We start from the raw sequence: 72,089 nt of genomic DNA on the forward strand, positions 1-72,089 counted from the left end.
AGAGTTTAAAAAAATTATAATGATTAGGTAATAATTAGAAAAAAAAATTTAAAATTTAAAATTTTAAAATATTTATATTTAAGTTACAATTAAAAAAAAAATTATAAAAAAATTTCAAATAAGATGAGACGAATTATATTTTTCAAACAAGCCCTTAAATTTTGATTTACATTTATGCAATAAGAGGTGCATATATTGAAGAGCCAGGTGCTACAGGTACTGGTCCAAGTACCCACAAATGAAATATATATATGTATATATATTTATATATATATAAAATAATGTTACATATAATTATAAAATATATAAATGTTATATAGTCGTTTTAAAAAAATATATAGTTTAATTTTAAAAAATTAATTTTTTTATATAAATTTTATATTTATTCATTTTTTTCAAAAAATTACACAACATTTATTTTCTCATGTAACTCATTTATTATATATAGATATATATATCTAACACAATAAATATGGTTGAATCTATTAAATGCTCGTGGTACCATGGCCATGCATGCCGACACTGCCACTTTCTATGTAAGTCATGTCATTGGTTAATTTTTTATGTAGACCCCCTTAAATTTTGTTTGTATTTTTTCATCCTCCATCAATAATTGTAGGTTGTGCAAAAAAAAGACTCAACATCATAGACAGCTGTTTACCAGACATGAGTTAAACCAGACATTATCTGTGTCTCTCTGAACTAAACAAGTGCATGATCATAGAAAAAGAACCAGGAGTTTTCCAGATTAAATGCAATGCTGGACCCTCCTTTCTTTATTACTATTGCCTTGCATGCTTCTAACTAGTCTGAATTATGCGAAAATATTTGTATATATGATATGACATTTTGGAAAGGAGGAACCTAAAAAGATGCTAAAAAGAGGGTCACAAGGAAAAGAAAAATCCATGGACAAACAACAGGATCGAGGATCAGATGTATATGCGTTTGGAGGAAAGATGAGTTGCACCTTCAATAATTAAGCGAGGGTTTTGGGATGTGTTTTTTGGAGAAAAGAAAGTGATGTTGATGCTCTATGTAATGATCAGAGAAGCACATGCCAAACAGCAGAGCCTCAGTCCCTAGCTTTTTCCTTCTTTTTCTTGAGTTTTTTCTTCCCCACTTACTTTGTGGTCCGACCTCTTACTGATCTTATCAGGTTTGAAGTTCAACCCCCTTCCTTTCTTTGCATGCTAAATTTGGCACTCACTTCAAGTTTTTTAAGACCGCTTTTTATCTGATCTCTCACTTCAAAGATTCCAAGGACAACCCAACCTAGCTAGAAGTTTCCTGACATCCATCTCAAACCGACAAAAGAATTGTAGTTAGTTTTCTTGAACCAAAACCTTAAAACAAAAGACAGATCTCCAAAAATGTCTCCTGTGCACTCTAGTCCGTTCTTTCAAATGGAGAATCCCGCAATAATATCTTTGCTCCGGCATAAACCAGGAGATAAGAAACGCACAAAGTCCACCGGAGGGCTCTTGAAAATGTTCAAGATCTTCCCTATGCTGACCTCAGGGTGCAAGATGGTGGCACTTTTGGGCAAACCCAGAAAGCCTTTACTCAAGGACAATGCTACAACGGGAACTCTTTTCGGCTATCGCAAAGGGAGAGTGAGTCTAGCCATACAAGAGGACCCTCATTGCATGCCAATCTTCGTTATCGAGCTGCCGATGCATTCGAGTGCTTTTCAAAAGGAAATGGCATCAGATATGGTCAGAATTGCTCTAGAAAGTGAAACCAAAACTCACAAAAAGAAACTGTTGGAGGAGTTTGTTTGGGCTGTTTACTGTAATGGGAGAAAAACTGGGTACTCCATTAGGAGGAAGCAAATGTCTGAAGATGAACTGTATGTGATGCAACAATTGCGAGGGGTTTCGATGAGTGCTGGGGTTCTTCCAAACCCTTCAGATAAAGAAACAGCAGATGGGGAATTGACTTACATGAGAGCAAGATTCGAGAGGGTTGTTGGATCTAAGGACTCTGAAGCTTTGTACATGATAAATCCAGATGGTGCAGCAGGGCCTGAATTGAGTATTTTCTTTGTGAGAGCTCATTAACTAGACTAGTTTTAAGCTCTTGTGTCCATGTTTATGTTGTAAACTATATAGGAATTAATTTAAAAGTCACATGTTAAGATGATTTTCTCAAGTATTTTTCTTTGTTCTTGGCTGTAGTACTGTACGTACACAGTCCATGGTTTTTGCATATATATGGAATTAAGTGCCTGCCTTCTTTCGTTGAGATCATTTTCAGAATGATATCATAATATCTTCTTCATAATTTAGATTTGGTTGACATTCATTGCCGAATCTTCTGGCCCCCTCTGCAATTGAAAATCTGTTCATTGAATTATATGATTTTCTGTACCAAATTTGGAGATGCAAGTCCCATAAGTTGTTTATGGGCCCTTGAGGGTTGAAGGGCAGTGGTTGTGAAAAGTTCTCGCTGTTTTATTTTTTATTTTTAATTTTTATCCGCGATATATATATATATATATATATATATATATATATTTATGAGTAATGCTACATACAGTCGTGGAATTATAAACGCCGCGTAATCGCTTTGAAAAAGAGTAGGGTCCACGATTAAAAAATTAGTTTTTTTTTCATGTGGATCCCATATTAATTATTTTTTTCAAAGCGACTGCACGTTGCTTGCACAACCACGACTGCAAATATCATTTCTCTATATTTATATTCTATTAAATAAGTGTCAATGCAAGGGTGAGCAGTGAATTTTCGTCCCATTTTTTTTTTCTAATTTTTTCCTCTATTTTGTCGTGAAGTTTCCATCGTTTTTCTTTTATCTACCTCTCACCGACGGTCTAAAGTGTATTTTTACACTTTTCACTTATTTCTTTACAGCTTTCTTCTTCATTATTTTTTTTTTCCTATTTTACCTCTGCTTTTATAATGAAATGGGTCACTCAAGCCCAAAAAGCCCAAAGGCTGAGCCCAATACCCAAAGGCCTTTACCCACCAAGGCACTTGGTGGCCCACCCAAGGGCTCTCGATCCGTATAAACTGGATTCAGAGCTTCAGAGCGGAGGACAATCGGCTATCCTAGGAGCACAGGAAAGTTGCCTCAGCGAAAACGAAAGAATAACACACCATCTTGACGAGACTAAATCTTAAGATAAAACGGAGAATCACACGGCATTAAATGTGCTTAACAGAGAATCACATCGCATTAAATTCATTTCTCAGAGGGCCACAACGCATTAAATGGATATGACAAAAAGGATTTCAAGAGGACACCCCTCCCCCTAATCGTAGGGTATGGCTGCTTGGCCTTTGAGACAATGTATAAAAGGGAACCCCTAGGTATTGAAATGGGTTATGCTCTATATACTCGATATATCTTTTAAATTCTCTATTTTCTCTCTACTCTCCTGTGTACTTTCTAAGAACATTACTGACTTAGGCATTAGAAGTTCCCTCGGCCACCTAATAGCCACCTTCCATTGATCCTTTTTCTATTTTTGTAGGCCACTAGACCAAAGACCCGGACTTTTGAAAGCCCAGCCCATAGGCACAAGAAACACGTCGTCAACAGAAACATTCTCACCGATTGAACGTTCTCCATCCTAATATTTTTCGCTTTGAATCTCAACATCTTGTATGCATAAGGTGTCTTAATTTATAGGATCAAATAGATCATACGCATATGCATTACATAAAATAAAACCCAAACAGAACGACTAAGATTTTAGAATTTCAACGACTTTAGTAAAAAAACCATACCCATATATGTCAAACCAAATAAAATTTAAACAAAATCTGTAATACATGTATAGATCTAAAAAAAAAAACAAGATCCATTAGATGATTTCTGAAAACCATTCTTTACATCAATTGGTCAAAATGAAATCAGATCCAACCAAAAACAATATCTAATATATACTTAGATCTAGAAAAATACATGTTCAATGTAATCACAAAACATGCAGAAGCGAAATATGAGGGATTTTTAGACCAAAAACCAAACGGTTTTTTTTCCCCTTCACATTGGAGAACATTTTTCTCAGATCTTGTGGAAGATGACGATGGGTGCTGGCAAAATATTGACTACACAAGATAGAGTGACGGAGAAGTTAGATCTTAGTGGGTGGGAGAGAGAGAGAGAGAGAGAGAGAGAGAGAGAGAGAGAGAGAGTTTGTAAGGTTTGGTTAAACGGTGTGGTGTGGAAATTGGGGGTAGGGGAGGAATGGGCTGGGCTTTTTGTCTAAAATTGGAGAGGGAGGGTTGGACTTATTTTTAATTTTTTAGACTTTAGATGTGAGAAATAAATAATTTGGGCTTAACAATTAGGTTATAGTCTTTTCTTTTTTTCTTTCAAATTTATACTAATTGCTCATAAAATTTTAATTAAAAGAATTATTTAAAAATTAAATTTTAATGTTGTGCAGCATTTTATTTCATTTAATTTTGAGTTCTGTAAATATTGAACTGAATTTTTTATAATTGAGTACAAATATGTAGTTAAATATTTTTTTTTCTTTTAATAGTGATTTTCTTTTAATGATTTATTAAGATATATAATTTTGAAACTTAAATATTTCATTATTTCTAGATAACTTTAATAGTTTAATAAATAACCTGAAATTAATAACACTATTTGAGATAGATTTATTATTTTTAATGTAGTAAATTTTTTAAAAAATTTCTTTAATTGTAAAGCTTAAAGTTTATATTATATTATTATATGAAAAATCATAGTTTCTTGTATTTCTTTCTGATATACATCATCACACTTTATGAAAAATTATTATCATTTTTGACAAAATAAATTATTTTCCTTTTGGTCTTAAGGTCTGATAAATAAAATATTTTCCTTTTCTTCTTTGGTTGTAAATAAATACAGTTGTTCATAAAATTCTAATAGAAATAATATATTCAAAAACTAAATTATATAGTTAAATACAACAAGAGACTGAGATCAATGAACTCAAATACATGTGAAAACTAATATAATATTTCTTCAAAGTATAGCTTGTAGTTTGTAAGAGCTTTTTAAAAAAATAAATAAAATAAATAAAAATCAACATCATAACATTTCATTCATGAAATAGAATCCATACAAAGTTTATCCGTAATTAACACGTTACGAATACAATCTGATCCTTCCTCCATCTATATCTTCTTTGCATCATCAAGTAGTGCATACTTTGCCAATTTGTAGAAACTATGTTAGTTTCTCTACATACAAATTGGACTTTTCATGATTTATTGCAGCAAAACATACTTCTAATATCTTAGAAACCAGTCAATTCCAAGCCCAACTCACATCTGTTGTAGAAACAGCTATAACTACAGCTTGTGTATCACCTTCAAAATGTATATTTTTAAAACCTAACTCAGCACACACTTCCATAGCCTCTACTGTGATAGCCTTGCACAAAAACATTTGGATTTTCCCTTCAAAATCCCTAACCATAACTCCAATTCCAATTCTTTTAGATTTTGGATCCATAGCTGCATCAAATCACCTTGATGACACCAGTTTCAAAAACTTTTGTCAACTTTTTGAACCATTTGGTCTCCTAAGATGTTAACTTGTCTATTCTAAAATTCTTCTAGTCCTTGTTGAGCAGCAGAAAACACTTTCTGAGGTGTTTCAAATTTATTCTCAAAGAGAAATACATTCATTCTATACCAAATTCTCTTCATGACAGCAACCACCACTTCCAATTGTTCATCTCCTAAGCTAACTAGCAGTTTCTTCCATAGCTTTAGGAAATCGTTAAACTGCTAACATCACTTATGCACAGGACTTTGATTTACAGACCACACATCAGCTGTTGCTAGGCAATTCTATAGCACATGGCAAACTATCTCTTCTTCTATCTCACATATGGGGCATAACTTTGAAGTGATTATCTGTTTCTTTATTAAATTCCATCTAGGAGGAAGAATCTCATTATAGGCTTTTCATATGAACATTTTAGCACTATTCAAGACATGAAAACTCCACTTTATTCCAACAGTTCTCTCTATCTGGTAGATCTGAAGTTTCACCTCCACGTGATCTTTTTGTTGAGTGAACTAAATGATATGTACTTTTAACTAAAAATATCCAATTTTTAACAAAGTCCCAAACCATCTTATAATCCACTCACATTTTGCTAATAGGAATGCTTAATATGGCTTACGCTTCCCTTTGTGTGAAGACTTCTTCAATGATAGATTTATTTCAGCAACTCCTATCCTCGTGTATAAGCTATTCTACTCTTACCTCACTATCTAACCTCTTAACAGGTGATTGGATTTTGTGAGTAGATGGAACTGGTATCCATCTATCTTTCCATATCTTGATCTTCTTTCTATTACCAACTCTCCAAAGTAGCCATTTCTTCAACAAGTCCATAGCAGACCAAATGTTTCTCTATATTTGAGATGCCCCAAATCCTATCTTGGAATCCAACAACTCAGAAGATTTATAATATTTATCTTTCATAACTTGAGCAGCCATGGAGGATGGATTATAAAGAAGCCTCCAAACATGTTTAGCTAGCATAGCTTTATTAATAGTAAGGCAAAATATAGCATTTAATAGTAAGACTCTTAAATGCAAAATTATCCAAATTATTAAGCAAGACAGATCTCTTCATGATTTAGGGATGTTTGAAAATATGTTTCATCTGGTCTCGTCTCTTATCTAATTATTAAACAATACTCAAATATAAACATTTTCAAACTAATCATTACAAAATTTTCAAACTAATCACTTCAAATTTTCCAAATTTTCAAATAAAAAAAATTTAACTTTTTCAAATCTCAGAATAAAAATAATATTATAACAATATTTAAACTTTATAATATTTTTTTGTTCAATTTTTTCTCTCATTTTCTAAAATTCAATAAATACTTAATTCAAACTATTTCATTATTATTTACAAACCTCTTATTACTAATTATAAAATTTTTATCTCATTTTATTCTCTGAACATCCAAATTCTCTTTGATTTTGATTTTGATTTATTTTTTATTTTTTATTTTTTTCGTTTAAGAAAAAATCTCTTTGATTTTGAGAAGGGGACCAGTGTCCCTGGGGCACACACATATCCAAACAAACAAGATCCTTCTATAAATCCATATATTAATCCCTGGAGAAGTCCAAAACTATTCATCGTGTGGTTGGGCTTCTTCTAGACTTCTACTATTGGACATAATAGCATTCCGATTCTCTCTCTTTCTCTCTGTCCATTTGCACAGCAACTTGCACAGTCGCACGCCTTTCATGCGGAATTGGGCTGTTGCATAGGGAAAGTGGGACCATCTCTGGTTCGTGCAGGAGCAGGTACACACACATACATGGAAAAGAGGGTAGCATCCCGACAAGCTTTTCCTATCAGCTTATTAATTCTGATTGTTCTTTTCCTAGCTCTCTAGCAACAAATGAATGTACATCTTTTTAGACTTCAAGGTCTAAAATAAAAGGAAATATATTTATCAAATTAATTATATAATATTTAATGAGTATATTTTAAGAAATTTTCTTGATAACTATAAATATTATAGGACTGATATTATGTATTTATTTTATTTTTTCTATTCTAAATTTTAGAGTTCGGATCAAAACTATAAGTGATCTGAATCAATAAGAATCTATTATAAGCACATTATAGTTACTATTTAAGTTGTTTGGATAGTAAGATAAGATGATATGATTTTAAATAAAAGTTAAATAAAATATTATTTTTTAATATTATTATTGTTTTAAAATTTTAAAAAGTTGAATTATTTATTACATTTTATGTAAAAATTTGAAAAAATTATAATGATGAGATTAGATGAGTTGAGAACGTTTCACAATCGAAACGGTCTCTATACTCTTAATAAAAAGAAGAGAAATGATTTATGTCCTGATTGTGTGTCCCGATAAGTATTTTTTAGTGATATTGTGATATAAAAAAATTAGAAAAAAAAATTATTCTTCTTGGAATCGAGCTCGTGCTACAACCTCATGTTTTTAACCTTCATTCTTTCGCAATGCATATTACTATTACTTATCTCTAAATCATTTGATAATTTATTCAAATACGATGAAAATGTATTCTCAAAACGGGTCATGCTCACTTTGGAGTTTGGAAGAGTAAACTTCATGAAGTTCCAAAGCTTACCCAAAACCCAGAGTCCATATTGCCTCAAGTATAGACAAGGGTGGGTTAAAACAATGTGCATAAATTTGCCTCGGGTCCTGGACCAAAACAACAAAACAAAACAAAGTCAGTGATGCTGTAATCCTTGATTCCTTCCTGTCTATGGGCTGCAAAGTAGAGGTGGGGTAGCTTTTCTTTTCCTTTGCGTCTCTTTCTTTGTTGTGTGCTAAAGAGGCTTTTACCATCTTGCTTTTCTTCTAAGAAAGTGTTAGATTTATATAAAATAAATTTTTAAACTGATATAGTTTAATATGAAATATTATATCGATTTTATGATAAATAAAATCTAATATCTTATGCCAAATTTATTAATTTATAAATTTATTTTTATAAAATCTCTTATTATAAAAAAGAAAATAATATTTACAATGAGAATGGCAAACCATCCTTTTCCACGCAATATTGGTTTTGTTATTGGTATTGGAATTGGGCACGAGGCCTTATGTGGGACCAAACCGTCCGGCAAATGGGTTGGAAGGGAACATCTTGGGTCTCACCAAATTCCAATGGCTACTATAATTCTCATCACATTTTAATGGTGTGCATTAATATATTTCTATCTGAAAAGTTATTAAATTTAAATGATGATTAAAAAGATAATGAATATATTTAAAAAAGTTAAGCATGGAAGATATCTAATCATCTAGAGGATCTGATAATCTTAGTTATTGATCTTAGTTTATAATCTCGATTCAATGGTTTGTATAACTATCTAATTGTTAATTCTAAAGGATGGAGACGAGTTGTGTAAATCAGACGTCCTGAATTTAAAACTCTATATAAGACTATGAAAGGCATCAAATTGAGAAAATTTTCTTTTAAATTATCCGAGATACAATATCGAGAAACCAATCACTTGGGCCCTGTTTGAAAGCTGGATTGAACATAAATTAACTCATTTAAATTTAATTTTAAGTTGAGTCTAATATCTAAATACCCAACTCTCTAATCACTAAATTTATATTAACTCAAAACCTCTTTAAAAGTAGGACCTATAACCTTTTTCAACTCGATATATCTCTACACATGATATTCATAATTTTGTTTAAATTTTCATAAATACATCTAAATTCATCTTAAGTGAATCTCATAAAACTCATTCTATCATTTTAACTCACTATTATTTATAAAAAAAAAAAAGTCAATTCAGCTCAATATTCAAACATATTCTTAAAGATTTTCACTTGAAAAATTATTTTAAAATAAAAAAAAATTAGAGATGATAAAATTGAAAAAGGAGGAAAAGTTATTTAAAAGAAAAAGGAAAATAAACCAACTAACGAAAAAAAAAAAAAAAAAAGACCCTTCAATATCAATTATCAATCACAAGGTCCCACAGTACAACCGCTTGCGGAGAATTATTTGTGTCCGGACATCTGAGGAAGGCTTTGTTTCTTCTTCTTTTTTTTTTTTTTTTGAAATTTTCCTTGCAGTCCCGTCCAAGTCCACTGGTCTTTGAAAACTCTGGGAGCGAGTCGGTGTCTTACAATTTGTAGCCAGCTGTAATATCAACTGCCCAACTGCCTCTCCGTAAACTTACATCACTCGTCCTCCAATTTTCCATTAATATGCCCTGGGCGGCTACGATGCAATCATGATACCTCTCCCCGTTCAGATTGTCCAAACTCAATCCCCTATCTTGTATACATCGCGTGGTCTCACGCTCCAAACATTCCCTTTTTCTTTCTTGGTTGGGATAATTCCTCCCTCCCTCCCTTAATTTGTCTCATAGCATTTTTTAAATCTAAATTTTTAATTTAATATTGATTTAAATTATTAATTAATTTTTGCTATATATAAGTTAACGTACCACTTATAATCAAACTTATTATAATTTTTAAAAAAATAAAACAACAATAATTTTTTAACACCACTTTCTAAATTAACAATATGATGAGCGTATAAAAAATAAGGCTTACAAATAAATGTTTACGTGGTTGATTATTTTGTTTACAGCGTAATTTCATAATTATTGAATTATTCGCTCAAATAAAGTGTCGAGAGAATTCACTGTTTAAAGTTTGTTAAAAGTTTGTTCAAGTGAATTTCTAGTAAATTCTTTACTTAAGTGACATATTGTGTGAACGTGAATTTTCTTTTTGGTTATTCTTAAATCACAAACATGTTAAAAATTCTTAGCCGTGTTAGCTTCGACTTGGGCCTTATTGAAAATTCATCAAAAAATATAATGAATCTTTATTGAGTTAGATTATCAAATCAACTTATTTAATACAATAATATATCAAGTCTACAAACCCAAGTTAATATGACAATGGTAGGATGGGGCTATAATTGTATGGAAAAAAAACAGCATGGGTGAATTTTATTTCATTAAAAAAATAATATTGATGTAAAAAAATAGTAGGCAACCCTATTGTTTAGAACTTCTTTGTATACTCTCCGTCATTCTTACCATTCTCTTTTACCTATTTTCTTGCATATTCCTTTATTTGAAAAGGACTTTATTAGATATAGTCAGAAAATGCAGTCGGTGTGCAGTCGGCTGTACGGAATGAATAAAAAAAAATTATAAAAAAATTATTTTATATTCAAGGGGACTTACATGAATAAAAAAAATTTAAAAAATAATTTTTTTTTTCATATAAGTCCCGTATTAATTCACTTTTTTCTCCACGACTGTACGCCGACGTGTATTTTTCAAATAATGAATGTAAGACCATTCCTTCCTCTAATTAATGTGTATTTTTCATTTTAAACCTAAAATCAAATTAGCATACTATATCTTAAGTTATAAAAAATTATAATGTTAAAATACGGCCTTAATTAATATATACAAGATCACTTGTTTTTTTTATTTAAATAATAAATATTTGACCAAAATTACATTTTTCAATATTTCATTCACATATATTTTATAGTTCTCAAAATTAAAAATTTTATTTATAACCATTTTTACATATTTATTTATAGATTTTACTGATATAATTAACTGCGTATTAAAAAATTAATATAATTAATCATATTTATGAAATATATAAAAAATATATAAAAATAATTATATATAACATCACTTTTTATAAAATATAAATCTTACATATTTTTTTAAAAAGCTTATTATTAAAAAATATATTTTCTTATTTTTTAAAAATAAAATACACGAGACTTGTATTATTTTGACAACTTGGCTAGGAAGAGTGGATAGAAACAATGTCACGCTCCGGGGGAAGGGGCGTGGGGGAGTAGCGAGTGAGCTTTCTTTAGATAACACCAAAAAAGTCAAAGGGATTCAAACTCAGATCACGTGAGATTCTTACAGGCTGTTAGTGGGCCCATCCGACGTGGAAGACGTTGAAGTCATCTTCAAGCTAGTTATTTTAAAGAAGTGGCTGCCTCTCTGTGTTCCCTTTTGTTTTGGTTTTTTTTTTTTCGGTTATTGTCTTTGCGACGGTTGATTATGGCCGTTGATTGGAGTAAGAGAGCGGCTTTGGATTACGACTTACAGCTAATGAGGTTGGCAAAGTAGTCAAAAAGCATGCGGTCCCACGTTCCGTTTTTTTGTTTAAAATAATAATAATAATTATTATTAAAAAATATACATATATAACGTTGGTTATGTGTTCGTGTTAACAGCTCTGTCTTTCCTGTCATGTTTTAAACGCTCCCGATAAGCACTCCCCATTTCTGACGGTACGATAATTGTTTATTCATTTAGCTTTTCCCCGCTTTACCATTTTTACCCCCCCTTGCCATACATTATGTTACGGTAGCATTGAACTTGATCAAAAACCAAATCGTTCCGTACCGAATATTTGCGTTCGTGTACTGATGATATTAATAGAGGGGTAAAACCGTCAAATGGGATAGTCGTTCAGACAAGGCAGAACCAGACCGCGACAAAACTTGTTCGCCGAAAGAAAATCTTAAAAAATAATAATAATAATAATAATGAGAAATAGAAATGAAAATGCGTGGATGGTTAGAATCCCCTACCCACTTTACAAAAGCCAGTTTCCTAGAAGTATCCCACCTCTAAAACGACCTCCATTGGCGCCCATCAAGTGCATGCACCTCTTCTCTCTCTCTCAAACGCTCTGTCTTTGCCAGTGTGTGTATAAAAACCCAAACACTTCGCTCTCTTCATTCTGTCCACGCCCCTCAGCTTCTTCTTAGAACTTCACTCTCATTAGCTAAATCTCTACTCCTCCTGTTTGTGTTTGTGGTTGTGGTATTTTGTTTTCTCCGAGTTTCTTTCATGGAAGGAATTAATAGGTGTTCTTCTAATTCATCCACTTCCTCCGACTCTTCCTCTACAGATTCTTCTTTATCCAGTAAGGCACCCAGAGATTGTAATAAACCAGATAGGATCAAAGGTCCTTGGAGCGCCGAAGAGGACCGGGTTTTGACTCGCCTTGTCGAGCGTTATGGCCCCAGAAACTGGTCCCTCATTAGCCGTTACATTAAGGGTCGGTCGGGGAAGTCGTGCCGGCTCAGGTGGTGCAATCAGCTGAGCCCCAGCGTGGAGCACCGGCCATTCTCTGCGGCCGAGGACGAGACCATCTTGGCAACGCATGCCCGGTACGGGAACAGGTGGGCCACCATTGCCCGCTTACTCCCGGGTCGGACCGATAATGCCGTGAAGAACCACTGGAACTCCACCCTGAAGAGGCGGGCCAGGGGTGGGCAAGACATGGACGGTAATGGCGGCGGAGGCGGTGGCGGTCACGACGGGTGTGCCTCCGGATCCGTGCAGTGCATGGGAATGGGGGAGGACGACGACCCGTTGACCGCGTTGACTCTAGCGCCGCCAGGGATCGGCAGTAGTAGAGGTGAATTTTCGGTGACGGAACGACGAACGGAGAGTATGCCGCCGGGTTTTTGGGATGTTATGAGGGATGTGATTGCGAGGGAAGTGAGAGATTACGTGAGCACGACCATGTCAGAAAACTCGGGTTTTCGCTGAACGATGGATGTCTTAGTAGATCGGGTATCGGGTCGACGTAATGCTAGCTTGTGGGTAGTTGGTTGGATTGATTTTTGCTGTTTAATTTGTTAATATAATTTTCAATTTTTCCAAAAGGAAAAAAGCTCCAAAAACAAAGCATTTAATGACTTAAGGCTAAAAAAACTCAGCATTTAACAAAATTATTATTATTATTAGATAATAGTTGGAGGGTGAGCATCTTAAAATCATTATAAAGGCTTGAGTGCATTCGTCATATTCTAAAAAATATCTTAGGGTATTATTACAATCTCCCTTAATTTCGATCTTGACGTACCAATTGGCCATTCCATCATACACTAGGATGACTTAAAGTTCCATAATTCTATCTGGTTTTGACTTTGATACTTTGTAAAAATTTAAGGAAAGTTAAAATCACTTTGGATTTGTATTCTAAAAGAACTGATTAATGTCAGAATTAAGACCTTATTAAATCTTTATAAAAGTCTTAAATTCTTCATTCATATTAATGCGATGTCTTATTCACCAATATCACTATCATCCTCATCCACAATATAGGTGGGCTATTGTATAATAAGTAAGGAGTAATATTACGTATAGTAATAGAGTGTACAAGTGTCGTACAATCACTTTAAAAAAAATAGAGTCTATTATTAAAAAATTAATTTCTTTTCATACGAGTCATGTATTTATTTATTTTTTTTAAAATAATTATACGGTACTTATATATTCATGACTGCAATTATAATTTCTCTTATATAATTTGCTATAATAAATTTGATCTCTATCATACTCGGATTTGTTATCTAAGATTAATGTTCTAGTCCATCACTAAAAAATACAAATGTACATTTTTCCTATGTTCGAGGTTGAGATATTATTTACCAAACATATTTTGGTAATTCCATATATGCACTACCATTAATTGGTAATTCATACTACATGACGGTTATGGACCATGAAAACTACTAAATTAATTTATTATGATCCCAAGTATTGAAAAATAAATAAATAAATAAAGAGCCAATGAAAGGTGAAAAAACACCATGAGTTGAATGGGATTCCACTTGGGAAGGAAAAAATAAGTCCAACATTCCTTTTTCAAGGTGTGATTATGGCATTTCACATAATGGTGTCTCACCACACAAGAATTCTACTTATTGAATTACAAAATATCAATAATCTAGAGAAATTTAAACTAAAAGTACTACTCATTCATGTTATTCCATGCATACAAGTCGGGCCGATTCCAATAAAGCCAGCTTAATGTTACATTTAGATGCTGAGATGATTTCAAATTATTTGAGTTAACTTGAGAATAGTAGTATTTTTTGAATCCCATTGAGATGTGTTTAAATATAAACAGGTTGATATATACATATGTTTAAATATATAAAAGAGGTTGAGATGAGTTTAACTTTTTTATGAAAAATTAAAAAAGTAATGGGTCTTATTAATAATTGGTTTGAAATGAGTTGAGTTGATTTAAACAACCAAACACACTACTAAGTAATGTTATTCATCATCTTTTAATTTATTATTATCTCGTCATTTCTTAATGTAATATTAAATTATTAAAAAACTCTTTATTATATTTTACTTTTAAACAATTAATGTTACATATGAAGATGATGATTAAAACTAATTTAAAAGCAAGACGGCTACATTTTTAGATTAGATAAATATTAAATTCCCCCCTCCAAATTTGTAAATATATTTTTAATCTCAAATTAATTTTCTAGTTCCCATGTTAGAAGTAGTGTCTAATATACTTCTCAAACAATTCAAAACATGAAAAATCTAACTTTTTGTAATGTAGATTGTGGTCGAAGTTAAGAATTTGGAAACCCTTTATTTATTCGAACATAAAAGTTTAGAACTTAAGATAGATGTGAGTCTTGATCAGGTGATCATGATGAGTGTAACCATGTGTGAGAGTATGCTTTCTCGTGCATTGTTTCAAGTGGGTTAGGCTTATTTCATCATATTCAGTACCCACCCATAGTTGGAGCAGTGCCTTACTATTAATGGTGGTGGCCTTGTAACAGTATCGAAGATAATATTCATTGAAAGATTCAAACTCATAATAATATAATTTATGATATTACAATAAATTACACAAATTATAGTTGAAGATGTGAAAAAAATATCGACATCATGTTCATCAACCTTGAGTAATATTTAGAAATGAAATAATCAAAAATATATGAGAAAAAGTTGAAAATTTAAAGTAAAATAAATATTTTATGCTTGAGTAATGTTTAAAAATGACATACTTTGAAAATATATGAGAATATTTTAGAACATTTGTATTCTCAAATGAATCCTATAATATAACTATTAATTGGCGGTATATTAGAGCAACCATCATACTATGTTGTGTGATACTTGCGAGTTGAAGGAGAGGAATGCATTGATGCTTAATAAAAAGGAAAAATCTAGTTGCAAATATAATTGTGCACTAATCTACATACTAATTTAATATGATTGGTCAAAAAGTAAATTTTATTGAAAATAATGTTAATTTAAATTTTAAGTATGAATGAATCAGTATTGGTACGTAAATTAGTGCACGACTTTATTTGTATGTAGCAAAACTCTAATAACAATACTTGAATTTTTATTCAAGTGAAATACATAGTACATATATAAATTGGTTTTGGTTTTATTATAGGCGATTTTTATTCTTATTTAGTGATTAGTTAATAAAAACTAAATACACGAAAAACACTTAGATACCAAATAAGTGATAAGATATAAAATAAATAATAAAATCTATCTCTTTTTATCATCTTAATCTTTTGAGATAAGTGGTGATTTCATATAATATTAGAGCAAGGATTCTGAGTTCAAACCCTGACTCTACGCTCTATTTCATTTAATTAAATATTCTACGTGTTGGGTCACACCCATTAAAAAGTAATCTGACGTACATGTGAGGGAGAATGTTAAGATTAAAATAAATAATAAAATTTATATCTTTTTATTAATTCCAACTTTCGAAATAAGTGATGATTTCACGTAAGAATATTGATTAAAAGGAGTATGAATGAAGGATCGGACATACATGTACATCTACTAAAATGGGAACCATAACCAAGGGTGTTAGGATGTTTATAAATTTGCTTCGAAAGAGGTTATAGACATATTATTTTAGAGAGATGCTTAGTCTATATCGAAATCTCACAAAAAAATAAAAACATAAAAAAATTACAAACTGTCATACATAGTTTAATGTGATTTATCATATGTAAAGTTCTTTTTATTATAAAGTATATATAACATATTACATTAAATCATATTAATTTATAAATATATTTATATAAGATTTTCATTTAGACCTATCCGTTCTCGTTATTTTATTCTCTTTTTCTTTGAAGTGCCCAAACCATATAGGGTACAGCTTTTGCAGAATGGACAGGCGCAGTACGTGAAATTTACTAGAGATTTGGGTCTACAAGATATCATAATTGGAGCATGGAGGAGATGCATGCATGCGCTTGAGATAGTTCATGCATTTTGGAAAGAACAAAGTTGGTGTCGATCCATCACTACATGCATTGGCAGTTGGATTGAAGATGCAAAAACATGTGCTGAATATATAGTTTGCAATCATGATACTTGCATGCTTATACATGCATTATTTTAAAAGCGAGGCTAACACAACATCCCACTCTCGATCGAGATAATGCTCTATCGTATTTTTTTTATTATATTATGTTTAATTTATAAATTTATTTATTTTTTATTATTAAATATTTATATTATAAATGAAAAGAAGAAAAAAATACATATTTTTGCATGTATTTTGGCCATAATTCTTTTATAATTAAACTGCAGAATCTTAAAAAAAAAAAAAAAAAAAAAAAAAAAAACTGCAGAATCTTATATCTTTTCATGGCAATACTGCTTTTTACAAAAATCCGACATCATGGACCACACATTAGGACACCAGATTGGTTTATCCAAAGAAGAGTCCCACTTTATATGGATTCTTTTGAATTTTCTAAGTTCATGCAATGCACGTTTTACATGTGCATAAGTTTTTAATTTTGGGAATGCAATAAAGTCAGAGTGAGAATAATTTCAGTGGCTTGCTAAGGCATTTGAATCATGAACGTGAGTCCTGCTTATACGACCTATGACATGGGTTATTTTTACTAGAATAAAAAGATTATATAAAATAAACCTATAAATTGATGTGCCTTTATATATAAAATCTTTTAGATCTACTTTATAACAAAAATAACTTTACAATCTGACTTAATATATTAAACCATATTAGCTTATAACTTTTATTTTGTATAATCATTTTGTAACTAAAGTATTTTTCTATTTTTATACTATGATAGATAAAGATCAACCATGGTAATGGAAGTAAGTGGGGACAATCCCTCCTCCCTCTCCCCCCCTAAAAACAAGAAAAATAGAAATTGATCAAAGGCTTGCAGGATTGTAAAGGAATAAGTGTAAAGTTAGAGTTCAAACTTGAGATCTCTATTCTGATACCGTTAAAATAAGAACTTATTCCAAAATAAACTGATGATAAGGGGTATTTTATTATTTTCTATTTATGTCTTAACAAAACTAAGTTGTTTATAATTAGTCCAAACTCAACTCGAGCTCAGTCTGTTTAATAAATGTAGGACTGAGCAGCGACATTGTCAGAGGTTTCGACTCCAATTCACATAGCCTCCAATTTAACTCCGACTTATCTACTTAGCTTAATTCATATAAGTTTGATTTTTCTTGTATAAACTCTTAATAGTTTCATCTTTATTACTTTTACTTAAAAAAAATAAAAAGGGAATTATCTTAAATGTTGGAAAAGATAAAAATGAATCATCCTCCGTAGGCTATGGAATTATTTTCCAAAACTTATTTTAAGAAATAAATGAGTCATACTTAAATACATAATATTGCCTTAAGTTTAACTTGTACACAAAAAAAAAATAAATAAATAAAAGAAGAATGTTAACTTTATTTAAAAGGGCAGTGCTAGAGCCACCGAGAGTAGCTGCCAACACTGACTACTTCTTTTTTCATATATTTTTTTAATCTTTTTAAAAAAATTATAATATTATTAAAACATATACACTTAATCACTAAAAAAAAAAAAGAAGAAAACTATCGGTAGACATGCTTGGGAACCAATCCAAGCATTTCTCTATTTAAAAACTTCACTTAATTTGGGCTGGACTTAATTATAACCAGATTTTTGTCTGTTTCGTTTGTATAATGGGCCTAAATAACAACTCATTGAGAAACATGGGCCGAATGGGTGGAAAAGGATCCAGCATGGCCTTAGTATTTAACACGAATATTTCGAGAGTATTTTTCAAGTAGTTTTTGAATACCAATATCTAATACTTCTAGAGTAAATTGAAATGCTACGTATCGTATAATTTTAGGCGTGCAATCTTCAGAATTCATTTAAAAAAAAAAAAAAAAAAAGAGTAAAATCTAACATTTCAAAATAATTTTTTCATTTATTTTCTTAAAAAAAATGCGCACAATTTACTAAACTGTAAATATTATTTTTCATATTTCTATTGTATCATAAAATAATACGTTGATAAACTTGAATTCTTATATACTTTTGATAAGATAGCTTAGATAGGACTATCAAGTCGTTCTTATTTCGTAAATATTTAATAATTTTTTAGTTTTTAGGATTAAATATTTAAATAAGTACTCTTGTAATTTTCCTTTTAGATAAATTGATTTTTTTATATTTTAATTTTTAACTTTTTGCTTTCTGTTGTTTCAATTTTAATCAAATCAGTATTGCAATAATTAACGGATATATATATATATATATGCTAGCGTCACATGTCACGTGTAAGAAGACTTATATTCTTATTTATTTTCCCTCATTTTATTTATTTTTTTAATGTGTCATGTGACGTGAAATGATGTATTTTAGTCATCTACTAATGGAAAATTTGTAGAATGACGTAATATATCAAACGATGCAAATCACATCTGTTCATAAGTTTACTTTTATAAATTTGTAAAATATTTTTTTGTAACTAAAATATTTATCTTAAATTACTATAACAATTAATCAATCATACATGCAGTTTAAAACTCGCAAATTTTTAAACAAACAAAGTATTATTTTATTGAAATTTGCATAACATCAAGAAGAACCACAATTCTCTCACACTTTTTTCTTATAAACCCTCGTAATAATAAGAGTAATGCTATATATAATTATAGAATACATAAGTACCGCGTAATCATTTTGAAAAAGAGTGGGATATATTATTAAATAATTTTGTTTTTTCATTTAGATTCTATTTTTATTCATTTTTTGTCAAAATGATTACACGGCACTTATACACTATCCGAATGCAAATATCATTTTTCTAATAATAATAACAGTAAAAACAGCAATATTAATACACCCAACTTAAAAGAACAAAAAACAGCACTGCATCTTTCCATTGGCCCTAGCCTCTGTGATTTCTGTGATCATAAATACAGATTGATGACAGGTTAATAATGGCGGCGCGGCCATGGAATAGCAAAGAACTTCATTTGGCCTTGGCTGCAGTGAACGCCATTGTTCACAGCACATGCAAAGTAGTATGGCCTCCACTGTTTCAGCACAAACTCAAACCCCTTCCCACTCCCCTGGTTTGCGTTTGCCACAACCCTTGCCTTCCTGAAGTCACAGTTTATAAAGCTCCACAGGTTTGGCAGTAGGTATACATTGTGGGCGGAAGTGTTGCTTGGTGCTGCATATTTGAACACTGCATATATATGCATGCATGCGACAAAAGTCACGTATATCGTTAAATCACTATTTGTTCTAAAAACTTAAGCAGAGCATATGTCAGTGTTTGAAGTTAAAACACATATTTAAACAAATACTATCATACTATGTTAATTCATTACTTATTCTGAAAGTTTAAGTTAAAATACTAAACGATTGTCGACACTTACCCAGTTTATCGTTTATGTAAAAGGGACTGTTTTTGATAGCCCAATCAGTGTAGTTGAAGCCGAAGTTCCAACCATTTGACCCTCCAACCACAATGGTTTTGGCCTCACTCATGAGCACCAACAAAGAGGCAGTGAGAAGAAGCAAGATGAATCCTTTTTGTGCATTTCCCTGACTAAAAGCCATCTTAATCCTGATCAAATTGCTCTATTTTTGTGGGTTTTAATCAAGGAATGAGATGGTGGCAAGAGAGACTGAACTGATGTGGGTTTATATAGAGACATTTTCTTGGCAATGTGGGGGGTCAAGAAAACTGGCTTGAAAATTTGGCTGGCCACTCTTTTTCCACTCAGCTTTGGTTGGTAAGAGGAGGAAAATTGTAGGATTCTTCCAATTCAAATTCCTTGTTGATTGGATTCAAACTACGTACGTACGGATGTATCCCTGGGTTTAGGTGAAGTAGTAGTGGAGATATGTTATCTATGTTTCGGGCATGGTGGTAAATTCAAGGGGTTTAGGGGCACAATTAGTCTTCAAAATTTGGGTAAGTGTCCATTAAGGAAAAAAAGGACGAGGTTAAGATTACATTAGTGAGGCATTTAAGTCAAATCCGAAGCAACTGAGTGTGGGTTGTTGGGCCGTTAAAATGGGTTCATCGGTCAACTGACGGCACTTCTGTTCACACTTGTGGGCCCATTGTTAAATGGGCTGATAGCCCAAAACATTCTTGCAAAATTGCACCATTCAAGTTCAACATGTGCTTAAGACCAACCATATGGGCTAATAATAGCTTAATATATGGAGCCCAACCCATTTGTTAAAGAAAATGGGAACGCTAAAACGAATCCGTTTTGAGTGCACGCTAAACCCCTTCTCTTCTCCCCACCTTCGCATCCCCTACGTTGCCTGCCTCCACGCCGTCCGTCCACTGATTCCCGTAGTGTCTCAGCGCACACGCCGTTCGTCCTCTCCAGGTTGTGCCTCCAAGCCGGTCGCCCTCTCCGGTTCCATCCGTATCTCTCTCTCCCTCTCCCCTCTGCAATAAACCGAATGCCCCTTGTTCGCTCTGCCCCACGCCGTCCCAGCCATCGCCACGCCACGCCCCGCCACACGCCGCAAGCAGGTTTCCGCACCTCCGTACGTCACTCCTGGACGACTGACCACGAGTTTCCGTTGGTAAACTTCTCGGTTCCCTTCTCTCCGTCTTCTGTTATAGCCCTTTTCTCTTTGAACCAGAGGTTGCTACTGAAAAGGTGTTAGCTTATAATACTTATTCATTATTTTTTAAAGTGGTATCTGTATCATTTTCTTATATTGTTTTCTTCCAGGCTGACCATTACCTTCCGCTATTGCATTTAACATCCTTGGATTCGTCACCGTTGGGGTAGCAAACGAAGGATCTTTAGGTCCTCCTATCTAGGAAAGTTAAGTTTGAGAAAATGAATCCGTTTCCCAAACAACCTTTGTTTTGCCTGAAATTTCCTTGGGACAACCATCAAAATCCAAGAAATGCCAACATCTGCAGCTTTGAGGGTCCTTGGATATTCAAATCCTTGCATAGTCTTGGATCTGTTGCTTTCAATTTTGTCAGCTCCGTTTCAAAATCCTCGTATCCATGGATGCGTACCTTTAAGCCTTTCCAATTGGATGCTGGAACCAATCAAAGTCAGAGTTTGAAGTCAAGAAAGATCTTGACTCCTGAAGAGCAAGGAGAGGCAGAGCAAAGAGCGTTTGCTGCAGCTTTGGCAACTGGGAAAGAGGCTACAGTGATGGAGTTTTACTCACCAAAATGCAGACTCTGCAATTCTTTAGTTAATTTTGTTTCCGAGGTGGAGGGCAGAAACTCAGATTGGCTCAACATTGTCATGGCAGATGCAGAAAATGAGAAATGGTTGCCTGAGGTACCCTACGTTCCTCCCGATTTTACATGGACATACATTCAATATTGAGACTAACATTTGTATACTTGTTGATAAAGGTATCTGGCATTATATCGAGGTTCTCGTTATATTATTTTAATTTATATTTTCCTGTTTTAGGTTTTCATATCTTGGCTGATTTTTGCTGAGCTATTGCTGGTTCTCCTGGGGGTGGTGTCCCCGCTCCCTATGACTTGTTGCAATTTTTAACTTCAACAGAAACGGTAGTTTTTCTTATTAAGTAGAGGGAAATATATCGAATTAGCCCTTCCATTCACTTTTGTGTTTGAACTCTTCCAATTGCCTGAGAAGCCATTGATCACTCCTCCTAACATTCCTGTAATGCAGTTCTCCTTAACAACCAAAACATATTTGGGTTAGGTTTAATGCAGTTCTCCTTGACAGCTGAAGTATATTTGGGTTAGGTTTAATGTATAGTCACCACATTGTTGTATTTTTCTTACATTGATCTGTTTGTGTTGGAGAGTATAATAAGCATGTGTGGTGGAGAGTAATACACTAGCTTTAAAGTCTTTGTGTCACGATCTTGCCCTTTGAAACGGATATAACAAGTCTAGTATAACTCTGTTGCTATGTCTCATATGTTTTCCAGATGAAGAAAGTGCTGATGACATGATATGATTGTTAAATGCGTTGGCAAAATTTTAAACAAGAAGAAACACACTTTTATCTATTGGGGACGACTAAATGTTGCAATGAATGTGATTATTGTTCTTGTATTATAGGATTTCTGCATTAACTTGCTATTGATTTCTCAACTTGTTTTGATCTTGTGGCTATCTTGTTTTATTTTATTGTGGCTATTTTGTTTATGATATTGACTGCAATCTTGTATGTGGAAATGCTATGGAAGACCCATGTCTTGATTCAATTTCCACGCAGCATTGCTTGTAACGCTCATGCTTAGCCAGCTGAAATGGGTTTGAATTAGGTTCATTTAGTGTTCCTTTTCAGCATAAACAAAAATGGTGGCAGTCTCTTTTAGGGTGCTATGGTGGGTGGAGGTTTTTATTTTTTTGGAGTATGACAAACAGCTGAACAACTTTTTAATTTCATTAGATTAGTACAAATTTTCAACTGTCTCTTTTTCCTTCTTTCCTAGGAAGTGGAGTTAAGTGCCTGGAAGTCTATATAAGCTCATCATTTAAGTGGACAAAAATTCCCAACTCTGTTTGGTTCCTGCTTCCTCCCCCCCATGATATAATTGATTAATATATGGCTTTAGCTGATTTTTATCCTTATTCCTTGTCAATGCAGCTTCTTCATTATGATATCAGATATGTTCCTTGCTTTGTGCTGCTGGACCAGAAAGGGAGGGCACTAGCCAAAACTGGCGTTCCAAGCAGTCGTTTACATGTAGTAGCGGGTCTCTCACATCTTCTCAAAATGAAACGTTCCCAGAAAAATAATCACTAGATTTAGTTAGCATTGTGCCCATTTGAACAAAAATTTTGTAAGCAGCATGTAATGTTTCCAAGTGATTGGAATAAAGATAGTGAGGGGGTCTATTGATGCACTTCTATATTGTAAATGAACTTAGAAGAATCATCAGTGCATCTTTCTACATGGTTGGATGCAGACAATTGCAAACCTCCACATATATGTGTCTTTTGGTTAGGTCTAGGAGTGGCAATATGTGATATGACATGTAAATCCAATACAAACAGGACAAGAAATTAGCTGATTTGAGTTTGATATTAAGGAATTCGGTAAAAACGGGTTGACTCATTAAGACATGATTTATAAACGGGTCAACTTATATAACACAAAATCAATCCATTTGGACTTGTTTAGAATTTATTTCAAAATTAAAATTTAATTATCATTAAGTTGTGATATTGGTTACGGGTGTTCATCCGGATCTGGATCTGGATTTCAAAAACCGGAAGGTTATCCACCTAAATTGTAACTGGATATCCGGATTGTTTGTTTTTTTTTTTGGATTAAAAATTGGATTCGGGTTTATAACTAGATTGGGCTGTGTTTGGGTGTTGAAGTATCTTCAACACTTCTCACTACTATTTATTACTTTATTATTACTTTTCACCTACTTTTACTACTATTCTTTACTTTTTATCTATTTTTTATTACTATTTATTACTTTATTATTACTTTTCACATACTTTTTATTACTATTCACAACTCTCCTCAACACTTATCAACACCCCAATTCTCAATACTTTTTAATCCGGGTTCTGTAATATTTTATTTTAAAAAAAAACTTTATAACTTTTTAAAAAAATTATAAATTATAGCGCTTTAAAAAAAATAAAATCTAATATCATGTTCAAATTGCCTGGATTTAAAATAATAATAATAATAATTTAAACACTTTTAATTTTTTTTAAAAATAAATTGAAGAATAAAATTTAAAAAAAATATAAAATAGGTAATATTGTTGTTACATCACAATGCAAAACATAAATTTACAAAAAAATAAATAAATAATAATACATCACAACTAATTAAACTAATACAATGTCACTACTATTCATATCTTTAATCTAGAATTGGGGTAAGATGCAAAAAAGAAAAAAAGAATAAAAAAAAGAAAAAAAGTGTATAACCCAGTTACGGATAACCGGGATATAAAACCAGATCCAGTTACAGATCCTAACCGAATCCGGCTTTTCCTCAACCGCTCGAGTATAATCTGGGCGGTTCATCCAGATTCCGGATTTTAGGACCGGACTGAGAAAAAAAATCCGATCTGGATGAACACCTCTAATATTGGTATGTCTTAATATGCTTATATTTTTATTATTATTATTCTTGAGATTATAATTTTATATATGCTCATATTTGTTAGTTTATGATTTGTAATATCGATTTTATTATATGTTAAAATTTGAAAAATACTTATATATATATTTTTTAAGTTATTGTGGTTATTAATAAATATATATTTTAACTTTTATGCGAAATTATATTTATAAGGTTAAATGAGTTTTATATTTTAGTCTAATCCATTTACATGAAACAAATAGTTTTAAATGAGACTTGTCCTATTAACATATTTTTAATTAATTATTAAACAGGTCAAAACAAATTATACGACACAACTCATTATCCAAATGGATTGGGCTAAGGTTTGGATGTTTGACACATTTAACTTAACAAACTGAGTTCAGGTTGATCTATATAATAAATGTTCATAACTTGACACCACATTAATACAATTCGAAAACATAATTTGTCACCCCTAGACTTAGGTCTGGTTCTTATGAAAACGATGAATAAACAAGTGCCACTTCAGCAAAGCAACAACATATAGCAACTAGACAGACATTTTAAATTAAAAAAACTTCCAATTCTCAAGTATTAATTCTAACTAAAATATTCTAAGAATCTAAGTATGAAAAAAAAACAAAAAAACTAAAATTATAGATTTTAACTTGGTAGAAGCAATAAGGTGAGGTTTTGGTGGTGAGATGAGGTGAGATGAGATAGTTTTAGATAAAAATTGAAAATTGAATAAAATATTATTAAAATATTATTTTGTAATATTATTATTTTAAATTTTGAAAAAGTTGAATATTTTATTATATTTTATATGAAAATTTGTAAAAGTTATAATGATGAAATAAGATGAATTGAAACCATCTTTGTATCCATACCTAGCCTAAATACTCCCTTAAATTTCCAAACATTTGATTTGAAAACAATGGCTGAAAGTAGAGATATTTACGTGATTAACAATCCGGGAGATGCATTCCATGTTGGACAGGGAAGGGAAGAGAGAGCAATAGAACATCAAGATTAATGGAGATATAGCCAACCTCGCCATACCATGAGCCACCGTATTAGCAAAGGCAAGGATGTTGTTAACTAGCCTATACAGAAAAAGAAGGTTGTAGGGCGTTTTCATTGGCTGATAAGATGATCCGAGTGGTTATCTTCACTTGTATGGTAACAGAGTTGCTTAGGCTTTTCCCACCTGGGGATCAAGGTGGTGGTAGTCTGGCTATCCTGTGCATACAAAACCACACGAATCCGATTTCCAAATCTCAGCGACAACAGTCTGATCTGGGTAGATGGCCATATCAATCTAGACTTTGAGGAACCTGTATAGAGGGGGTGAACGCCAATGGGAGAGATTATTGGATGAATTCAGGCTATTCAACAAAGTGTTGCAGAGACTGGATGTGCTCGATGCCAAGGATAGAGCATCGAGGAGGACGTGTTCATGAACCACTTGATTCCATATGCTCCATATATTGTCCATGGCATTAGCTGCAAAGAGAATAGAATATTATGAGTCGTTTCCAAGATTGACTGAAATCCATTCAACTATCTATATTCTTAGTGGTCTTATAAAGTGCAGGCCCCCATCATTTCTCCTGTCTCTCCCCTAACATTCTCCCCCTTCTGCCTCCATTCTCTCCTAAATAAAGATGTAGAATGGGGTCTCGCTCATAGAGAAAAGAGAGGAAGAAAGTCATTCTTCCTATTACATTCTACTATATAGAGATCAAACTTGACCTGCTGCGTATTACAAAATATCCCCCCATATACTTCCCATAGTAGAAATATATTCTCCATAACACTCCCCCTCAATCTGGAGGCATATGTATGTACAAGCCCAACTTGCAAGAAACAAGCAAACTAAAACCGTAAAAACATACAAAAAAAAAATAATAATCTACGACCTTCCCTGCAAGCAGGAGGGAAGCAAACAATATAAAGACATAAAAAAACCAAACATAAACAAGAAAACGCGCTGAACAAACATAGAATGCAGTAAACTCCAATGCCAGTCTACAACTCACTGAAAAACTGCAAGAGGGGGGAGAAATTCTTGCTCTTTATGATGGTTTCAATGAGGCTCCAATTGTACCATTGGTTGGACTCTATTGGAGTATGGGCCCAAATGTAGCTAGCCCAAATGTAGCTATCTTCCCTTTGGGAAGTTACAAATGGTATTAGGCCTAGTTTGGTTTCACAAACCTTTCAAACCATCACATCCCATCCCATCCCATCCCATCCCATCTCATCTCAATATCCAAACACCATTCAAACACAAACATTTTTCAGTTTCAAATTTTCAACTTTTTCATTTAATTATTATCTAATCATGACAACTTTCCCAAACTTAAAAAAAAAATAATAAATTATTTTTTTAAATCCCAAAACAAAAATTATGTTAAAAAATTATATTATAACCCTCTTTTAACTTTATAATTTTTTTATTCAAATTTTTCTCTTTCCCAAAACCCCATAAAAATCTTAACTCAAACCATTTCACTACTATTCACAAATTATCTTACTACTATTTACAGACTTATTATCTCATCTCATCTCATCTCATATGTGTAATCAAACGAGGCCTTAAAGCCTATCCCAATGAGAAGTGTGAAACTAAAGCCTCGCTATCCGTGATGGAATGAACCAACGAGAATGTCGGGAATTTAAACGAGGCCCCAAGGGGGGAGGGGAGATTGTGATATCCCATATTGAGTGATGAGTGTAATTAGCATATGGGATCACATTGCTTGGGAGGGAAAAGCTCTTGCTATTTATAAAAATTCCAATGGGGCTCTAATTGACTAGTCCTTTTAGAGTAAAGGTTCAAATGTGGTTTAGGCATTCCCTATAGAGCATAACCCTTATCTAACTAGATATCTCCATAACAATACTTTCCATTAAAAAAAAAAAAAAGAAGGTCCAAAAGAAAGAATAGTTTGATCATAATATTTAGCCAAAACTAAAGAAAGGTTCCACATCAAGGTCACTAAACATGAAATAACGGAAATGTCGCGACTGCTTCAACATGTTTACATTGGTTCCTACTTAACAATTTTCCCTAATATATGTATGTGCTACGAAGAAGATTGATAAAGTCCCACAACTGGCTAATTTTTTTGAGAAAAGGATTCACATAAGAAAGAAATCGTCAGCAGAAAGAAAGAACCAGTAGGATAAATTTTTGACAAGTTGAATCATTTCATCAAAAATAACAGAAGGAACTCCAAGCTGAATAGAAAGCAACCACCAATAAGAGAAAAATGCAACTCTTCTATTTTTTAAGATGAACTAAAGAAGACTATGAGCAGCCCAGAAAAAAAAAAAAAACAGTAGAGCCATCTGCCTGGAAGAATTTAATAAAAAGAGAATGCAAATACAGAAACAATGGCTTCACAAAGGGAGATAGATCTAGAATTCGATTAATTATTAAAAAAAAAAGATCTAGAATTCAATTCACAAAGGGAGTTCAAAGCAAAAATAGAATAGATGTGAAATACTGGTAGAGGAACAATGGCTGTGATGCTAGCCTTAGCAGATAAAATATCGATTATAGCCTTAACGATTAAACTCAATGAAATAAATTTTCCACTCCGAGCTCAAAATGAGTAAGCTAGGCAATGTTATAGAGCAGGCACTTAAATAAATATACAATAGTCCATTCCTTTCTTATTAAATTGGGCCGGTAGACAACAGTACATGTGACAACTAGGACCACCACAACAATGCTCTGGATTGGGGAGGACATCTTGCAGGAAAACAATAACATATAGAAGATTTGATATCTCATTCCACACCCAGTATTTAGTAACAGAAAATGTTTACCTATTAAGCAGTTCTTGGATCATATTCCTACCATCCGCAATTGGGTTCGTGTAGCAAACTTCCATAGCACAAATGTTTTGCATGGCATCCACAGTCATCTCCATTTCTGTAAGGTGTTCTTTCCCCAATTGCCAAACAGCTTTCAAATCAATCACACTAGCAATGACAGTCTGCCAAGATGAAAGAAGTATCTCATTGAGACACACATTCTCAACACTTGAGAAGCAATATGATTAGGAGATAACAGACAATTCACGACAGTAAATACAAGACTTGTCAAAATTTGTGCAAAGAAGAGGAATGATCAACTCAGAATGCCTCTCTTTTGTACGCAAACTTAGTTGCACCCCTTCGCACTTTTTAATGAGATGGACTTACAAATAAAGATCAACCAGAATGCATTCAAACAACCAGGACAATAACGATAAGACTAATAACAACTTCTCAAGCAAAAGTAAATCATCTAGATTAATCATCACTTAGCCAAATTAAAAAATGCACAAAAATTTTGCATATAGAGCTTCAGGCAGAGCATGTGAAATTGTGAAATTGATATGCTTAGTTTGTCAAAACATTTATGAAAGTAACATCCCCACAACGCTAAGAAAGCCTTGGTTTCATTTTTTTATACAATACATTCATCCCACTTTACGTCAGCTAATGTAAACATTCTGCAATAGGTGGGTAACAAGAAGGTTTAAACCTAAATTCCCAGAAATCATAACCAGATCATTCCACCTCCATTAGCGTTCAATTATCCAGTCACAAGTCATATAACCATTCTATCTGTAAGGAAGTAACAGAACTTTATTCCGTAAGCAGTTAAAAATTGGATGTAAACTGACCCAGGATGAGCTAAAGGAAGCATTTAAAATCATGAACTTAAGAAGGCTCTCGTCCAAGGCACTAAGGCCATTATCTGAACTGGTAGAAACAGCAAGGTCTTGATAAGAAGAATCAAACATTGACCCAAAGTTCTTCACTGTAATTCTATCATGGTTTTTGAAAATCCTCTCAAGATGATGAATAGCAGAGCTGCAGGCATTGTCATCTATCCCGGCCCACTTTTGAGTCCAGTCGCTGCTTTCAAAAGCTCGCTGTGGGAGTTTTTCATGCAGCCGAAGCATGGTAGATGCTCTTTTGGCATTAGCCCAGCAACGACATGATGACGACCCATCATCTACAGGGGGAAATAATATATAAATACCAAAAAGGGATCAAGATCATATAAAAGAAAGTACAATGATAACAGCAGATAAGACACTTGCAAAGCTGAGAACTCGTGGAAAGTGAAGGTTGCAACTTGCTAGGAATTTTATTTATGCAGTAGTCAGAGGAAGAAAAGGCTTGCTTCTGAATATTGCCCAGTGTTCATTGAAAAATCAACAAATTTAACAATTAGCATAAACATCTTGTATGCCCCACTATATATTATTCATTTTGATAGGAAGCATATGATGCAGAGAATTTGATCTTGCCTCTCCATGTTAATACCAATGAGATTGAACCCAGGATCGACAACATTCAATAGGAGACAGTTTCATATTATGAATAGAGTACAATGTATTGCTGATTGAGTTTTTTCCCATATCCTTTTTTCTTAAAGGAGACAAGATAACCCTAAAATTATTTGAGATGAGATGTTCCACGACGAGATCCAAATTCCTTCACCTTTTGAAAAAAAAAAAGGAAAACTTCAATTCGATATACTTTGATGAATTCAAATGACTGCATCTTACTCTCCCCAATTGCATTTTCATACACTAGGCATTAGAGGTTCAATCTTTAGCTTTGTATCGTAACTACACAACTACAAAGCTCTTTCATTTTGGATAGGTATATGCATTCAAAAAATGCATAATAGCAAAAACACTAGTAACCACATTATGCAGTAAATTAATTAGTGTCTATGAGTTGTACTGTGTCATATTAACAAATGCCCAAAATTCCTATGATCTGAAGACCCTAACCAAATGTAACAAGGAATGCAAAGAACAATAAACGGAAAAATGACAGATGAAGAGAGGCCTAAATGGTAAGGCACAAGATCATCTCACAAAAATCAGCTGGTGCACAGAACCCAAAGGCTTGCCCTGGATATGGGAAGTGGACAGTAGTGTCAAGCAGCCACTGCTTTGATAAGATAGACTAGACCTTAACTCTCCACAATCTCAACATCTTAAAATTAGACAAAAATAGACAAATAACATACCTAAAACGAAACAAGCAAGGGGAATGTCAAAAACAGGTGGCCTGGACACATCTTTTGATGGTAAACCATCATATTTTACCTTCTCCAGGACCAGTATATGGATTGCAACAACCTGCAATTACCAAAAGGTAAATCACAATTTACAGCCCCGACAGAAAACGAGTGCACTTCATCCATCAGAAACAAGAACCTTTTGAAACGGAGGAAAAATTAACCTGCATAGAAATCCTGTCAATGCTAAGGTATCAACTTACCCTGCAGTGAAACCGCATTGGCTTGCAATCTGAGCACTGACTCAATTCTGAAAACTGACCAGAAGAAACAGTATCTGGAGAAGCATTACTGTAAACATCCCGTAAAGGCTGAAAACTAGGATAGCTGTCACTGCATGGTTCACTGACAGCACTGATGGAGTTGATTACAATATATGTTACGGGAGTTAACATAAAGCCATTCTTGCTCCTGGAGCCAAGGAGCAAAGTTAAAGTAAGTATGTGAGTACATATGACTTCAATAGATAGAGCTTGGACCACAACTTAAAATTTGCAATTTTGGAAAAAATTATTTATTTGATTGATAATTTTGATAAAATTATGATTATAGAATACAGTTATCTCTCTCACCACTGACAAAAATAAATAAAGAAAGATCTTAGAGCCACTTCTTTAAGTCTAAAATGGGAATAGGTAAAGAAATCCATCTCGAACCTAATTTAACAATTACACTTCCCTCTTCTCACTCTGCTGACTCAATTCATTTTTGTATCCTGATGCAATGACTAACCCTACATATTTGCTTCTTCAAGTTAACCCATTAACCATAATTCCATTTGCAATATAAAATTTACCAAATCATAGACCATTGCATGTTCGGCTAAGCAGAGGCTAGGAGGCAAACGGAAACCAGATTCATAGAAATAAAATAAAAATAACACAAACTAACCACAGAACTAATGCATACCCCAGTTCAAGAACCCGATGAAACGTTGCATATGTTCCAGGTCCGAATCCAATAGGATAAGCATGCTTATTCAGGGAACCAAAAATCCTCACCTAATGAATTAATAAATGTAATGATGTAACATGAAAATTATGTAAAAATTAAATCCAAAAAAAAAAACAGAGTGAAATAGGAATTTACAACGTGATTGTCCACCAAAACATGAATACAAAAACTGTGTATAGTTCTCTGAAAGGATCTTGACTGTGGAGCATCACTGTTTTCATGGCTCAGAAGTACATCAATGGAACTATCATCAGTGCTATGAACAGAAACCACTTGCCCCTGGAGAGAAGAAAACTTTCCCTCGGGAAACAGGCAATTAGGGGACCCAATTGACAGAGAAGCATTAGCAAGCTCTTTGGTTGTTAAAGTTGCCTTGGCTAGGCCTTCTTCCAATCCCTTAATATTTTCCTCAAAGAGACCAATTAGATGGGCTGGGATACACAGATGAACATCTGAACAGGTTCTCAGAGAATTTTGAGTGGACACTTGGAGCTCAATTTGATCTTCAGACAGAACCTCATTATTTCTGAAAAAACTATTTAATGTAGGGTAGTATGATGAATTTTTCTCTGGGATGACCCCATCAGAAGCATATGAAAGACTCCACAAATGTGTTTCAGAAGTGACATGAACTTTGACACCACCGACGGCCTTGAAATTACAGAACAAATCATCTCTATGATGCCTTGTTATGTAATGACCACCAATCTGCAACAACTGGAATTCAGATGAAAAAAACAAAAGTTTGATCACATTAGAAGAAGCACAATATAGCACAATCTTCTCATCCCCACAATAGAAAATTACCATGGAAAAGAAAAGAAATCCAAACATACCTGATACTTGATGAAACTTTCGGACTTGAACTCCAACAGTACCTTCTGCATACTTGATCTGCAACTACCGCCAGTATTCAGATTGAGTCTTGTGCAGTGCATGATACCTGAGCTAACTGCTCTGTTACCATTAACACCTCTAACAGTGACCAAACAAGAAATTTCATAAGAATTAGAGTTGCAGCATCTTGGCTCCTCATTGGACTGACTAGAAGAATAAGAACGAGCACTCAGTTCACTGCTAGATTTGCAGAACTCTAACATTACACCTGAACTCGAAGCCTCAATCAATGCATGATCACTTTTACGTCTCTTGAGAGAGACACGCTCATAATTTTCATTAGCACTATGTTCTGGGCACTCCTCCAGCTGTTCCCCTGAAACCTTTTCTAGATTCACTAGTCCCTCTTCAACAAAATATAAATCCCAAGGCAAAACTAAGGCCTCAACATATAGGCTCGACCTATCTGGAATAGCTGGATCACCATGTACCTGTGACATTACATGAAACTAATATTTTCATGATGACCAAAGTAATGAAAGAAAACTTTTCTTTTCAAACAATTAAGGTTGATTCATCTAGACCTTATTTGTTTTCTTTCTTTCCTCATTTCCAATTTGACAACGCAAATGAAAATTACTTGGAGCATCTTCTAAGAACAAGACAACAATAATATAGAAAAAACGGTTGAAATATATACCTTGTACGGCACAGGAAATTTGTGTGTTACATAAAGCAGATGAAATGTTCCACCCTCAAGTTTCTTGAGATCATCCTTCCAGTCAATACTAGGATAAAAGGGAAGATTTTTGCAAGTCACTTCTGCCCAATGAAAATAAATATATACTGTTAAATTTATCTCCCTTGCTGGTGAAATACGCTGAAAGATACTTCTGCACGAGAATGGCCCATTGTCAAGCAATCCCAAATGATCTACCAGATTAGGCGCGCCCTCAATAACAAGTCTATAGTGAATTATCTGAAAAGCAAGAAAATGGAAGTCAATATGGAGACCAGAAAAATTTAACTGATGTATGAAGAGCACCTCTTATCCCAGTCAAGGGAGCTGCTGTTAAAAGAATGGAGAATAGGTTCCATCATTATCACCATATATGACCTCATATATACTGTTGGCATTCCATGTTGATGGAAGATCAGGTATAAGAACATCAATGCTACCAGTTACGTCAACCAACTGTAATCTTCCAGAAGAGGGAGAAATCTGAGCAGAACGTATTGTCGTGATGATTAGATCAACAACAGTTCAAAACAAGATCAGCAACAGGTCATAACTTAATTCATGTTTAAGTGTAACACAGAAACAACATTTAGGAAACATAACAAACCACTGCGAGCAGAACCCGTCTGCTTAGAAATGAACTCTTAATTGGATAGACTCGTTGAGATAATCACAAAGATTCAAATTATAGAAGAAAAATCAGATTGGCTATGGAAACTGTAAATTTGTTTTCAACCTCCGCCAACTTATCTCCCTATGAATAAACAGCCATATCTTCAGCCAATGGAGAGCCTTCTGAGAGAGAGAAAGGATTAAGGCCTGGTTTGGTTTCACAGACTTTTCAAATTATCTCATTCCATTTCATCTCATCTCAACATCCAAACACCATTCAAACACAAACATTTTTTATTTTCAAATTTTCATCCTTTTCATCTAATCATTATAACTTTCCCAAACTTCCAAACAAAATACAAAAAAAAAAAAAATCAACTTTTACAAATTTCAAAACAAAAATAATATTAAAAAATTATATTCTAACCTTTTTTTAATTTTATAATTTTTTTATTCAATTTTTTCTCTCCTTTCCCAAAATCCCATAAAAATTTTAACTCAAACCATTTAACTACTATTCACAAATTTCTCATCTCATCTTATCTCATCCCATCCCATGTAATCAAACTTGGCCTAAAACTCTGCTGGAATTTCTTCAGGATCCACTGCTGCTACAGAGAGCATGCGAGGAAAACTGGTTAAGGAGACAAAAACAATTTCCTGTTCTATTCTACAATGATTCATTGTGTTCATAACATTTGATCTTCTCTAAATGCCTAGGATTAAATATCTACGTGAATGCCTCAAAATCATAGATAAAGCAGAAAGTTTGTTTATATTTTATTACTTATGCGCTTGTCATTTTTTCTAGTCCTTTTCTTTTTGAATCAGAGGTTTCTACTGAGTCTAATTAAGATATGGGTTTTACTTGATTGAAAGTAGAATTCTTTCTTCTCTTTAAAAAGAAATGGGAGGTGTTTCGAAGATTGTGAACACACAATGGGGGAATTTAGGGATTTTTTCTTTATCACTTTAAATTTTTGGGTGAACAATCTAGGGAAGGATATGAATATTTGTAATGCCTTATTTTAGTACTATTTTGTTTTAGCTTACATTTAGGTGTATTCTTTTATATACTTCCTGTGTACTTGGCCTATACCTATTTACTTGGAATAAAATCTCCTATTACCTATCAAAAAAAAAAAACCTATAGCACTTGTGCAAATGCCCAAAACAATTTGACCACCGAAAGGTACCATCTATTTCTTTGCTAATTAACGAACTAACCTTCAGGGGAGGTTTGGATAGTGAATTGAGATAAAAGTTAAAAGATGAATAAAATATTATTAAAATATTATTTTTTAAAATTATTATTGTTTTGAAATTTGAAATTTTTATTTTATTTATTATATTTTGTGTAAGAATTTAGGAAAATTGTAATGATTAGATAAGATGAGATGAGATAAATTGGGCGGACTTTTATATCCAAACCGGGCCAGTCACATGGTCTATACCCCCTCTATTAAATTATCATACACTTTGCAACAAGGGATGCATCCTACTGCCTGTGTGCAACAGCCAAATCTAAAATTGAAGAAATTGATATAAACAAGTCGATCATGCAGTTTTTATAATAGATACTAAGATAATGTATCATCTTAGATTACTAACCTTTAGACTTCCAAGCAAAATAATGCCAATATCGTCACTTGTAAGTATTTTCCTGACCGACCGATCATATAATCTCCCTTCACATGATTGAAGGCTGAACAGGTTGTTTTCACACAGTTTCTTACAATCACTTTTTAATTGTAGAATTCTCATCCATGTGGCCTCACAATGATGAAAAAAACAGGATATGGGTATAACCTGAAAGAGTGGCAAGATCATCGTAACACACTAGAAAAAGAAAATACCATCCAAAAAATAAAGCAGCTAATCCAAAGTATTCTAACTGAATAGATAGCCTGGCTTTACCAGTTTCAGAGTATCAGAATACAGTTCACTACCACAGCCACAATGGTTGTGTTTAAATGTTTCCATGAATACTCCATGCTGCCAAAAAGAATTCAATGCAGAATATAAGAAAAATATTAAAATATAACGAGTTGTATTCAATTATCTAACTGATAATTACCAATTTACCCGAGATAGAAACACTGAGGTAGGCAGATGTAAACTAGCATACACCTGAGCCAGTCCTTTCTGGTAACACCTTGCAAGTGCCAAAACCATCTTATTGGAAAACCGCATGACAATGGTAATCGACATGAGATGGCTTCAAAATTAAACAAAAACAAGAAAATCTATGGCCCAAAGCTAGTAGATTACATGTTTTGTTCCCAAAATCTTCTTCTCAGATATTGTACCTGCAAACTTTTTCCTAAGACATGAAATGAGAAGTAATACCCTGAAATCCAACCATTCAGTTAAAGTAAATTAAATACAAACATGACATATATAAAAAACATTCTATCGAAATAATATAAGTTTGAAAAATAAACTAGGTAAAGAAGCTTCAAGACAAATGCCTACCATAGTCTAGCAGAAAAGGCTAGAGAGGCAACAAACTTGCCCAGCATACTCTCTGATTGTGAAACAGTATGACACCTGCGGCACAAAGTTGGGGTTATTTTTAACACACGCTTGGCACGAATGGACATCCCAAGGGAACTCGATGGTTTGAAGGGACAGTTCCATCATCCACAATGAGGCAAACAAAGATAACTGGCCTCATCACATATCTGATGGTTTGGGACCATTTAAGGCATATGTTCTGATATGATATGGTTTAACAACCAAAATAGTTATAGTGAGAACAAAACACAAAAACAATGTGTGTGCGTGTGTATTTTATAAGTGACGTATGTTTTATTAGTAAAAAATGGTGTTATGCCAGTATAAAGGAGATATACAATAGAATGTCCGCGTGTGTGTAATCAAGTTCAGTTTCCAAGGGTTGTCCAGAAATGCCATAGTTGATCACACACACCCCAGGAACTCATCAAGATAACAAGATTAATTTTTCAGTAACCCGTACCCAGCTTCCAATGGGGAGAACGCCTCCACGATTATGTTAGTCTTGAAGCAAGCCCCAAGAATAAGCATTTTCTTCCAAGAAAATCTTGGATTCACAAAATGGACATTTCTCACGGATATCTACAAACGAGCCAACAATTGAAAGGAAATGAGAAAAGTCACAAACACAGACGCTAGAAAGAAATATCACCTTTGTTTTGCTTATGTGTATAATTGGATACATTGTAACACAAAAATAAATTTGTGGTAAAAAAACAGTGATTTCATTCTTACTTACAATAGCACCAACCCTGAGGCTATGGGGCTGAGAAATTATATGATCAGTAAGTAACAGCCACACTTCATTATCCAGCTCGACAACCATTCCTTGCATGTACACGCCTCTGATTATGCCCTTATACGAACCACATTCACCCTTCCCCTTAATTACACTTCTCTCACACGGTACCCGATTGTTGGATAGCCTTGGTAAGTGCAAAGTAGATTTCTCCGTTGTTACATACATCAAATGAGACTCTTCCTTGTTAAAATATATCAACTTCTTCTTCAAGCCCAATAGCGTAATAGCATTCCCAATAAGTTTCATAAACACGGGATGCCACGACGAAGCGGAACCACAAAAATATACAAACCAAGCTTTGTTGTAAGAATGGCTCCTACTCCGACCCTGCTCTTGAATTGAATCATTCAAAGCCATTGCCGTAGTTTTGCAAGTACATAATTTACACTCGCAAGCCATAACTTGGAGCAAAAATCCTCTTAAATTTACTGGAGTGCTTGAATTTAGACCCATATAGCATGGATCTAAGGTAACAGGGCTTACTGACTCTAATAAGCCGTGAATGCGGTACCGAGCTTTGGAACTGTCCTCAGAGGAAGACGAAGAGCCGGAAACCAATGGAAACAAATCGACATTCGAACACCGGCCGAGTCCGCCGCTTGATTGCGGAAACCCCCATTTGATAATCTCCAAGAACCCGGCGCCACGTTTCACGGGAACGAAATTCCAAGCAAGAACGTCGATTTCCTTTCCAAGAATCCGCAAATCGAGGTCAATAATGTCGCAGCAAATTGTAGCCGAAGTGTCAGAGAATCGGAAGCAGTTGTTGTACGGGCAACAAAGAGTAGGGTTTGGAGCGAAGGCAGAGTCGTTGGTTGGGAGAGTTAAAGTTCCGACGATGATGGCGGGGTAGTTGAGAGGAGTGAGAAGTTTAGGGTTGGGGTTAGAGCCGGTGGGACCAGGAGGTGATGGGGGCCGGCATGAGGGCTTGGATCTTTGGTACTTTAATACGGAGAGTTTGGGAGAGAGAGGACGGGCACGATCGGGCGAGTGGAGAGAGTTCGTGGCGGTGAGAGGACGACCAAGCCGGAGCAGCTCTGCGACTGTCAGGACTTTGGGATCTTGCATTTTCTGCTGCCGATAACGTTTGTTTACTGCTCGCTGGCTCGATCTCGGAGGAGAGCAAGAAAACGGAAAATGGCGGTTCAGAGCGGGAACATTTTGAATGGGGTTTTATATATGAAAGCTGCTACAGAAAAGCCCATTTATAGAACGCACGAATGGTGCCAATGTGGATAAGCGGAGAAAATTAAAAAACAAAAAAAAAAAAAATACAATAAAAGTTAAAACATTTTACGAAAGCTTCTTTTATAGGTTAAGTTTGGACAATTTGAGATTATCCTCCTTACATTTTATCTTTGTTTGTACGTATACTTGTAATTTTTAACTAAATTGATAGCATTTATTTTATTTTTATCTTCATGTGTATGTGTATACTTTAGGCCTTCTATAATTATAAAAAAATTTGAAAAAAAAATGCAGAACAATAACCATAGTCAAGATTTACAGTGTTTTTTTTCTCGTGAAGAAATCATTTTTATGTACATCCTCAAATTTTTCTTAAAGATGTGCACTATTGAATACAAGTAATGCGCATAGGAAGACAAGACAAGAAAATGAAATGCATTATTATCAAATTTCATATGCCTATCAAATTTCACGGGGAGTAATAGTGTGTACTGTACTGGTTAGAAGAAAGTGATAAAATTAATTATATGCATGAAAGGTTATAACTTATAGTTTATGAAGGAAAGTACAATGGGAGAAATGTTTTGAGGAAATAAAGCCAAAAAAGAAAAATCCCACGTTGTAATATTTAAAAGAAAGGAAAACGTTTTATGTAAACTATGTATATAAGTGAGAATGCATGAATGAAATGTATATTCTTATATTTTTACAGTACGAAGTAATACTTATTAAGTATTAGATTGATTTTATTTTTATATGTATCCCATCCAGAGATGAAATGAGAACGGAGCGTAAATGCAGACATTGCCCAATAAAAATGTGGCGGATTCCTAAACCCTTTTGTCTAATTTATGAAAAACATTTTTGTAAATGGATTTGTATTTTAAATAAATAATTTCAACTGCAAAAGTCTTTCTTAGCTTTGTAAATACAAATTTTAAATACTAAATGTAGAGTCTTTTATATCTTAAGAGGAAAAATAAAAAGTTTTAAAAAGCTAGTAATTTCCATCTAATTTTCTAAAAAACATCCCACCATAAAGACGGAGGTTGCATATATTGAGCTTCCCCACTTTCAATAACTTTAAACTCTTGCCTGCCCAAAGCATTTCATCAACTACTATCACTTTTTCAACAAAAAAAATAAAATCGTTTATATACCCATTAAAAACTCTAATAATTAGAAAAATCGTATATTTATACATTTATTATGGTAACTAGTATCAAATATATTTATATGTTTTATTGTTTATTTACCCATTAAACACCCTAGTAATTAAGAAAATTCGTCTATTTATCTATTATTAAACATAGAAACTTGTATAGAAGATATTTATATTTTTTTTTGTTCTTTAAAGATTATAATAAATAATATATTATAGACCAACACGAAAATGCAAAGATTCTCGTTGATCTCTTCAAATTTATTTTCAATAAATTTTTTACATTAAGTTATAGTTATTTTTTATTGGTATGGGTGTCTTGAAATAGCCTCTCGACTAATTTTAGGAGTACACATGTATTTAGAAAATAGTTTTCCATAAATGCACTTCAAGTAATTCAATAAAAAATATCCTTCAATCCAATGACCTTTATAAATGCAGAGGTTCGGTTTGGTAAATAAAAATTTTTATCTCAAATTTAAAATTCTCATCTCATCATTACAACTTTTCTAAATCCTCATATAAAATATAATAAATAATTTAACTTTTTCTTAATTTTTTTAAATTTTAAAATAATAATAATATTAAAATATAACATTTTAATATTTTATCTTAAACTCAAAATTTTTATCCCACTTACCAAACAGATTTTCATACTATGAAATTTGAGCATTGAGCGTACAATTAACATCAAAACCTTTACCGCTTGCCCAACTCTTTAGGGTTGACAAAAAGTTATAGTTTATAAAATGTCCCGAGCACACGATAAAGTTATTGTAAGTGGCTGACCGAAATGAGTTCCATGCAATATAGGGAAAATAAAAGAAGGAAAAAAAAATGATATATGTATAAGTTTAAAATATACAAATTTTGGATAAACTTTTAATTAAAAAAATTAGCCATTTTTGGGTACTGAAAATATTCAAGATATTCTCAAAATATTTCACTACTATTTATTATTTTATTATTACTTTTTTATCTACTTTTTACTATTATTAATTATTTTTTACATATTTTTTACTATTATTTATTATTTTATTATTATTTTTTATCTATTTTTTATTATAAATTTTGTTACATACAAGTAAAGTCACTTACTAATCTGCATATTAATATTGATTTTTTCATATTCAAAATTTAAATTAACACTACTTTTAATAAAATTTAATTTTTATCCAATTATATTAGATTAGTACATATAATAATATGTAATTATACTTATAACTAAAATTTTCATTTTATTATCATTTACAACTCTTCTATATACTTCTCAATAGAATTTAACCAGTCATTAGAATTTTACCACGTAGGACATATAACAAATTTCTCCTTACACTGACGTACACCGGATTAATTCTTTATTTTGAGTAGTGCTACACTTACGTCTATACAGTAATTTACACTACACTTTATCCACGTGGCCTTTTTGGTGTGATCTATCCTACGTGGCAAAATTCTACTGATTTGGTGTGAAAATTGGGTTTTAACCCGTCCGGCTGGGAGCCTTTCTCATTTGGGATTACCCCTTGCATCACTTGCAGAAACAAAAAGATTGGACTTGTCAACACTAAACAATATTCACCATTAATTTTAACAGCAAACGATAGGGTTGATCCGGTTTAGTCTGATTTTTCAGTTTTATATATTATAATATATAATATTATAATAATAATATATTACATTATATTATAATATATAATAATATAATATTAGTATAACTATTAATATATATTATATAATATTAGTATAATTATTAATATAATAAATTATAATGATATAAGATTTTAAAATTTAATATTATATTAATTAGTAATTTATTATATAATACAAAACTATTTATATAATATAAAAAATTAAAATATATATATATAAACCAATTCGGTCTAAATCAGTTTTAGAAAAAAATAAAATAAAATTAGATCAATTTTAATCGATTTAAAAAAAATTAAAATTAATAGAACCATCGAGATTGGTTTCGGTCTAATCTGATTTATGGATTTACAGATTGTATTTTACATCATAAAAAATTATAGAGTTATAATTGTCGTACTACTTATTTATTATTTATTATTTGATTTATTTTTTTAATTTTTTACTTTACATAATGATTAACGAAATGATTATTAATAAAATTATATATTTTTTAAATTTTTTAATAATTAAAAATGTTAAAAAAATATTTTAAAAAATGATAAAAAAAAATTTAAATCCTTTATAAGCAGTAAATGTACAGTGACCCTTTACACCCTAATATGCATTTATCGCATTCCAACAAACACCACCACAGTTGCTTCATAACAATAATAGTAGTGCCTTTAAAAATGTAAAATCCAGTACAATAATTTCAACAATGATGGCAGCGCCTTTAAAAGAAAAGGTTGTAATACGGCCAACGTTTGGTGGCTCCTGTTAGGAGCTAGTTCCGTGAGTTAATTTGTATTTTTTTTTTAAAATTATATATATATTTTAAATAATTTTAAATATTTAATTTTTAAAAAAATTACAACATTATCAAAAAGTCTTACTTAATTATTGAATAAAAATAAATTTTAAAAAAAAGTCACTACTACCTCCCAACGGGCTGCCAAGCATTTTCCTTAAAAATATCTTTGAAGAGTCTCGACTCTTCGGCTTGTTTCAGCCTCAATGGACCTAAACTGCTCAATGGGGTAGTACACAGTCTCATTTAATTTGCGAAGATGACGTCATTAGAATGACATCACCATCAAATTGTGTGGCCTGTAATCTCCTGTAAATCAAATCGTCTCGACCTCTGCGATATCAGAAATAATTTTTTCAATCGGTAAAGGTATTTGGTGTCCAATCGTTTTAAAAAAAATAAATTAATATAAAATTTATAATTTTATAATTTTTTTATTCATTCCGTACAATTATAATTTTTTTTATTTATTCCGTATAACTGTTTGTATTCTAACTACATTTATTAACTATATCTAATAAAACTCCTGCAATATTTAAGACTGCGTTAGGTTAAGATCCGTCTCAATTCATTTTAATTTATTTTATTTAATTATTATATATATATTTTTAAATTTTTAATATAAATATAATAAATAATTTATTCTTTTAATTTTAAAATAATAATAATATTAAAAAATATATTTTAACAATATTTTATACCATTTTTAATTTCAACCTATTTAAATTAATTTTTTTTCCCCTGATCAATCTATCTACTGCCGTAACACCCGTGACCCCGCGAAAAATTTTCTTCTTTGTCGTCTTACCGAAGAGGCTACAGCTGTTATCCACTAGCCTTATCTTTCTTTTATTTTATTTCCTTCAGGGGTCAGCAGTCGCCAAAGGACAAAGCCACCATACTCATTACTCGTGCCTATATCTATGCACGTCGCTGCGCTGTGAATAAAGAAGACCGGCACCCCTTCAAAACCACCACCTTACCGTTGATCCAGACTCCTCTGCCGCAGCAACCAACGTTTATCTGCTCCTCCACGCCGTGATAAGTCTCCGCTGCACCAGAGCACCACTGCTCTTCATTCCCCCACGGAACCGCAACGTCAAACGGTGGAGGTTGAAGCCGTTGCTAGTCACCACGAGAGAACCCAGAGCAGCCACCCTTTCCATTCACGGTTCTGTCTTGAATCACCACTAACCACTGTTTCAAACCTCCAACCCACGCCCCGTAGTCCAGCCTTGAACCCACGTGCACCCACCGTCCAATTGCCTCACGTTAGCCACCGTAAACCACCAAACAGCTTCTCTCTCCACTGCCTAACAAGCCTCTGTTTTTAGCAACAGAAACAGAGCAGCCTTTCCGTTAAGTGCCACTAGCCACGGCTCAGTGAAGTCCTCCGACCCCCTGCGGGATCGCGGCGTTACAACTGGTAAACAAAAACAACAAAGATTCTGGACCCATAGGCATGCCGTTCTAAACTAATTTGCATGTTCACTTTTTTTTTTTTTTTTTTTTAAGAGTTAAACTCAGATCCGATTATAATTCGTTTTAAAATAAATCCTTGATAATAGATCATATTTGAAGGTATAAGATGTAGAAACTCATGATGTTGCTATCTTCTTTATTGTCACTAGGAAAAGGAACTTAAGGTAAGGAATGGCACAGACATTGGTCTACAATGCAACACAGCCAGCCGATGATTCCATTAAAAAAGATCATCAAATTGAACTCAAAGAGCTGATCATTAACATTCCACCGGAGCCAAAGGAGCCTCCTCGTTGGCCGGATTGCTGTATCTACAGGGTTCCCAAGAGACTTCGCGAGCTCAAAAAAGAGGCCTATACCCCTCGGCTGGTTTCTATCGGCCCTTTTCATTGCATGATAAAAGATCAGTTTAAGGACATGGAGCAACAAAAAGTCAGATATTTTTGGTCTTTCTGTAAACGTACTGGGAAAAGCAGCAAGGATCTTGCATGCATCATCGAGCGCGATGAAAATAAAATCCGCCAGTGCTATTCAGAGAACTTTGACGGTATACTCCCTGAAGAATTTGTAACGATGATTCTACTGGATGCTATCTTTATACTTGAGCTCTTCCTCAGAAAATCTGATGGTAAAACTCATGAAAAAGATTATATATTAAGCCAACCGTGCATGGAACGCGGCATACAGCTTGACCTGCTTCTACTCGAGAATCAGCTTCCTTTCTTTGTTCTTGAGCAGTTATACCAAAATGGGGAACCCAATACAGAAAAGCCAACTGTTCTTGACCTCTCTAATGGGTTTTTTGGTGATCTCCGTACTCGTAATTGGCAGCCAAATCAGCCCAAGTGTGAAAATCATGTAAAGCAGTGTTTCACAGATTTGGTGGGATGCGGTTGCCCTCGACAAGAAAACCAAAAAGCAAGCTCCCCAGACCCCAAACCCAAACCCAAGCATTTCACAGATTTGGTGAGACATTTTTTCTGTCCAACTTCAAAACCCGAACCCGAACCCGAGCATGGCATGTGCACAGATTGTTACCGTCCAAACCAAGAACAAGAAGATGAAAATAAAAAACCCGAACCCAAGCATTGCATGTGCTCAGATTGTTTCCGTCCAAACCAAGAACAAGAAGACGCAATCACGGTTCAACGAAATAAACACCTACATGGTACTGCAACAAAGCTTGGCGAGGCAGGGTTGAAATTCACTAGGCCAGATTCAAAAAGAGATTTACTTGAAATACGATTTCGGGAGAATGTCTGCTTAGAAATGTTCCCGTGCTTCAATCTCTCGTGGCTGTTGTCTTGTTTACCATGCCTGAAAAGTACTTGCTTGGTCCATGTGCAACGTTTCTTGGAAGTCCCACCACTTCTGTTAGACGACAAAACCGAAAGTCTTTTCCGAAACCTGATGGCCTTGGAGCAGTGCCATTATCCATCTGAAACTTACTTCTGCGATTACATTGTGTTGTTGGATGATCTTATCACAACTAGAGAAGATGTAAGGTTGCTTGTTGAAAAGAAGATCATTGTTAACGAGTTAGGTTCCAGCACTGCAGTGACGGATCTGGTTAACAACCTCGCCCTGGAGATTGAAGAAAGTGGAACCCATTACGCCGAGCTCTGTGAAAAGCTTAATACGTACTACGAGAGCAATTGGAATCGTCTGGTGGGAACCTTGACTGGGGTGTATTTCCCCGACATTTTTAAAGGCAGTGCTACTGTTGTTGGAATTATAGTCCTCGTTCTCACTTTGTGGAATTTCCACAGGCTGCTTAGATTGAGTGCTGCCAACATTGGCAAGTACTAGATCTGAAGCATCTCATGTGGCAGTGTCTGTTGGAGTGCTATAGAACTATTTGTATTTTGGAAGTTTATGACTTTGGTTTAACATGGATCAGTGGAGGGTCTGTCCGTGTGTGATCTGTGTGTATTGCAGCAAATCAAAGTCCTACGCTCTGTAACTACTATTACCAGCAAATAAAGCCAGATCCAGTTGCATGGCAATGAATGTAGAAATTGTTTTAAAAACTGCAAATTGCAAAATGAAGGGTACGTTTGCAGTTCCAGCAGTTCCATTTCAAAACTGCTGCTCGCAAATTCCACCGTGCAGTTTAGGTCACTGTACTGGACCAACTTCAATATGCCCATGTCAAACTAGGTGTATCTCTCCATTTTAAATAAAAAAATTATTATATTTTTAATTATTTAGGTGTTGATAAATTGTAATATTTTAATTTAATTGGAGCTTATAATCCATAAAAATAACATATTCGCTTGTTAATTAATTATGCCGATGTTATGAAATTATTGAACAGAGAGAAGAAAATTCAAAGAGATTGAGAGAATGAGAGAGAGCCATTTAATTGATTCGTATAAAACTCATAAATATACCCATATATATAGGGTTACGAAAGTCTTAATTGACAACTACGACTTGGTCAATTACGACGGTTGATTTGATCAATTATGACGGTTAAATATGGTCATACAATATAAGATGGTTTATAACACTTTTCTTTTGGATGACCATATTTAAAGAATATGCCTCGTTAAAACCTTGCCAAGAAAAAACCAATGGTAAAGGAAAAAGAATACAGTATTCATGTGTACCGCCAAGTGTTTTAGGATTGCCTCATTAAAACTTTGTAAAGGAAAATCCAGTGGGATAAAATCTTAGCGAAAGAAAAAGAGTACAATCAGCACAAATTTTCAAGACATTACTTCCCCTAAAAAGTGCATGATAACAGGTATTCAAATCTCCGCATTCCAATATTCTGCACAATCTTCTTAAATGTTGTAATTGGTAATGTTTTAGTGAATAAATCTGTCAGATAATTACTTGACCGTATCTTCTTGACATCAATTTCACTTTTTTTCTCATGAATTGCAATGATCTTCTTGTGTGGATCTGAAATATAATCCGCATCTGTATATCCAACTGATTGTGGACTTAATAAAAAAAAATCACAACTGGATCTTTCTGCTCATCACTACTCTTCTGGAGTTGTGCTCTTCTGGAGTTCTTGTAAATAACACAGTTAGTAGAGAATTCATCAACATTAAGCTGCTAAACTCATTTTTCAATAAAAACGGTGGCCAGCTTTTTAGATCAGACAAGCATCACAGGCTTTTTCAATTCTTCTGTAGCTGTCAAGCGCCGCAGAGTTATGAAGCTATATCTCGTCTCTTTTCTCTTGCTTCACGAGAGATGCTGTGTCATAATTTTCTCTATAAAAGAGATATTCAGCTCATCTTCATTCGTATCTCATCTTCTTCACTTTTCTGTAATCATACTGCATTTTTACTCTGCAATCTCTTTCTGCATTCTTTATTCTGCAATCTCTTTCTGCATTCGTACTCTGCAATGACTCAGCAATCTTTTCATGGCCAATATATGAGGTATTCTGCACCTCGTTCATCAGTTGTTCCTGCTTTTACTACAGGTGCTATAATGCAGTATAATAATGATCTGAATGATAAGTCAGATAATGAAGCTATCTATGAGCTTGTGAGTCTCGGTACCCGATACTCATCATCCATTGTCGCATTTTCTCAGAAACTGCAATCTAGAACTTTTGGAGTAGACAAACTCTACGAGAATATTGCTATCCTTCAGCGACTTCTTCTGGAGTCTAACATGAAGATAGGAGCAATAAAGTAAGAGAATAAGAATTTAAAATTCTTACTTAAATCTTCTTTTCAATTGCCCACCCCTTTAGATAGAGATGCCATGCAGATTCTTGAAGAACAAGAGCGTTTGAAGAATGAGGCAAAGTGCCTCAAATTTCTGTAATTTTTGCTTCAAGATAATAAAATAATATTTTACAAATATTCATATTTGTGTTTCTATCTTCTGTTAGATGTTATGTGTGCTTCCTTTTTATTTCTTCTTTAATAATGCACATTTCTTATCACACTCATAATATGAATCTGAAATACTAATTATATTTAAAAGATGGTATTTCAGAACTAATAATATCATCAATCTTCCCCTTAAAGCCGCAAGAGTTTCAGATTTATATTTCAAATATGTGCAGTTTTCATGAGCTATTCTAAACCTAGTCTTCGCAATCGTTCTTCTGAAGCAACAGATCTCCATCTCCTTCGTCCGAAGAAACAATGGAAGGAGATCTAATACGGCTCTTCGTATTATAAAACTTAATCGGTTCGTGAAGAAACGATGGAAGGAGCTTCAGCGATTCTTTTCCTCCGGAGTCTTCGCCAGATCATTCCGAGCTGAAGAATATCGGCCATGGAAAACCCATGCAAATCGACTGTTAGTAGTTCTCCCAGTTTCACACAGAGGACGCCTGGGACGGAGTACTGGAGTAGGTGGAGTTGGCCTGGTAGGCGGGGGAAAAATTGCATCGTGTTGATAACGTGTTATGAAATCATTGAAAAGAGAGAAGGAAATTCAAAGAGATTGAGAGAATGAGAGAGAGCCATTCAATTGATTCGTATAGAACTCATAAATATAACCATATATATAGGGTTACAAAAATCTTAATTGACGACTACGACTTGATCAATTACGACGGCTGACTTGTTCAATTACGATGGTTAAATGTGGTCATACAATACAAGATGGTTTATAACAACTGAGAAGTTTTTTGTCATAATTAGGAGCACATAATTCAATGAATTAATAGCAACAGTGCATATTCTAGTTTGAAATATTCTAAATATCAGCCTGTTTTATTTTTTACATCATACACGGTCTAACTTTTCCAAGTCACCATTCAATTTCAAACAAAAACCCACCCACCATTTCAAAGACTTGTAAGCAAAGAACCTCCACACAACCAACCCCCCCCCCCCCCCCCCCCCCCAAAAAAAAATCCATGAATATTCTTACTACAAAAAATATCGTGTCTTGCCAACAGGGAGAGTCATGGCAAAAAGCGGCATTTTGGTTGTGGGAAGCTCGTACAATAAAACTGAACGCAAAAAGTTTTATACCCCACGAAAATTTTAAGTCAATGCCAATACTTATGTTTTTCCACGACGCAACTCGTGGTAAGAGTCGATGAAACTCGTAGTAAAAGTATGTCTATTTTTGTTGATACTCGTGAGAATAGGAGCAATTTATATGAGAGGTACGGGGGAGGATCTTCCTCTTAGAGGACATCGTCTCTCTTTGCCTCTCCTAGATTTCCGAAGTCCCGACTGTCTCTATCTCGCCCCTCTGTCTCTATTATCTCTCTAACCTCCCCCAACCCAGAGCCGCGCCACCGGGGAGGGGGGGGTGGGAGCTTCGTCTCCTGCTCCCCCCTCTCTCTCTCTTTCTATTAAAGCGTTTGTTTTCCTTTTTTTTTTTTTTTTTTTTTTTCTCTTTTTTTTTGGGTTTTTTAGGCCAAAAAGGGATGATTACCGCCTCGGGCTGTCCAGCCGCTGAACGTCAACACACACCCCTCCGGGATGTTTCTTAGCTGCCGATCTACAAACCCACCGAACGTGGTGCCATACGGAGTGGGGCGTAGCCCGCACGCTCGGGACGAAGCTTGGGCTCACTGCGGCGTGTGGATCTCACGCGCCACCACGGGCTACCCACAGAGGATGATCTCGATCTTTTTTGGTTCCTTAGGCTTCGGTTTTCAGCTTCCGAGCGGCGATTTTCCTCTCGATTGTTCTTTTCAGCCTGACACGGCCTCTGTTTCGCCGGTATTTTGTTTTTCTGTGTTTCTTTTTTTCGGCGTCCGGCTTTGTTGTATGGTCTTTGCCGCTGTTTTGGTTTGTTGCTGGTGGTTGTGCCCAGTTGTTGGTGTCTTGCCCGGTTGTTGGTAGCAGATGTTGGTGTTTTGCACAGCACTGCTGCTGTGTTTTTTGGCTTGTTTGTTCTATCCATTTTAGGTGGAGTCCACGGTGAGGTGAGGTGCTGTTTGAGCGGCCACAATCTGAGGCAGAGTGCTTAGAGTGGCGGTCGATACTACGGCCGGCCTTCGTTGAGAGGTTTTTGTGGTCCGTACACAAGCTGGGTGCTCGTGCCGTTGGGCTCGTAATGCCGATTGCCTGTGGAGGGTGTGCCGCCGGAGCCCTGCCGTGCTCGTGTTTGTGTTTTGTCTTTGTTTTTATTTTTGTTTTTGTTGGTTTTTGGTTTTGTGGGTTTCCTGTGTATTTAGTTTTAGTATAGATGTCTGCTATTGATCTGTTTGATCATAGTGATTGTCTCTGCATTCTGCCTCCTTGGAGGTTGGAGGAGCTTTCCAATCTCTGATTATACAGAGCGTGTACTCTCTCTTTTGAGAGTCTTAGAAGTTTAAGGCAATGTCCATCATTTTATGTGCGGGGAAGCTCCTGAGCAGATGTGTTAGTTGATCTTATAGTCTGGTTTTCTTGACTTATAAGTCACAGTTGTAACTTCTTTTAACGAATGAATGCAATGAAGCATATTTCTATAAAAAAATATATATATATGAGAGGTACGGGTGGGTGTTAGTATTACTGACTAGAAAAAAGAAAAAAAGAAGTATTTGCCACGAGTTGTTTTCGTGGCAAATGCTAAAAGAACTAAAAAAAAAAAAAAATTGATATGGCAAAAAATGATCATAAAAAATTGTCTAATATAAACTAAAAAAATTATATACAAACCTTAGAGATTCAAATCGACACTAATAACAATTTCAAAAAAGAACTAAAATTGTGCTAGCATGTTTTAAAGAGAAACTCCTAATGAGAATCTAAGAGCAATAAAGAGTTTAGTGCTTTGGCACTGATGAGAACATTCAAGTGGAAAATGAACTATTTCAGATTTCTATTTCTAGAACTATTTACCTCAATTCTTTCATTACGTATCATATTGATAGTAGCAACCTCAACTACGTTAAGCTCTGCACCAACCATTCAGGTTAGTAACTAATACCTTCAAAATTTCAATACGACTGTTAATGCAATTGGATAACCAGAACTATTACAAAGAAAATGACTCACAAGTTGAATGAAAGAGATGCAACTACACATGCATTTTCCTTTGCTTCTTGGTATAGTGCTTTGACATGAGAAGTATTAACCCAACATATATTTTCACAAACTGAGATTACAGACCTCAAGAATTGGTTTTGATAGTTAGACATGCTCAAGTGCTTGAACTACAAGAAAAATAGCTTTTTATATCACCTAAATTCATTGCGAAAAAAAAAAAAAACGCGTCGCTAACAAATAATCAATACCGTTTTATATTTTTGCAATGAATTTAGGTGACGTAAAAAGTTACTTTTCTTGTATATACGTATGTACTAGAATTTGCCTATCTTTTTTTTTTTTTTTTCATTACCAAAAACCTAATAATAAAATCAAGAAAGAGATATCATCCATAGCCATGAAGTACAAATAATAAAGAACAAATTTCTATGACCAATAATTACTTCATGAGCAAATGTCGAAGGAGAAATACAGATGAAATCATGAATATAATATAATAATTATTAGGGATATCTCAAGAATGAGAGAGAAAACGCATGTTAGATATGGTAACTTCATCAAATCATATGAAACAGCAACAATTGCCTATTTTTGTCAAATATAAGAAAATACTTTTTTGAGTACTACTATAGGGATGTAGCCCGAGAACTCACTGAATAAGGCAAAAACACTTTTTATTTTTAAAATTTTTTTTATATTCTTGTATATTTTATCAAAAATAAAAAAATTTACAAGGTTATTAAAAAACATTTCCTTAATCACTAAGTGAAAAAGAAAAATACATTGGAGACCCAAATTCGAGTCTCAAAGCATTTCTCATACTTTTTTGTAGGGTTGGGCAGCGAGGCCCCGCCCCCGTTGCTACCTCGCCTTGCCCCCGTGTGGCGGGGCGGATTACCCCACCTGCATAGCGGGTGGCGGGGGTTCCCCCGCCAGTAGTTTGGGTCGTGGGCGGGGGCGGTATGGGGTGGTCCCCCGCCCTGCCCCGGGTATATATATAATTATATAATATATTTATATAAAAAAAAAACCCCTCATGCTTTGGCACCTGAGGTTTTATTTTTGTAAGTCAGTAAACCTGATTTTTGTCCTAAGAAGTTAAACCCCCCCCCCCCCCCCCCCCAAGCCCTAGTACCCAATGGCGTAACCCCCCCCCCCCCCTCCCTCTCTCGAACAAAATCTACCTAGCCACCTAGTGCGGTAGTGCCCCCCCCTCTCTCGAACAAAATCTACCTAGCCACCTAGTGCGGTAGTGCCCCATCGCCTCACTGTACTTCTATTGCCGCCGTCTGTGCCCCCTGTTGCCACCGCAGTTGCCTCCTCGAGTCTCGCCGAAGGTAAGTCTCTCTCTCTCTCTCTCTCTCTCTCTCTCTCTCTCTCTTTTATTTATTTATTTTATTTTAAATTTTAAATTTTCATGGAATTAAAATGGAGGATGAGATTAATAGAGATGGAGGATGAGATGTGAATTGTGTGCTGTGGATGATTGAATGTGCATGTGTGTGATGAGTGAGTGTTCAATGATCCAATTGATTTATTTCGATTTTGCGTAAATTTATTTTTATAAAATCCTTTTGGTTTGATTTTAATGGTTGGATTTTATAAAATGATCCGATTGTTTAGAATATTTTTAGGATTTTGTGATTTATTTCAATTTCGTGTAAATTACAAAATACACAATTATTTATTTTCCTTTTTATTGCAATTTGCAGTGTAAATAAATAATATGGAGTTAAATTTTTAAAAATAAATGTAAAAATTTTACAATACCATTATAATTAATGTAAAAGAGTTGTACATGCATCAATTCCCAATACATCATAATATGAAATTTCAAGGTGTTAAATTTATTCATTCGATCCATCCTTTTAACTTAGATGACAGTGCTTGTCGTTTATAATGGAAAAAAGAGTTTCAGTCAAAGTTTGCTATTGGGTTCATTAAGACCACAGGAACTATCTCTTCACGTCTACTTTTTGCAAACATGCAACGCCAAAATCTGCTAGAGTCATAATATAACCAGGCAGATTTTTCCCTGTTCCTTACTTTAGAAGACAATCTAATATTCGGTTAAGAACACAGCATACATCTGATCAGATATTTGACAAGACATTATAAAAATTATCCTTTAAGCTAATATATTTGATGCATTTGGCCGCCTGCAGAATTGTCATTGAAACTCAAGTAATCTCAAGTAATAGGCATGGATTAATTTGCCATATATGCAGGTAAATTAGTGGATAGATAAATAAGATTGTTCTATCACATCAAAGATTTCAAATAATAAAATAGTAGTAATAAGTGACAAAATTCTGCAAGCCTATATATCCAAAACAGTACTCACAGATCTAACACCTTAATTTACAAGATAAGGGATTTGAGAGGAGAAAAGTCATATCCCATTGCACGGTTTGATAATATCGCTGCATTAAAAAACAAGTTACTTGAAATTTTGGTGGAACTGTATCACTTACTAATTTAGACTCTTCTTCCTTGAGAATTAATGAACTCTCATGTTCATGAAAGTTTCTAGCCTTCTATTATACATACATACATACATACATACATATATATATATATATATATAGCAGGGAAACCCCATTTTCTTCAAAATTTGCTGATGCTTTCCTCTTGTCCATAAACTTAGCCAGGTTTTTTATTTTTTATTTTTGGTGATATATGGGATCTCTCACTCATGAATATGATATGCTCTAAAAAAACCAAACACCTTTCACTTGTTGAATTAAACTGGATCTATGTGGAAATATTATGCACTTGTGATTTTTATATGTGTTGTTTTAAATTTTATTTTAATTTAAAAAATATATAATTTTATTAATAATCATTTTCTTAACTCTTAACAAATAAATTAATAAATAATATGTTTTTATAAAAGTGCCTTGTAAGTTGAACAATAAATATGTTATATATACTATATAGGGCTCTTCATATGTGAGGCATGTTATTAATTTATGTGGGTTGAAATTAATGAGGATTCTTAATTACTATTATAAACCTATTTTGGAATGCATTGCATTCGGTTGGATGTTAATACTTTTCATGTTTGCTATAATTTCAGATTTATTGTTTGCTTGAATTAATAAAAATGCCAATAGATTCTTAGTGCACGCTCCCTTATTGAGGGTACCCTTGCCTCTACCCCTACCCCTATTGAGGGTATCCATGCCTCTACCCCTACCCCTTACCCCGCCCCCAAGCCTAACAAAAAACCTGCTTCCATAATTTGGTCTCATTTCACCAAACTGAAGGGTGGTGATCCTAATAATAACCCTCAAACCAAGTGTAACCATTGCGGTAAAATTTATGGATGCCACTGTAGGAAATATGGAACATCACAATTAAAGGTGCACTTAGAAGAGTAATGTAAAAAAAGTGTAATTCTAAAATCTTTGTAAGAGAAGAGTCAATCTAGACTAGAAATTGTATTTAAAAAAATGGAATATGCGAGTACTGGGAGTATTGAGTAGAAGGGGTACACAAAGTATGATCCTGAATAGTGTAGGATACACCTAGCTCGTATGGTCATCATGGATGATCTACATTTTCAAATTGTGGATGGGGAAGGGTTCTAAGCATTTTGTCACTACATGGAACCAAGGTTTTAACTTCCTTCTCGTCACACGGTGGAAAATGATGTAATAAAACATTATCGATATGAAAAAGAGAAGTTGAGGGGTTTTTTGGCAGGTCAATTTGTTTGCCTCACTACTGATTATTGGACATCGGTCCAAAATTTTAATTATATATCTTTGACTTGTCATTTTGCTAATGAAAATTGGACATTGTGGAAGAAAATTCTCAAATTTTGTCAAATTATCGATCACAAGAGTGAGACAATTGGAAGGGCCTTGGAGGTTGCTATAAAGGTGTGGGGGTTGACACGCGTTGTGGCATGCACAATTGATAATGCATTGTCTAACGATACCGCATTGGGATATCTTAAGACCTTTCTTAGAGAGACAAATAAGAAAATCTTGGGTGGTGAGTATTTGCATGTGAGGTGTGCGGGCACATATTCTTAATCTTATTGTCAGTGACGGTATGAAAAATATTCATAACTCTATTACTCGGTTCAGGACTACTGTGAGATGGGTGAGATTTTTTCCTACGAGATTAGAGAAGCTCAATGTTGCTGTGTGGTCAGCGGGCATAACATCAAAGAAGGGGTTTTGTACCGATTTGACTACGTGATGGAACTCAACATTTTTTATATTGGAGGCGGCCCAAGAGTATAAGTTGGCATTTGTCTTATTGGGTGAGGAAGATATCCAATATGTAAAAAATTTTGAAGATCAAGCGGGATTGGGGAAGCATATGCCTGAGGGCTGGGATGTTGTATCTACTTTTGTAGATTTTCTAAAGCCTTTCTATGAGGTTACCACGATTTTATCTAGTTCTTTGTATCTACATCCCTTCATTTTTGTCAACAAATATGTAAGGTAAAAGAAGAATTAGATGAGATTATTGCGAGCGGTCACACTAGGTTACGGGAGATGACATTATTGATGAAGGTGAAGTACGACAAGTATTGGGGAGGAGATTTCGATAGGGCTAATATTTTGTTATATGTAGCTATTGCCATTGACCTCTGATTTAAGATGGATTTCATGGTATATGGATTGGGTATTGCCGACGGGCAAATATTGGTGGAACATATTGCATCAATGGTTAGGGAAACCCTTGATAAATTATTTGATGAGTTTACCATCTTGTGGGGTGGTAATATTACGACACTTACCCTATCTCCCCACCAGTTCCAGATGCCAAAGTTAAGAAAAAACGTAGAATGGACTGGGGTGATAGGATGGAAAGGAACCTATTCACGAGGAGTACTACAGAGGCTAAGTCAGAGATAGATAGATATTTTGGTCTAGATCTTGAACCATATGTATGAGACTTTGATATCTTAACTTGGTGGAAGATACATGTCCCAAGTATCCTGTCCTTCCACAAATAGGCCGTAGTATTTTTAGCCATCCCTATTAGTATCGTAGCCTTGGAGTCGGCCTTTAGCACTGGAGGGTGAGTATTGGATCCATTCCGAAGCTCATTAGATCCTACTACTATTGAGACTTTGATTTGCACCTCAAACTGGATCACAGAGAGTCCAATTTATGTACCGGATGTTATTGATTATGATCATGTCAATGTCGAGGAGGAGGGTGATGATGTACCTGGATCTGGTAATGTCACCTGAATTCAATTATCTTATTTTTATTTATTTATTTGAAATTAATTGGTGTTAATTTCGAATTTAATTTTCGTAGTGATACCTTGGACAACGTCTACAAATACCTCTGTTGCAGTATAACTTCTTTTATATTAGACTCTAGACCCACCATTGCTCATGGTTTGCACAATTAATCCCTTAATTTATAAGTTAAAACTTTATATTAATAACTCTAATTCGTTTTATTTTTAACTTATTATTATTGTAGGATTTATAATCTTGAATTTGATTCTCACATAACTCAACACAATGTAACGTCTCAGTGAACTCACCGCTATCCAAAATTGATCAAGCTTTCTAATGTTATGATTTTGTTAATTTATAATTAGTTGTAATGTTAATCATTAATGGTACAATTTATAGTATTTATTATTTTTATGTCTTTGTAATTTTGTAATTGTTTGTTAGTTGACAAGATTTTATAATTTCTATCATTGTAAATTTGTAATAGTTTAGTGCATGCCTTAGTTACTTAGTAGGAAGTGATGGTTATTACTTAGTAATTAATAGGCTAATAGTATTAGGTTGACTGTTGAAGTTTTTGAACTTGGAATTTAGTAATTAGTATTTGTATTCCTAATTTTTTTTTCAGTTTTTTTAATATATAAATATAGTTGTAATTAAATTTTTAGTTCAAAACAGGCCTGGATTGTGTTTCTGGGTCATTTTGAGCCCAGAAAATTTATTTGGGTTCAAAATAGCCCAAATAATCTAAATGGGCTAAAGCACAATTACACAGAAGCGGGGGGCAGATGGGTCCACTCCCACACCCCCACCACTGGACGGAGTACCCCACCCCCGTCCATGTAGGGGCGGGGGAACAAAATCTTACCCCCCCCCCCCCCAGCATGGGTGGGGGCGGGGGCGAGGTAGGGGGGGTAGCACGCCCACTTTTTTATGTTTAGGAAAAAGGGAACCTACATAACCTATGTTCTCAGTTCTACCTTACATCTCTTAGGCTACATGTCTAAGGCTTTTTGCTTGATATGTATATAAATCTATCATTATTATTCAAATGCATAAAGAAAACAAATGCGACTTTTTCAAAAGTGAAAAACGAGGGGATAAAGTATCTTTGCAATTGTTTTATGAGGGTAATCTCCATTAAGTCTTGTATCAACACACTGTTTAACCTTGTCTTCACTTTTTGGTGTAGCTTGACGAATTTCAAAACCTTCTATAGTCCGCTTGGGTACATGGACACAACAATTAAACATAAATCATAGGAGCTAGATTTAAGAAAACCATCTTGTCTCCATTCCACTAATTTTTATTCCAAAATAATTAAAAACAAATTAGAGGAGCAATATGTAAAATATTAGAACAATGTGCAAACATCTTGAGACATGTGAAAGTTCAGACATGTGGGTTCGACGGGAGGGAAAGAAATTGCAGTGAATGGAGAGGGAGAAGGAACGATATGAGAAGAGAAGAGAATGGAGGAGAATGGAGAGAGAGGAAACGACGGAAGTGCTCCCATCCAAATGGGTGTTTTCGATTCTCCTTTAACTATTAAAAACAATAAAAAATGAAAATATATGAATCTGTTGTGAAATAACATTGTAAAATTGTATGACCACCTTGAGCTAGCCGTCAAATGCACAGTGCATAGTGCCAGTATAGTACTGCATAGTAACTGGCATAGTAAATGGCCGACATCGCACAGTGTGCATAATGCCAGCATAGTACTGCATAGTAACTGGCATAGTAAATGGCCGACATCGCACAGTGCACATAGTGCCAGCATAGTACTGCATAGTAACTGGCATAGTAAATGGCCGACATCGCATAGTGCATAGTACCAGCATAGTACTGCATAGTAAATATGCACAGTACCAACATAGTACTGCATAGTAACTTGCATAGTTCCCTTTGTACGCCTATATATATCGTTGAATTCTTTAAGAAATTTATAAGTTTCATAACTTCTTGAGTTCTATCTCTCTCTCTCTCTCTCTCTCTCTCTCTCTCTCTCTCCTTACGATAGTTTTATAACACGTTATCAGCACGAGAGTTCTGACGATCTTGAAGCTAATAGTCCTCTACTTCAAGTAAGTCTTTCAATATATTTTTTTATAGTTTTCAAAATGAATATGAAATATTAAACATACTTATGTTCTTGATTTATATATGTAGAAAATGTCAAATCTTACAAAATTGGAATTCGTTGTTCTTGACATTTTTGGGAAAAATTATTTATCTTGGATCCTTGATGCTGAGATCCATCTGGATGCAATGAACCTGGGAGATACAATTAAAGAAGGAAATCAAGGGTCCCTGCAGGACCGTGCTAAGGCAATGATTTTCCTTCGGCACCATCTTCATGAAGAATTAAAAACTGAGTATCTAACGGTGAAAAATCCACTTATTTTGTGGAATGATTTAAGGGAGAGATATGAACACCAGAAAACTGTAATCCTCCCAAAAGCTCGTCATGATTGGATGCACCTGAGGTTGCAAGACTTCAAGAGTGTTAGTGAGTATAACTCTGCACTTTTTAAAATTAGCTCGCTATTGAAATTATGTGGTGAAAAAGTCACTGATGATGACTTGTTAGAGAAGACATATACTACTTTTCATGCCTCGAATGTGCTCCTGCAGCAGCAGTATCGAGAGCGAAAGTTCAAGAAATATTCTGAACTTATATCTTGTCTTCTATTAGCTGAGCAAAATAATGAGCTTTTATTAAGAAATCACCAGTCACGTCCTACTGGTTCTATATCATTCCCTGAAGTGAATGGTACTAGATTTACATCATTCCCAGAAGCGAATGGTGCATCTTTTCAAAGAAAAAGAGGGCGTGGACGTGGTAAGAAAAACTATAGAAGTGGAGGTCCTAGAAGTGACCACACTAAAAGGGAAAATAATAGATATACACCGTACCACCAGAAGTGGTTCAACTCAGAAAAGGGCAAAGGTCCTCAAAATAAATTTGTAAAGAAATATGAAGATGAATGCCATAGATGTGGTATGACTGGACATTGGTCTCGTACCTGTCGTACAGCTAAACACTTGGTTGACTTATACCAATCTTCCATAAAAGAAAAAACAAAGAAATTTGAAACAAATTTTGCTGAACCATCATATGCTTTAAATTCTATAGATGGAGAAGATATTACAAGTCTTGATGTTTCTGATTTTTTTGAGGATTCTAGTGGTAGAGTTGATCATGGAAGTGTTCCTTTTTAATTAATGTATTTCCTTTATATTATTGTAAAATATTTTTATTCTGTAATGTTTTTTTTAGTAATGAAAGTTTTATATATTTTGTAGAATCATGAGTCTTATTGATGAACTTTCTATCTCCGAGATGAATAATAAAGATGTATGTCTGGCTGACAGTGCTACAACTCACACAATTCTTAAGGATAAAAAATATTTTCAAAATCTAACATTGAGTAAAGCCTATGTTCATACCATCTCCGGTTCATCGAATCTAATTGAAGGCTCCGGAAGAGCTTATATTGTGTTGCCTAATGGCACCAAATTTTGCATTGATGATGCTCTATTTTCTTCACAATCCAGAAGAAATTTATTAAGTTTTAAAGATATACGTCGTAATGGTTGTCATATTGAAACCATTAACAAAGACGATAAAGAGCATCTTCTCATTACTAAAATAATTTCGAGCCAGAAGCTCGTATTAGAAAAACTGCCTGCCCTCTCATCTGGATTGTATTATACAAAAATGAGAACAATTGAATCACATGTTGTAATGCACCAGAAGTGCATTGATCCTAAAATATTTATGACTTGGCATGATCGCCTTGGACATCCGGGATCAATAATGATGAGACGAATAATTGATAATTCGTATGGGCATCCCCTAAAGAATCAGAAGATTATCTTACCCAATGAATATCCATGCTCTGCATGTTCTCAAGGTAAATTGATTATCAAACCATCTATCTCAAAGGTTGGTTTTGAATCTCCATCGTTTTTACAAAGGATTTATGGAGATATATGTGGGCCTATTCAACCATCAAGTGGACCGTTCAGATATTTTATGGTTTTAATTGATGCATCAAGTCGATGGTCACATGTTTGTTTACTTTCCACTAGAAATGCTGCATTTGCTAAACTTCTTGCACAAATAATTAAGCTACGAGCACAATTCCCTGACTATCCAATTAAAACTATTCGATTGGATAATGCAGGAGAATTTACATCTCAAGCTTTTGATAATTATTGCATGTCAATAGGAATAGATGTTGAACATCCAGTTGCCCACACACATACTCAAAATGGTTTAGCTGAATCATTGATTAAAAGGCTTCAGCTAATCGCTAGACCTTTACTCATGAAATCAAATCTTCCTATTTCTGCTTGGGGACATGCTATAATTCATGCAGCATCATTAATTCGAGTTAGACCATCAGCATATCACAAATATTCACCATTACAGCTTGCATTTGGTCAGCAACCAAATATTTCTCATCTTCGTACTTTTGGATGTACTGTATATGTTCCAATTGCACCTCCACAACGTACAAAGATGGGCCCTCAACGTAGACTTGGGATATATGTTGGGTTTGATTCTCCATCTATTATCAGATACCTTGAGCCTCTTACAGGGGATATGTTTAAGGCACGTTTTGAGGATTGTCATTTTGACGAATCCATTTTTCCAACAATGGGTAATGAGAAGTCGGTGCCTGAAGCACGACAAACATTGTGTAATGAGAAGTCGGTGCCTGAAGCACGACAAGAAATTACTTGGGAAAATAAAGCTCTTTCCCAATTTGATCCTCGTACAAAAGAATGTAATCTAGAGGTTCAAAAGATTATTCATTTGCAAAGTGTTGCAAACCAATTACCGGATGCATTTACTGACACTAAAGGTGTGGTAAAATCATATATTCCTGCTGTTAATGTTCCAGCAAGGATTGCAGTCCCTGAAGGACAAGTTGCCAAAATAGCAATAGGCGAGTCTAAGATACGCCTGAAGCGTGGACGACCTATTGGTGCTAAGGACAAAATTCCTCGAAAGAGGAAAATACAAAATGAATTTGGTACTCCTGAAGAGTCCATACCAACACAGGCCATAAGAGTAATTGATGCTCATGAAGAGAGTAAATCTCCTGAGAAAGAACCTCCTGAAGAGGTATTTCATGAAATGTCTTCCCTTGAAGAGGGACAGGTACCTGAAAATAACGAGATCTCGATACATTTCATGAATACAGGAGAAATTTTGAATAGAAATAAAACTGTTGTCGACAACATATTCTCATATAAAATGGCTCTTGACATTACCAGAAGTAATGAAGAAATTGAGCCAAGAACTGTCGAAGAATGTCGACATAGAGATGACTGGCCAAAATGGAAATCAGCTATTGAAGCTGAATTAAACTCGCTAGCAAAGCGAGAGGTCTTTGGACCAATTATACAAACACCAAAGGGTGTAATACCCGTTGGATATAAATGAGTATTTATACGTAAACGTAATGAAAGTAATGAAATTGTGCGATATAAAGCACGACTTGTTGCACAAGGTTTCCTGCAGAAACCGGGGATTGATTATGAGGAAACATACTCTCCTGTTATGGATGCAATCACATTCAGATATTTGATTAGTTTGGCAGTTATAAAAAGATTGGATATGCAGTTGATGGATGTGGTTACCGCATATTTATATGGATCATTAGATCATGACATATATATGAAAATCCCTGAAGGATATAAAATGCCTGAAGCTTCTAATCTGAGTACATCCAGAAGTATGTATTCTATTAAGCTTCAAAGATCTTTATATGGGTTAAAACAATCCGGACGCATGTGGTATAAACGCCTTAGCGAATATCTATTGAAAGAAGGATTTGAGAATAATCCAATATGCCCATGTGTTTTTATTAAGAAATCAGACTCCGGATTTGTTATTATTGCGGTTTATGTTGATGATCTAAATCTTGTTGGAACTCCTGAAGAGATCAGAAGAACTGCTACATATTTAAAAAATGAATTTGAAATGAAAGATCTTGGCAAAACGAAATTTTGTCTCGGCCTGCAGCTCGAGCATTTGCCAAATGGAATTCTCATTCATCAATCAAATTATACAGAGAAAGTCTTGAAACACTTTTACATGGACAAAGCTCATCCCCTGAGTACTCCAATGGTTGTTCGATCACTTGATGTGCAGAAGGATCCATTTCGTCCTTGTGAAGACAATGAAGAAATTCTTGGTTCTGAAATACCTTATCTCAGTGCAATTGGAGCCCTGATGTATCTTGCAAATTGCACTCGGCCTGATATTGCATTTTCAGTTAATTTACTTGCAAGATATAGTTCCGCACCAACTCGAAGACATTGGAATGGCATTAAACATATCCTTCGATACCTTCGAGGTACGGTTGATATGGGATTATTTTATCAATATGGTTCAAGTCCACAATTAGTTGGATATGCAGATGCAGGTTATCTTTCAGATCCACACAGAGGTAGATCTCAGGCTGGATATGTATTTACTTATGGAAATTCTGCTATATCATGGAGATCTGTCAAACAAACACTATCTGCTACATCTTCAAATCACTCAGAGATCATTGCAATTCATGAAACAAGTCGAGAATGCATTTGGCTAAGATCAATGATCCAACATATTCAAGAAAAGTGTGGTCTTCCAGTTATTAATGATAGTCCAACAACTTTATACGAAGATAATGCTGCTTGTATTGCTCAAATTAGAGGAGGATATATCAAAGGTGATAGAACCAAACATATTTCACCTAAATTCTTTTATACTTATGAACTTCAAGAAAAAGGTGAAATTAAAGTCAAGCAGATACGATCAAGTGATAATCTGGCAGATTTATTCACAAAAGCATTACCAACTGCAACATTTAAGAAGATTGTGCAGAACATTGGAATGCGGAGACTTGAAGACCTTTTATCATGCACTTTTCAGGGGGAGTAACGTCTTGAAGACTTATGCTGATTGTATTCTTTTTCCTTCGCTAAGGTTTTATCCCACTGGGTTTTCCTTTGCAAGGTTTTAATGAGGCAATCTTAAAGCATTTTACGGTACACATGAATATTGTACTCTTTTTCCTTCGCCATTGGTTTTTTCCCACAGGGTTTTTCCTTGGCAAGGTTTTAACGAGGCATATTCATTATAAGTGGTCATCCAAAGGGGGAGTGTTGTAAAATAACATTGTAAAATTGTATGACCACCTTGAGCTAGCCGTCAAATGCACAGTGCATAGTGCCAGCATAGTACTGCATAGTAACTGGCATAGTAAATGGCCGACATCGCACAGTGTGCATAGTGCCAGCATAGTACTGCATAGTAACTGGCATAGTAAATGGCCGACATCGCACAGTGCACATAGTGCCAGCATAGTACTGCATAGTAACTGGCATAGTAAATGGCCAACATCGCATAGTGCATAGTACCAGCATAGTACTGCATAGTAAATATGCACAGTACCAGCATAGTACTGCATAGTAACTTGCATAGTTCCCTTTGTACGCCTATATATATCGTTGAATTCTTTAAGAAATTTATAAGTTTCATAACTTCTTGAGTTCTATCTCTCTCTCTCACCTTACGATAGTTTTATAACAGAATCAATACATTTTCCTTATTTAATTTGCTAGTAATAGTCGCACAGCATAGAACTTAATTTGCTGCTATACAGACTGACAGACAAACTCTTGATTGATATCGATGACGATGCTAAACCAAAATCATAAACTTTTAAAATACAAATGTTTAGAAAAACCTATGAATTAGTTAGCTATATGCATTTATAGCACTCCAACAAACACCACCACAGTTGCTTCATATGCTAAGGAGCCTGTGGAAATTCCACAAAGTGAAATCCAATACAATAATTCCAACAATAATTGCAGTGGCTTTTAAAAGGACTCTGAAATACACACTAGTCAAGATTCCTACCAGATGATTCCAAATGTTCTCGTAATACGTATAAAGATCTTTACAGAGCTTGAGTTAATGGTACTTTGTCCTTTCTAATTCAATCCGAGGTTGTTCAACAGTTTCGTCACTGCAGTGCTGGATGATAATGATCTTTACCCACTTTAGTTGTGATAAGGTCATTTGGCACCGTTCGACGACCATAGGGTTTCGAAAAATACTTTTAATTTTGTCATTTATTCGAACGAAAAAAATAATATTTATGATTGTGAGTGTATAAGTATCAAATAATCATTTTTTAAAAAGTGAATAAATATGTAATTCACATTAAAAAATTAATTTTTTAATAATTAAATCTCACTCTTTTTTAAAATAAATGCATGACGTTAACACATTTCATAACTAAACGTAGCATTACTCATCCGAAGGAGTGAGACGTCTAAGAAGATCAGGATGTAGAATGACATCATCCTCAAAGCCTTATTATTAATAGAGAAATGATATATACACAATATATTTCATAATAATTTACATAATATATGTTATAAATAAGGATATTTTTATAAAAGAATATTAATTTTATAAGATATTATTATGTAAAATATTATAAAATGCAACTTGGTTTCTCATTTTTTTAAAAAAATAATATTTGTAATCGTAGTTGTGTAAGCAACATACAATCATTTTAAAAAAAATAAATTAATATAAAATTCATATAAAAAAATTAATTTTTTAATCATAAATTTTATTTTTTTTAAATAATTACGCGATATTTATAATTTCACTAAACTGCATCACTTTTTTTCTTATCAATATCGATCAATACAGTGAGCCCCCGCAACAATCAAATTGTGTGGCTTATACTCTCCTAGGGTAGTACTGCTGTAACCGGGACCACGTGCATAAACTTTTTTTTTTTTTTTTTCATTGGATCCATTTCTTACGCCGTGGACCCCGCGAAATTTTTTCTTCTTTTGTCACCCGACGGCACTTAGCGACTCTCACCTTTCTTTCTTCGTGAGAAATGATAATATGGAAAGTGACGTGCAATCATTTAATAATAAATAAATAAATATAAAATTTATATAAAAGAAAATAATTTTTTAATAATAATTTTTTTATATTATTATTTAACAACTTCACAATGGCATATGATATTCTTTTTCTTTTATTTCCTTCACAGGCAGAGTCACCCAAAAGGATGGTCATTGCCTTAAGACATGGAGAATGTGATAAAATAAAAATTTTATAAATAGTGATAAAATAATTTATTAATAATAATAAGATAATATGAGTTAAATATGTTTTAGATTTTAAAAAGTGAAAAATAAAAAATTGAATAAAATTAAAATGGTATAAAAATATAATTTGATAATATTATTTTTATTTAAAGACTTCAAAAAGTGAAATTAAATAAAATTTTGTATCTCGTCGTGACCAAACCTGCCCTTAGGCTCGTGCTTACATCTATGCACGTTGCTCCGCTGTGATGACCAAGACCAGCACCTGTTCAAAACCCCCACCTTACCGTTGATCCATACTCCTCTGCCGCAGCAACCAACGTTTATCGGCTCTTCCAAGCGGTGATAGGTCTCCGCTGCACCAGAGCACCACTGCTTTTCTTTCCCCCACGGCACCGCAACGTCAAAAGGTGGAGGTTGAAGCCGTTGCTAGTCACGACGAGAGAACCCAGAGCAGCCACCCTTTCCATTCACGGTTCTGTCTTGCATCACCACTAACCACTGTTTCAAACTTCCAACTAACGGCCCGTAGTCCAGCCTTGAACCCACGTGCACCCACCATCCAATTGCCTCACGTTAGCCACCGTAAACCACCAAACAGCTTCTCTCTCCACTGCCTAACAAGCCTGTGTTTTTAGCAACAGAAACAGAGCAGCCTTTCCGTTAGGTGCCACCAGCCACGGCTCAGTGAAGTCCTCCGACCCCCTGCGGGATCGCGGCGTTACAACTGGTAAACAAAAACAACAAAGACTCTGGACCCATAGGCATGCTGTTCTAAATTAATTTGCATGTTCACTTTTTTTTTAAGAGTTAAACTCAGATCCGAATATAATTCGTTTTAAAATAAATCCTTAATAATAGATCATATTTGAAGGTATAAGATGTAGAAACTCACGATGTTGCTATTTTCTTTATTGTCGCTAGGAAAAGGAACTTAAGGAATGGCACAGAAATTGTTCTGCACTGCAACACACACAGCCGATGATTCCATTAAAAAAGAAGATCATCAAATTGAACTCAAACTCAAAGAGCTGATCATAAACATTCCACCGGAGCCAAAGGAGCCTCCTCGTTGGCCTGACTGCTGTATCTACAGGGTTCCCAAGAGACTTCGCGAGCTCAGAGAAGAGGCCTACACCCCTCGTCTCGTTTCTATCGGTCCTTTTCATTGCAAGAAAAAAGATCAGTTTAAGGACATGGAGCAACAAAAAGTCAGATATTTTTGGTCTTTCTGTAAACGTACTGGGAAAAGCAGCAAGGATCTTGCATGCATCATCGAGCGCGATGAAAATAAAATCCGCCAGCGCTATTCAGAGAACTTTGATGGTATACTCCGTGAAGACTTTGTAACGATGATTCTACTGGATGCTATCTTTATACTTGAGCTCTTCCTCAGGAAATCTGATAGTAAAAATCATGAAGAAGATTATATATTAAGCCAACCGTGCATGGAACGCGGCATACAGCATGACCTGCTTCTACTCGAGAATCAGCTTCCTTTCTTTGTTCTTGAGCAGTTATACCAAAATGGGGAACCCAATACAGAAAAGCCAACTGTTCTTGACCTCTCTTATAGGTTTTTTGGTGATCTCTATACTCGTAATTGGCAGCCAAATCAGCCCAAGAAGTGTGAAAATCATGTAAAGCAGTGTTTCACAGATTTGGTGCGATGCGGTTGCCCTCGACAAGAACACCAAAAAGCAACCTCACCAGTACACCCCAAACCCCAGCATTTCACAGATTTGGTGAGACTTTTTTTCTTTCCACCCGAACCCGAACATGGCATGTGCACTGATGGTTTCCGTCCAAACCAAGAACAAGAAGACGAAAATAAGAAACCCGAACCCAAGCTTTCCATGTGCTCAGATTGTTTCCGCCCAGACCAAGAACAAGAAGACGAAAATAAAAGACAAGGCACGGTTCAACGAAATAAACACCTACTTGGTACCGCAACAAAGCTTGACGAGGCAGGGTTGAAATTCACTAGGCCAGATTCAAAAAGACATTTACTTGAAATACAATTTCGGGAGAATATCTGCTTAGAAATGTTCCCGTGCTTCAATCTCTCATGGCTCTTGTCTTGCTTACCATGCCTGAAAAGCACTTGCTTGGTCGATATGCAACGTTTCTTGGAAGTCCCACCCCTTCTGTTAGACGACAAAACCGAAGGTCTTTTCCGAAACCTCATGGCCTTGGAGCAGTGCCATTATCCAAATGAAACTTACGTCTGCGATTACTTTGTGTTGTTGGATGATCTTATCACAACTAAAGAAGATGTAAGGTTGCTTGTTGAAAAGAAGATCATTGTTAACGAGTTAGGTTCCAGCACTGCAGTGACGAATCTGGTTAACAACCTCGCCCTGGAGATTGAAGAAAATGGAAGCCATTACACCGAGCTCTGTGGAAAGCTTAATAAGTACTACGAAAGCAATTGGAATCGTCTGGTGGGAACGTTGACTCGGGTGTATTTCTCAGACATTTTTAAAGGCACTGCTACTATTGTTGGAATTATTGTCCTGCTTCTCACTTTGTGGAATTTCCACAGGCTCCTTAGATTGAGTGCTGCCAACATCGGCAAGTTCTAGATTTGAACCATTTCATGTGGCAATGTTTGTTCGAGTGCTATATATATAAACTGCTAGCTAGCTAGTAGATGCGTGTAGCAGTGGTTTGCATATAGAACTATTTGTATTTTGGAAGTTTATGACTGGTTTAACATGGATCAGTGGAGAGTCTGTCCGTCTGTGATCTGTGTGTATTGCAGCAAATTACCAGCGAATAAAGCCAGATGCAGTTGCATGGCATTGAATGTCGAAATTGTTTTAAAAACTGCAAATTGCAAAATGAAGTGTGGGTTTGCAGTTCCATTTCAAAACTACTGCTCGCAAATTCCACGGCCGTGCAGTAGAGGTCACTCTACTAGACCAACTTCAATATACCCACGTCAAACTTTTTGTTTATGGTCTATGCCAAAGCCATCCTGTTGTGCGGTGAGTTAAAATACAGCTGTCTTCATGTCATTTGCACGAAAATGACAAGCTGGATGGATTACACCGCATCACCAGGATAAGGCCGATCATCAAATTATAATAGCGACATATGCTTGTAGTGGCGAGAAGATTAACGTTAGGTAATCATTACAAAAATAATAAATATGAGAATTATATAGAAAAAATTAAAATTTTTTTTATAATAAATCTAACTCTTTTTTAAAACGATTATACGACTTTTATATGCTTAATAACGATATGTAGTATTACTCATTATAATATATATTATTTATGAATTAAAAAAAAAGTATTATTAACCATTTTCCATTCAATTATTTTGCAGATGTGATGTTGTGTGTATATATATATATATAATTTTTTTCTCAATTATTTTTCGAACTCTATTTTATATTAAATTTAAATCCAAGTTAAAAAAAAAAAAATAATGCTTTTAACGAAGTGGCACTACCACATAAAATTTTAAAACAATTCTAAATTATGAACCTTACCTATAAATTAAGCAAAGGTCAATAAAACAACATCACCATGTATGCATTAAACATTAACGTTAAGTTTAGACACTTCAAGTATCTTAGAATTTTGTGTAAAAAATATATTGATTTTGTATTTAAATAATGATTAGGAAATAATTACGTGAAAATGTTAAAAATTTAAATCATTTTTATATTTAGATGATGTTTAAGTATGAAACTAAAAATTTTGAAAATTTTAAGAATTCTGATATTTTTCATAGCGGTCAAAATTGACAGGTTCTCCTTTTTTTCTTCCATTTTTTCAGTAGTCTGTTATGCAAAGCTGAAATTTTCGGATTGCCATAAAAAATACCAAAGCCTTTGGACCCATAAGTTAGCTTGTTCTAAATTAATTTCCATGTTGATCACTTTTTCTTTTAAGATTCAAACTCAGATCTGATTATTCGTTTGAAAACAAATGATCCCTAATATATAGATCATATTAGAAGGTATAATGCGTAGAATGTGCAAACGTTATATAGTTATTTAAAAAAAGAGTGAGGTTTACTAATTAAAAATTAATTTCTTTTTATGTAAATTTTATATTTATTTATTTTTTTAAAATAATTATACAGTAATTGCATACTCACAAGTACATACTCACGTTTGCATGTATGATTTCTCATATATAAGATGTCAAAACTCATGATGTTGCTATCTTCTTTTTTGTCACTAGGAAAAGGAACTTAGGGATGGCAAAGACAAACAGCCCTACACCCGCAGAAAATGATTCCACTAAAAAAGAACTTGATCGATGTAAAGAGCTGAGCATTAAAATTCAACGGGAACTGGGGCCTAGAGCTGAGTATTGCTGTATCTACAGGGTTCCCAAGAGACTTCGCGAGGTCCAAAAAATGGCCTACAACCTTCGGCTGGTTTCTATCGGTCCTTTTCTTCACCCCAGAGAGTTGAAAAACATGGAGAAAAAAAAAAGGCATATATTTCTGGGATTTTCTGTGATCGTACTGGGAATAGTATCGAGGATCTTAGATGCATCATCGTGCCCAAAGAAGATACAATCCGCCATTGCTATTCAGAGAACTTTGATCATCTTAGCAGTAAAGAATTTATAAAGATGTTTCTACTAGATCCTCTGGAGGAAATATGAAAAATTAATGGCCCATGAAAAAGATTTTGACAATTAAAAGGCTCATGAAAAAGATTTTTAAAACTCGAAGGCTTTCGTAAAAGATTATATATTAAGCCAACTGTGCATGGAACGTGGCATACAGCTTGACCTGCTTCTACTTGAGAATTAGCTTCCCTTCTTTCTTCTTGAAGAGTTGTACCAAAAGAGGGATCCCAATACCAAAAAAAATAAAAAAAAAAAAAAAAGGAAGAAAAGAAGAAGAAAACTGACTATTCATGAGCTCCTCTCTTGTTGGTTTTTTTGGTGATATACTCTATAATGGTTGGAAGCCAGAGGCTAAGAAGTCACGTTTCAATGATTTGGTGGGATGATTTCGCCCTCCACAAAACCCAAGCACAAGTTCTCTAGTGCCCAAGAATGATGAAGTAAATCATATCAAAGATTTGTGGACCGTTTTGTCCTTCCACTGGGCCGAAGCTCACAAAAGTTCATTGAAGTAAAGCATCTCATAGATTTGGTGAGCTATTTTTTTTTTCCGTCCACCAAACCAAGAACAAGAAGGGCCAAGAACAAGAAAGAATGGTGTTTGCGGATGCACGACAGAGGAATTTGGCAGGAAACGGTAGCAAGCTTGACGCAGGGACCGAGGATGATGGGACACGGTATGGGGCAACTCAAAGAGTAGGTGAGAACCAGCACAGTGCAGGAAGCATGCAGGAGGATGAAGTACAAGCCAGGCGGGAAATACTTGAAAAAAATAAGGCTTTGATAGTTATAGGTACGACGGACAAGCCCAACAGAAATAATAGGCCCATCAACCAGACACAGGTCAAGACTTTTGGCGAAGGGAAGAGGCCTGCGCGGGAATCAACTGGTTTCAACAACCAGCTTATTCCAAGTGAACAAGCAGATGGTGTCACAAGTCCAAACCAAGGAAGCCGTAGATGGAAACGTCAAGCAAGAGGACATGGATCCACTCCTGTGGAAGGAGGATTGCGACCGGGAGTTAAAAGGCCAGCAGAGACCAAGGAGGAGATCCTAACTGCACCTTTGAAAAAGAGAAGAGGTAAGAATCCTGACCTTAGAAGTAATGGCATTATCTCTACTGAATCGGTGGAGGCTGGTGATCAACCCCACCGAATGCTATGAAAATATTAAGTTGGAACTGTCGGGGGCTTGGGAACCCCCGAACAGTTCAAAGCCTTTGTTTTCAAACAAAGGAAAAAGCTCCCGACTTGGTCTTCCTAATGGAAACCAAGCTGTCTCAAGCCAGAGCCACTAAGGTGGCCAGGAAAGCTCGGTATGATTGTTGTGTAGCAGTGGGTGCAGTGGGAAGGAGTGGAGGACTGATGCTCATGTGGAAGCAAGAAGTGTAGGTGGAATTAGTTAATTACTCCCAAAGACACATCAATGTAATCGTGAGGAGTGAAGAGGATAATTTAAGTTGGCTATTGACATGCTTTTATGGACACCCCGAAACAAATAGGAGGAAGGAAGCATGGGAGTTGTTGCAGTCCTTTAATCCTAGGAACATGGGGTGGGGAGTAATAGGTGACTTTAATGAAATTTTGTCCCATTATGAAAAAGTAGGTGGAAGGGCTAGAGCAGAAAGTCAGATGAGATCATTCAGAGAGGTGGTTGAAAATTGCAGTCTGTTTGATCTAGGGTGGAGGGGGGCAAAGTACACATAGTGCAACAGACATGAGAGTGAAACTTTCACTAAGGAGAGACTAGATCGAGGTATGGCAAACAAAAAATGGATGGAGATGTTTCCAGATGCTAGAGTCAGCACATTGGTGGAACTATGTTCAGATCATAGACCAATCCTTCTTGAGGGTACCAGTGGCAGGGGCCAGGGGTCCCATTTTCATTACCATTTTAAATATGAGACGAATTGGGCAAAAGAGGATGGTTGCAAAGACACAGTAGCCGAGGTTTGGCAAAGAGAAGTTCATCCTCTAAGGCAAAATAGCAGGATGCAAAATAAACTAGAGATGTGAAGCAGGAAGCTTCAGAAGTGGAGTAGGGACCTGAGAAGGAACAGACTAGCAGCCATAAAATAGAAAACAGATGAAATAAAACAGTTGCAAGAGGAAGAAAGAGTAGATAACATGAATGACCTCAAGAGATTACAATCTGAGGTTGGTTTTTTGCTAGATCAGGAAGATGCAAGGTGGAAACAAAGAGCCAAAGTCCATTGGCTGCCACAAGGGGATAGAAATACTAAGTTCTACCATGCATGTGTCAACCAAAGGAGGAAAAAGAACACCATAAAACAGATTGAGGATGGAGAGGGGAGAGTGTTGAGTTCAAAGGAAGAGGTGGCAACCGGGTTCTGGCTTCACTTCAAAATAGGTGTACCAATCTGCTAACCCATCCGAAAGAACCATACAGTAGTGCCTGAATGGTGTAAGACATAGGATCTCACAGCACAAGAGGGAGCAAATGGATAGAGAGTTTACATCAGAAGAGGTCCTGGTTGCACTTAAACAAATGTCTCCATTCAAATCACCAGGGCCAGACGGGTTCAATGCAGGATTCTTCCAAGATCATTGGGATATAGTGGGCTCTGATGTGGTGCAGGTAGTACTTGACTTCCTTAAAACAGCTGAGATGCCTACAGGCCTAAACCATACCCTTATAGCTCT

The 72,089-nt window shown here is 34.7% G+C and overlaps 7 protein-coding genes across 10 annotated transcripts; 5 read left to right on the forward strand and 2 right to left on the reverse strand.

Moving 5' to 3' along the window:
- The first annotated feature begins 733 nt into the window (after positions 1-733).
- Positions 734-2,252, forward strand: LOC122295484 (protein MIZU-KUSSEI 1-like). The gene has a single exon (XM_043104521.1). The coding sequence runs from the start codon at positions 1,374-1,376 to the stop codon at positions 2,061-2,063; it is 690 nt and encodes a 229-aa protein (XP_042960455.1). The 5' UTR covers positions 734-1,373; the 3' UTR covers positions 2,064-2,252.
- A 9,921-nt stretch (positions 2,253-12,173) lies between these two features.
- On the forward strand, positions 12,174-13,347 carry LOC122295634 (transcription factor MYB73-like). The gene has a single exon (XM_043104713.1). The coding sequence runs from the start codon at positions 12,384-12,386 to the stop codon at positions 13,089-13,091; it is 708 nt and encodes a 235-aa protein (XP_042960647.1). The 5' UTR covers positions 12,174-12,383; the 3' UTR covers positions 13,092-13,347.
- A 6,027-nt stretch (positions 13,348-19,374) lies between these two features.
- Positions 19,375-20,298, reverse strand: LOC122295360 (blue copper protein 1b-like). The gene is made up of 2 exons (XM_043104365.1): positions 20,043-20,298; positions 19,375-19,849 (listed from the first exon to the last, which is right to left on the reverse strand). Exons 1-2 carry the CDS (start codon positions 20,224-20,226, stop codon positions 19,593-19,595), a joined length of 441 nt encoding a protein of 146 aa, XP_042960299.1. The 5' UTR covers positions 20,227-20,298; the 3' UTR covers positions 19,375-19,592.
- Positions 20,299-20,873: 575 nt separating this feature from the next.
- LOC122295358 (thioredoxin-like protein HCF164, chloroplastic) lies at positions 20,874-23,563 on the forward strand. Of its 2 annotated transcripts, XM_043104364.1 has the most exons (4): positions 20,874-21,216; positions 21,369-21,941; positions 22,080-22,183; positions 23,238-23,373. In XM_043104364.1, the coding sequence occupies exons 2-3, from the start codon at positions 21,480-21,482 to the stop codon at positions 22,167-22,169; spliced, it is 552 nt and encodes a 183-aa protein (XP_042960298.1). In that variant the 5' UTR covers positions 20,874-21,216; positions 21,369-21,479; the 3' UTR covers positions 22,170-22,183; positions 23,238-23,373. The 2 variants fall into 2 exon arrangements, with proteins under 2 accessions (XP_042960298.1, XP_042960297.1); XM_043104363.1 differs by lacking the exon at positions 22,080-22,183 and having other exon boundaries at positions 20,880-21,216; positions 23,238-23,563.
- Positions 23,564-25,645: 2,082 nt separating this feature from the next.
- Positions 25,646-38,429, reverse strand: LOC122297253 (CST complex subunit CTC1). 2 transcript variants are annotated; one of them, XM_043107258.1, is made up of 17 exons: positions 37,209-38,429; positions 36,933-37,051; positions 36,428-36,502; positions 36,224-36,302; positions 36,038-36,097; positions 35,870-35,947; positions 35,564-35,761; positions 33,719-33,823; positions 33,302-33,580; positions 32,601-33,092; positions 31,900-32,481; positions 31,720-31,811; positions 31,014-31,221; positions 30,760-30,871; positions 29,393-29,727; positions 28,548-28,717; positions 25,646-26,213 (listed from the first exon to the last, which is right to left on the reverse strand). In XM_043107258.1, exons 1-17 carry the CDS (start codon positions 38,337-38,339, stop codon positions 26,210-26,212), a joined length of 4,119 nt encoding a protein of 1,372 aa, XP_042963192.1. In that variant the 5' UTR covers positions 38,340-38,429; the 3' UTR covers positions 25,646-26,209. The 2 variants fall into 2 exon arrangements, with proteins under 2 accessions (XP_042963192.1, XP_042963190.1); XM_043107256.1 differs by having other exon boundaries at positions 36,038-36,127.
- A 4,499-nt stretch (positions 38,430-42,928) lies between these two features.
- Positions 42,929-45,549, forward strand: LOC122297134 (UPF0481 protein At3g47200-like). 2 transcript variants are annotated; one of them, XM_043107038.1, is made up of 2 exons: positions 42,929-43,521; positions 43,693-45,549. In XM_043107038.1, the coding sequence occupies exon 2, from the start codon at positions 43,715-43,717 to the stop codon at positions 45,350-45,352; it is 1,638 nt and encodes a 545-aa protein (XP_042962972.1). In that variant the 5' UTR covers positions 42,929-43,521; positions 43,693-43,714; the 3' UTR covers positions 45,353-45,549. The 2 variants fall into 2 exon arrangements, with proteins under 2 accessions (XP_042962972.1, XP_042962971.1); XM_043107037.1 differs by having other exon boundaries at positions 42,929-43,487.
- Positions 45,550-65,769: 20,220 nt separating this feature from the next.
- On the forward strand, positions 65,770-67,632 carry LOC122296478 (UPF0481 protein At3g47200-like). The gene has a single exon (XM_043106229.1). It carries the CDS (start codon positions 65,770-65,772, stop codon positions 67,411-67,413), a length of 1,644 nt encoding a protein of 547 aa, XP_042962163.1. The 3' UTR covers positions 67,414-67,632.
- Positions 67,633-72,089: the final 4,457 nt, after the last annotated feature.

This window comes from Carya illinoinensis, chromosome 15 (assembly GCF_018687715.1).
Source record: "Carya illinoinensis cultivar Pawnee chromosome 15, C.illinoinensisPawnee_v1, whole genome shotgun sequence".
Taxonomy (NCBI): domain Eukaryota; kingdom Viridiplantae; phylum Streptophyta; class Magnoliopsida; order Fagales; family Juglandaceae; genus Carya; species Carya illinoinensis.

What these genes read in the sequence shown, in the direction of transcription:
- LOC122295484 (XM_043104521.1), top strand. Translation starts at nt 1,374, where the DNA reads ATGTCTCCTGTGCACTCTAGTCCGTTCTTTCAAATGGAGAATCCCGCA.
- LOC122295634 (XM_043104713.1), top strand. Translation starts at nt 12,384, where the DNA reads ATGGAAGGAATTAATAGGTGTTCTTCTAATTCATCCACTTCCTCCGAC.
- LOC122295360 (XM_043104365.1), bottom strand. Translation starts at nt 20,226, where the DNA reads ATGGCTTTTAGTCAGGGAAATGCACAAAAAGGATTCATCTTGCTTCTT. An exon ending in TTACATAAACGATAAACTGG is followed by an intron (nt 19,850 to 20,042) that starts GTAAGTGTCGAC and finishes ATATATATGCAG; the next exon opens with TGTTCAAATATGCAGCACCA.
- LOC122295358 (XM_043104363.1), top strand. Translation starts at nt 21,480, where the DNA reads ATGAATCCGTTTCCCAAACAACCTTTGTTTTGCCTGAAATTTCCTTGG. An exon ending in ATGAGAAATGGTTGCCTGAG is followed by an intron (nt 21,942 to 23,237) that starts GTACCCTACGTT and finishes TTGTCAATGCAG; the next exon opens with CTTCTTCATTATGATATCAG.
- LOC122297253 (XM_043107256.1), bottom strand. Translation starts at nt 38,339, where the DNA reads ATGCAAGATCCCAAAGTCCTGACAGTCGCAGAGCTGCTCCGGCTTGGT. An exon ending in AGATTTTGGGAACAAAACAT is followed by an intron (nt 36,128 to 36,223) that starts GTAATCTACTAG and finishes TTTTCCAATAAG; the next exon opens with ATGGTTTTGGCACTTGCAAG. An exon ending in CCTTGCTTGTTTCGTTTTAG is followed by an intron (nt 29,728 to 30,759) that starts GTATGTTATTTG and finishes TTCCCCCTGTAG; the next exon opens with ATGATGGGTCGTCATCATGT.
- LOC122297134 (XM_043107038.1), top strand. Translation starts at nt 43,715, where the DNA reads ATGGCACAGACATTGGTCTACAATGCAACACAGCCAGCCGATGATTCC.
- LOC122296478 (XM_043106229.1), top strand. Translation starts at nt 65,770, where the DNA reads ATGGCACAGAAATTGTTCTGCACTGCAACACACACAGCCGATGATTCC.